The 61,507-nt window shown below is 58.3% G+C and overlaps 1 protein-coding gene across 1 annotated transcript; it reads right to left on the bottom strand.

The window, feature by feature from the left end:
- Nucleotides 1-19,987: 19,987 nt before the first annotated feature.
- Nucleotides 19,988-52,657, bottom strand: EPHA8 (EPH receptor A8; the record flags this gene model as incomplete). Its single annotated transcript, XM_084241988.1, has 17 exons — nt 19,988-20,102; nt 20,201-20,374; nt 20,674-20,864; nt 20,950-21,099; nt 22,220-22,429; nt 22,937-22,998; nt 23,279-23,464; nt 23,666-23,830; nt 24,579-24,646; nt 25,797-25,890; nt 26,707-26,869; nt 26,939-27,063; nt 31,320-31,655; nt 33,783-33,938; nt 40,805-41,468; nt 47,343-47,407; nt 52,564-52,657. 17 exons carry the CDS (start codon nt 52,655-52,657, stop codon nt 19,988-19,990), a joined length of 3,018 nt encoding a protein of 1,005 aa, XP_084098114.1.
- Nucleotides 52,658-61,507: the final 8,850 nt, after the last annotated feature.

The following is a 61,507-nucleotide window of genomic DNA, read 5'->3' as shown; positions in this document are numbered from 1 at the left end:
ACTGCAGGAGGGCTGAGCTCCTGCACCCTCCTCTCGCTTTATTGGATGGGGATTTGAGGCCTGGCTGCACCCCAGGAGCTGCTCTAGGATAACACACTCAAGAAGATGGGGCCCCACGCATAAGCTAGTGCCTGCTCAGAAAAGCCAGCTGGCCATGTCTTCCCCAGGAGAGAAAGTGGGCATAGGCAGAGCAGGAGGCGCAGAGGACGTGGACCCCAGAGTGGCCCTGGAGGGGCCCCTGGTCCCAGGGAAAAGGCCTTCTGTTCTTGCTGCAATGCCTGGGGTGGGAGGTCCTTGTGATTGCAGGTCCAGAAAGGTCATGGTGGGCACTGGATCGACAGAGCCACACAGATGCCCCAGCAGACGGAATTCCTGGCGGCAGGTCAGGTTAGGTTGCCTTTCCCTGGCCTGGCCCAGTACCTGCAGGCAAACAGCACCTGCCCCATCCTTTCCTCCCTTTCTCCATCTCGATGTCCCGCCAACCCCACTTACTTGCCAGAGAAGCATCCTCAACAACCTGGATTCAAAGCCTGCCCTGGCCCCTCCTGGGCTGTGTGCTATCAGGCTGGTGACTTTATCCTTCACTCCCCTGTGCCTCGGTGTGTCCATCTGCAGCCTGGGGAGAGAACGGAAACCACCTCACCAGATGATGGAGGTGATGAATAGGTCAGTATGGCAATGTCTTCAGAGCTGTGCCAGGCATGCAGCTGGGCTCACAAGGTGCCAGATACTGCTTTTTCAGGAACTATGCAGTGCTTGCTCAGGGACTCTTGGTCAAATAATGGGCAGGATGGGAACAGGGAGCTTGGGCTCAAAGTCAGCCGGTGCCCAGCACTGCCTGGAGAGAGCTGACCTTGTGTCCTTTCTAATCGCACAGCACCATGCCCGCTGCCTCTACTGCTGGGCTGTTATGGGCATTCCTGGGACGCCTGGGCTGAAGGCACCAGGGTAACACGGCCAGCGGCTCTTGGCTCAGTTATTTCCTGCCCCAGGAAAGGGGTTTCTGAGCTGCCCAGCCTGGGGTCCCTGACCCGATTTCTCCAGCCTCTTCCAGGCAGACAGGCAGTTGCTGGGAGACATGGGTAGGGACTGGCAATTTCGGGGGCAGGTCTGGGAGAAGCACACTTCCCTTTGTTCCCACAGGCTCCTGCAGGAACTGAGGCTGCAGGGGGCCTTTCTGGAGGCTGGGAGGAGAGGAAGCCAATGCTTGTGGGTTGGCCTCTGGGGCCAGCCTGGGGTGTGGATCCCAAGCTGAAGCCAGAGCCTGGCAGGGATGGCAGCTCTGCCCAGGCACCCAGATGGGGTCCAGGCTTGGGAGCCTGGACCAGGCTCCAGTCCAGGTGCTCAGCCTGTCTGTGTCATCTCAGCTTCGTCCCTTCTTTCTCAGGGGGGTCAGTGTCTTTGTAACATGTATAAACCCACCTGCCTCGTGGGGCCATGGGACACTCCTTGGGATAGGCTCATGAAGCAACACCCCCAAAGTCAGGCAGATCTGAGGGCATAAAAGTACCACCCAGTGAGGGACCCACTCAGGTCTCCCCGCTGCAACCCCAGATATTCAGCAAGAGGCAGAAAAGGGTCCAAACTTTGAGAGGTTGATGAGGGGAAAGAGACTGGTGGGAATTCCTTGCTCCCTCCGCAGCCCACCCTGGCCTTGAGTCAGGGACCCCATCTCGGAGCCGTTTCCTTGCCACTGACTGCAATGGCAATAGTCATGCTATAGTTGTTGTTGTTTTTTTTTTTTTTTTTAATATCTAGAAGTTCACAACTTCCCTGCAAGATAGATAAACCATCCGTTTATAGATAAGAAAATGGGAACTTTGGGGGGTGATGACACCCTCCCCAGGCTGTGCATGGAGCTACTAAAACAACCCAGGCTTTTGGCCTGTACTGAGTCACCAGCAGCTATGTGGCCTTGGGCTGGCACCTTGGCCTCTCTGAGCTTTGGTTTCCAAATGTGTAAAATGGCAGTGTCTTCCACGCAGGTGCAGAATGACGATCAACAGTAAAAATCCCAAGAGGCCTGGCTGAGATTGGAACCAGGGGTGGCATGACCCCTTGGCCCTCCCTGTACCCCAGGCTGCCTCTGTCACCTGGGGTGGGGCTGAGTTGTCTCTTGGCTGGGCCACCCCAGGCCTTCCCTTAAGCCTCTAGCCCCTGTGAAGGCCTGTCTGCTTTCAAGGGGCCTACTGCCTGAGTTCACTCAGAACCCAGGCCTGCACCCCGGTGCTGGTTTGGGGGTGTTTCCAGATGTATTTAAGGGCCTTCCATGGTCATGAGGTAGCCGTGGCCTCCCAGGCCTTTAGCATCTCTGGGGGTGCCATTCCAGAGCGCCCCCTTTGCATCTTAACAGGAGGGGCAGTCGGGTTATTTTTGTGATAAAAGTTTAATAAATTGAAAGGCACGGTTTTCATTCTGTGGGTAATTAGCTGCCGCGGCTGTGCTCCCTCCTAATTGTCTCTCTCACTCCAGACAGGCGGAGATCAATAGGAAGCGGCCGCTGTGCGGTGAAAGTCACAATTAATTAATGGGCGGGCGTGTGTGTGTCTCCATCTCTGTCACATCAAAGGGCCAGGGCGGCAGCTGCCCGCGTTCCTGGCTCTGCTGGGCCAGCCCCGCCCAGGGCCTCCAGAGGTGTGTGACCCCAGTCACCGTCTGCGCTTCCAGCCTCTCCCTGGGGCTGCGGGAGGTTCTTGGAGAAGGGGTCCCCTGGGACCCCAGGCTTGGGAAGGGGCTTCTCTGACAGCCAGCATTTTCCTGCCCCCCCACCCGAGTTCAGTCTGTGCTGAGCTCCACCCACACCCCCGTGGCTCAGTCTCCCTGACACCCACCTTGCAGGTCCCTTCCTTTTGATACCGGGCAGTAAGGGGCACTAACGCTGGCCAAGGACAGGGCCCAAGAGCTTACCGGTCACTGTCTGAGTTTCACCTGCGTGCACAACCGCAAGGCCATTCAGGCTCAGAGAACAACAATAATGGGAGTTAGCAAACAAGGGAAAACAAAGAATCACTGAGGCCACAAGTGGCCGGTTCTCTCACCTGAAGCTGTGTCCAGTGTTTGGAAGTCCTAGACAAAAAGGCGTCTAAGATGGCGTCGTCCCGCCCCTGAGGGCCTGGAGCACATGGCGGCCAGACGAGAGGCGTGGATCCAACTCGCGAGGTCAGCAGAAGACACAACGGGAGAGGGTCCCCGGGGCGGCCTGCGTGTGCCAGTGCAGCACCAGACGAGCGACATCGGAGACAGCAGCCGCAGCAGCCGGACAACCTGGCGAGAGGCCACACTCACGCAGCTTTGTTTGGACGGAGGTTTCGTGGTTGCACGCCTGTGGAATGGGCTATTTTGTTGTACGCTTAAATGAGTGCGAACAGTCCAATGTGCACACATAGACCTTTGCCCCTCCCCCATCCCACCGAACAACTTCTGTTCATGGGCGAGGTGAGGCCTTAGGAGGACGAGGAACGTGGGTGACGAAACCAGACCCTGTGTATGTAAATATATCTTCGCTAATGTCCACTTGGAGATAGGTTGCGCGATCCCCACTTCATAGGTGAGGAAACTGAGGCACAGAAGGGGTTGGGAGGACCTAGGGAGAGGGAGCAGAAGATGGTGGCGGGGCAGGGCCTGAGGGTTGGCGTTGGCAGAGCCCCATGTTCACACACCGCCGCCCATGCGGAGGGGTGACGCAGCCCATTTCACAGACAGGGAAGCTGGGGCTCAGAGAGGAGGGGCCCCTGGTCTGTGGTCGCACGCCTGGGATTAAGGGGCTAGGGCTGGGGGCTGGATTGTCTCAGTCCAAAGGGAAGCGGGGAAACGTGCCTTAGGTGAAGCAGGCAAAAGGGGGAAACGGTGACAGAGGCTGCAGGGAGAGATGGAGGAGCAGGAGGCGGACGGAGGGAGAAGAGGAGGAGGCCTGAGGTGGGTGAGTGATCCGGGGTATTTCCTAGCAGGGTGTGAGCAGAAAACGGGTGCTGCGAAAGGTGCTATGGGTGCATTCACGCATGTGCACCTACACCACACATGCGCAAACAGGCTTGCACAGATGTGCACACACAGATGTGCACACACAGGCACACGTGCACACCCCCCTTTTGCCCCACTCCAGCTTTTCTAGAGCAACTTCCTGCTGCCTTTCTGGAGCCTGTGAGTCGAGCTTGCCCTCCTTTGTAAAGCGGGGAGGACGTGTGGCCCCAGGTTTGCAGTGGTCAGCACAGCAGGGGCTCAGCCAGCGGGCCAGGCCCTTCCTCCCCCAGCTCAGCCAGGCAGGAGCGTGCTGAGCGCCCCGCTGCCCAGCGCTCTGCCCAAAGCCACCGCAGCTCTGCAGGTAAAGCTTGGGTCTGGGAGGGTCAGGGCCCCTGACCTGGACCCCTGACCAGAGCTCCATTCTCCCGCCTCCCCACTCAGCAGGTTCATCAGCCCCCTGGACCTGGGAGTTGACAAATATTGTAAGAACCTCCTCCCTGGTGGGGAGAGGCAGGGCTGCTGCCTCCTGTCCCTGATTCTCAGTAAGAACCAGCCGCGTCCAGCCCCCCACCCACGGCGGCTCGCCAGGGGAGGCCACCTCCGTGCTCCCACCGTCGTCACCGCCTGTCATTGCGCCTTTGAAGTGGTGCCTGATTTTCCAGTCTGTCTGAAGTCGCTTGCTGTTTATGCAGCAGCTGGTCCAGCCGGTCCCCCCGCCGGGCCTCTCCACCGTGGTGCCAGCCGCCAGGGGCTGCGGGAGACAGCCATGGGCCCCGGGGGAAGCCGGAGGACGTCAAGATGCTGTTTCTGTCTTCAGGGTATTCTAGACCGAGTTTCCTTATTTTTTCTTTGAAAGGACAAAAAAAAAAAAAGTTTCCAAGAACCCCAATGTGCTCTTCTCTTCAAAGGAAAAGGAATAAATATTAAAAAAAAAAAAATACAAGGGCTAAATGTAAAGCTTTTACGTTTCTTTGACTACTCTAACAGCGGTGTGGAGGCAGGGGCCCGACTGGGATCCTTTCACGGATGCTGCCGTGCGTGTGACCATGGGCGAGTCACTCTCTCTGGTGCTCAGTTCCCCCAGGAGGGTTTGACTGGCTCTGCCCCCACTCCACAATTTGGGCCCTTCTCATGGACCACAGTGTTGTGCCCAGAGAGTCCAGCGACAGGCCACCTCCTCCTCCTGAACACTAAAGTCCTCCTCAGCCCAGGATCAGACTGGGGAGGTGGCCAGGCCACAGGGACCCCACAGGCAGGATGATTCCTTTCAGACATGGGTACACAAAACCCTTCACCTTGAGGCTATCAAGCTGGGCCCAGAGAGGTTAAGCGGCTTGCCTAAGGCCACACAGCAAGCCGGCTCTGCGGTAGAAGCAGGACTGGATTTGCGTCTTCCGGTCTCCCAGCCAGGGACTGGTTCTCCTGCCTCACTGGGCTGAAGGAGGACGTTCCCAGAGGGCAGCACCACCCTTCTGGAACTCGCATTTTTCACCTGAGGCTCTTAAGAGTGGCGCCTAAGGGCCAGGACTCTGGGGCCTGTCTGTGTGACCACTGACTTTGGGTCTCTTCAGGCTTCAGTTTCCCTAACTGTGAAATGGGGCTAGTCCTCGGGCCTCCTTTACATGTGGCTGTGAGAGCAAAGGACCGGCACACGTGAGCCCCCCTAAATGCTGGCAGCAACTCTTGCGGGGCTTTGGTGTGGGCTGAGCGCATCTGTTTTCTTCCTCGAGCACTTGGAGAAGGAGGGCACACGGGCCAGTCTCCTGGGCCTGGCTGTCACGGCTGCCTTTCACGCCACCCTCCCTCCCCCAGAGCCCGTCCTGGGAGAGATAGGCAGCGTGTGGCGGGCTGTGCGGGAAATGTCAGCCTCGTCTCACCAAGAGGCCTCTGCTGACACTGACGAGACCCCGGCGGACGGGGCGGGCGGGAGCGGCCCTGGCCTCCAGCCACCCTCTCTGCCCAGCCTTTCTTGGTCTCCCTGTCACAGCCCAGGCTCTCTCCTGGGGAGATGACCCCACAGGCTGCCCGGAGCTGGGAGCCGTCAGTCCAGGGGCTGCTTTAGATGGAGCTGGCAGGTGGGCAGCTGGGTGGGCTTGGCTTCAAGCTTGGGGTGTAAAGGGCAGGGCCCCAGGAGGACTGGCCTCAGTGCCCGGATGCAGAATGAACTGGGTTAGAATCCTGCCTTGACTGTACTGACCGCGTCCTGGAGGCAGCGGCCTGTCTAAACGCAGGTCTGTCCGCTGAGAGTGGGGACATGGTTAACGTTCTCGCCACATGGCTGGGGGAGATGGAAGTCACACCCGCGATGAAACACACAGTAGGAGCACAGTGAGTGGGAGCCGTGTTATTATGCGCTTGCCCTTCAGGTGCACGTGGGATTCATTCAGTCACTCTTCAGTGAGGCTTTATTGCACCCTCACCATGATATGCCAGCCCAGCTCTGGGCACTGGGGAGACAGCAGCGAACATGGAAAAGATCCCTGCCCTCGTGGAACTGACATTCCAGTGGGAAAGGGCTGGGGATCCCCTGAGAAAGGGTGTCCGGAGGCCCGGCGAGGGCAGAGGCTGAGACTGGGCCACGGCATAAAATAGCAGAGAGAACACAGAAGATCCGCTTGCAAATCCTGGTTCAGCCACTAACTGGCTGCGTGACCTCGACAAAGCGCTTTCCCTTTCTGGGCTTTAGTTTCCACATTTGCAGAACGCGGCTAATCAGCCAGGCTGCATCGTCACCAAGAGGGAGGCTCCCCTGAGAGCTGTCTTTGGGAGGCACTAGGAGAATGGGGTGTCTCTCCCCGTCAGCGCTCCCCTCTCCTGAGATTCAGGGCCGGGCACAGGCAGGGGGCGCGGGGGTCCACCTGCAGCACTTCTCAGCCTGGAAGCCCCGAGCCAGCAGAGCCTGAAGCCACAGCCTGGAGACGGCTTCACCTTGTGATGTCTGCCTCAAGGTGGGGGCCCCTCTGAACTTCTCCGCTGCCTCCAGACTAGAATCTCTTCCTTGAAATCCTGTTTCTTCCAGTCACCCTTAGGGTGGGAGTCTGGGGATCCGGGCAGCCTTGCTGGTAGAGAATACCAATGACATCCATTCTTTATCCATCAATAGTTCAGTCAACAAACACGCATTTGCACTTGCCACGTAGTAAGCCCGTGTCAGGCACAGTGGACCAAGGGCAGTTCATCTTTTCAGCAAACAGGAAGCACCTCTGCTTTCCAGGCTCCGTACCTGGTGCTGAGGACAAAGTGATGACATGGTTGGCATTGTTTCCACATGCCCATGGCTGAGAAACAAGCAAACATCGATGCCCTATTCTGTGCCAAACATTATGACAGCCACAGGGGACAGAGACCCAGGGGCTTCCCGAGCACGAGCTCCGAGCAGACCCCGCATGCCTGGGAGATCGGAGGCCTGAGTTTTGCATGCGGACGAGAAAGCCAGCCTCTCCCTGTGCTAACGAATCCCCGGGTTTCGGGTTTCACAAGAGAAGCACGCACAGAACCCCTTGTCCGTGAATTTGCTAATTGAGCTCCTCGAACTCAGACATTAACCTGCATTACCATGAACACTGCAGCGCACAGCCGCTCCCCCCGGTGCTCAGTGGAAACGGAGAAAGTCAGTCGAGGAACAAAGCGGACATGGAATCATAAAACCTATTCTCCCCATTAATTTGAACCCAGTCTCCCCCAGATAGCTTCAGCTAAATCTTTCCATACTACTCCAGGGCGGGAGGGAGGCGGGCGGGGCCCACCATGGAGGCCGGGGGTGGGGGGGGGGGGCAGCGGGGCTGGCGCGGCTCTGGGCTGCCCCCTGCCCCCTCTCTCCTCGCTGGGGGCAGCCAGCCCTGGTCTGCGCAGAGAGAGGCGGCTGTGGGTGGTGAGTGAACCCACCCCGCACAGGAAGAGAAGCGGGGGTGGGAATAATATGGAGCAAAAGTATGGGCGGAGATAGATGGGCAAAGAGGTGGCTGGACAGGCAGACAGGCAAGCAGGGCAGAGGACAGACAAACGGAACAACCAATGGTCAGCTGGAACAAGAAGAGGTGGATTAATGAACAGACAGAATGACAGACAGTTGGAATGATCCAATAGGGATGGGCGGAGAGATGACCAATGGGTGGACAGACAGACAGACAGACTTAATGGAAAAACAGAGGAAGAGCAACAGATTCACAGGCTGACAGACAGATGGACAGGCCAGTCTGACCCACAGCAGGCCTGAGCACCCAAGGGCAGACTCACAGAACCACAGGCAGGGGGCGGCACGGCGAGCGTCCAAGCAGCAGGCCTGGGAGAGGACAGATGGACCAACAGGCAGCAGCCGTGGAGGCTGGGGCTGGGGCAGGGACTGGGGCATGACCCTCCCTAGCTGTCGGAGCCTCTGGCGTGCGGCGGCCTGGCGTGCGCGGTTCCCCTGGGCCTGGGCTTCCCTGGCGCTCCCCCTTCCTCACAGCCACACCTCTGACCTCCCCTGGGGCCTCCACACACCTCTGTTGGCTGTAAACTTAGGTGACCCCACTTAGTTTGACTCCCTATTGCTTGGCCCCCGCCCGTGACCATGGGGTGCTCTGCTGGGGAGAAGCTGGGGGCTTCCCTGAGACTCCTCCGTGAAAGGGGACTCGACTTCTCGCACCTCGGTGCTCACTCCTCTCTGGGCCCCCAGCGCCCTGGGTGAGAGCTGCTTCCACCATCCACACCACAGCGCGGGTGGCGGCGCTGCTGCTGCTGCTGGCCCCGGCTCACGGCGGCTCTGCAGGCGGACATCTCCCCTCTTCTGCGGGGAGACGACAAGCGGTGGTGGTTTGCCTGCAGCCACAGTGAGGGCAGAGCAGGCCCCGGGCTGGGCTGGCTGTCCTGGAGAGGCAGCCCGAGCTGGGGCCAGGGCCTCTGGGAGCTGAGGCTGGGCCGTGGGGGAGCACAGAGGGGAGAAGGGATGGCAGATGGTGGGGCTGGGTGGGCTGAGAACCCCGCAGCGCTGGGCAGCAGGTGGCCCTGGCGACTTCCAGGCAGCTTCCCCCGTGGCCCGGGGCGGCTGTGGGTGAGGACGCCCGTCCCATCCCTCATGAAAGAAACATCACTGCTAATCGCGTCAGGCCCCACATCCCGGGCCGGGCACCTCATCTATTTTTAATTTATTTCTTCCTTAAAACTCAATCCATGGTGGGGCGGAAATGAGAGACCGCTGGGGGTGGGGGCGTATGGGGGAGAGGGTAGGACTGTACTACCGCGGGGAGCCCTGTAATGGGAGAGTAACAGCACACGTAGGTGTGAGATTCCAGCCGGATTACTTACTAGCCGATGACCTTGAAAGAGTCACGTCCCCTCGAGTCTCAGTTTCTTCATCTGAAATGTGGGGCCAGCGATGCCTCTGCCCGTGGATCTTGGCTGGCACATGATGGGCGTGAGCGACAGCCACTGCGTCTCAGGGCTCGTCTGTTCTCGGGAAGACGCTAGGAAACCCAAGGCTTGCATTTCTCACTGTTGGGCAGTTTATCCTCCCAAAGCAAAATGACCCCTTGCAGGGGAAGGACCACAAGGAGGGTTTCTTAAGGAGAGTTGAAAGCTTCCTGCCTGTTTCCTCCACGGGGTAGTTGTGGGAAGAAAGATCCTGAGTTCCTTCAGCCCCTCCAGGATCTCAAGATCATGATCAGAGATGCCCCTCCGTCCTCACGTCTGTCTTGCCACAGTTTCCCCTTACTGTGGCTGCTGGACCCTCCTTCACAGAGGTCTCATCTTCGGATACACCTAAAGACCTGATTTTCTCCTTTATCTCAGTCCAGCAAATATTACTGAAGTTGGACCTGGGCTGCATCAGCCTCACCAGCCTCAGAGAAGCTCCATAAGGAGTAATCTGACAAGAATAGATGCTAGGGTCTAGATGTGCCAGGCCAGGATGGAATCACCTCCCCTGACTGACTCTATGCTTCTATTAATCCAGCCTCACATTCTTCCCAAAGTCCAGAAGTGGGCCCAGTCTGGCCCTGTAGGCAGGCACCTGTAGACATGGCTTTGGAGCCAAAGCATTGTAGAATTGCAAGAATGTTCCTTGGGTTTGAGGTTCATGGGAGTCCAGGAAAGGTAAAAACCAAGTTCTTGGAATTGGTTACAGGAAGGCACATCAAGCCAGGTCTTCTGGTCACAGGGCATAAGTGCTGAATGCGTCCTATTGAATGAAGGGTTGATTGCACATCTGGAACTTATCCAGGATGGGAGTTGGGGAAAACTATGGAGCAAAAGTCCACAAAGTTAGGAGACCTGGGGAGAAAGCAATTTGGACCTCAAGTTGGAGGCAAGAGTTCTAATTTATCTGCACCTTAGTTTTCCCAGCTGGGAGGGACGCTGGGGGTGAGTTCATGGGAGAAGCCAGATGCATGTGTCAACCAGGGCTCTGGGGCTGTGCTGGGCACCTTCTGTGTCCTGGATGTTCCCATGAAGATCCTTGCACTGCAGGAAGAATGGTCCCCATTCTGAGCCTCTCAACCCATGTGTGATGTTGTCACTGGGGGAGGGATTAGAGGAGGGAGAAAGTCAGAGGTGATCCTCTGGGCTTGGCAAGTGCACACACATGTTCACAAATAGAGACACGTGTGATCGCACCTCCCTCTGCACATGGCGCACCATTCAGATGCCCAGTCACACACCGGCCTGGGTCGCAGCCAAGGAAAGGCACATGCACCACACATGCCGACCTGTGTACCAGGAGGAATTATCATATATACACACACCAGTCACACACACACAAGACCACGCCCCAGCAGTCACATACACACTTGGAGACAATGATACCTGCACCCTTCCGCAGTCACATCCGCCACATGCACAAAAATGTCCACACGAGGCCTCTTGCTCGGCCACTTATGTCAAAGCACAAAACCAAGGTGATGCCACCCCCCCCCCACTGCCCCATCACAGAGGGGCCAAGCACACCTGTCCCTGGGAGGAAATTTCTGGAAGACAGATTCAGGTGCGAACTGCCGGTTGGCCCATGAGCCCCAGGCTGGGGCAGGGGCCACAGCCTTAACCATCCCTCACACCCCTCCCAAGGAGTCAGGCCCACCTGGGTTGGAATCCTGGCTACACTCCCTGGGACCTGGAGAAAGTTGCACCCCCTCCTGGGGCCTTGGTTTCCTCACTGGTAAGAAGATAGCAGTGGCAACACTCTCCGAAGGCTGCTGCGAGGACTGGAAGCATAAAGCATGGACAGTCCTTGTCACTGCGTCTGGCACATGATAAAAGTGCAGTAAATAGTGACTCATTATTAATTACAACAAGCCACCCACATAGGCTCTCATTAGCTGCCATACGGAGAGGCTTCTCTGCACAGCCCCCTCACAAGCGTGAGTGTGTGTGCCGGGGAGGGGGCTGGTTACTTTCAGCATCCAAAGAGGGTGTTGGCATTGGGAGGGAGGGGCCGTGCCCGGGCCGCAGCCCCAGCCCTGGGGTCACCTTGGCCTTGTCCACTCCAGCTTCCCTCGGGGGGGCTCCCGGCTTCCTCCACCTGTGTCAGTATCACTTAACCCCAGACAAGTCCCCAGGCTCCTCCTTTTTCCCTGGGGCTGCTGTCACCTCAAATCATGAAGGTGGCTTTCTGGTTTATTTTGGTTTATTTTACATTGATGCTGGACCCCTCGATTTTGGTATTCAGAGAGAAGCTCTTGTGCTAATCTCCCCACTCTAAATGCTCATCACATTTCTCTTAAAGCCACAGGAGCTCCCCCCATTCCCATCTTTTATTCATCACCTTCCACCAGCCCCAACACGGAGCGTGGAAACGCAAAGCCACCAGGGACTGGGAATTTCACGCCCGCAGATGACCCTTCTCAGGCTGCTTAGGGTTGGGGATATGGAGGTGTCCTAATGAGGTGCCCGGGCTTTGGGGTCAGAGTTGAGAGGCGGTGGCCCAAGCACTTAGGCCTCCCCAGAGAGAGAGAGAGAGAATGACAGTGAGGGGCTGGCCTGGGGGTGAGCTCTGGACAACTTGGGCGGCCATTCTTCCTGCTGCCAAAGCCTCCCCACACCACTTAGCCTCCCCCTTCCACCATCCCAAGGCAGCCAGTCACCCTCCTCCTGGGCTAGTGACCAGCACCAGACACCCTGTGATCCTCGTGACAAGCCTGTGGTGCTTGTCAGTGCTGACCCCACGTTGCAGGGGGTGGGACGAGGCTTGAAAAGATCTGATGAGCTCAAGGTCACGCAGAAGGGGAAGGAGAAAGAAACAGACCCTGCGCCAAGGCAGACTCCCAGGGCCCCAGCAGGTGTCCTGTGCCTGAGCTTCTGTCAGTCGCTGAACTGGTTCCACCAGCCAGCACTGGGCTGGGCGCTGGGGTTCAAAAAAGGGTCCTTTCTGGCCCTTATCAGTCCCAGTGAAGGTGGGTGATCTACCACAGGGCAGTGCCCTGCTTTCACGGGGGAGCCAGGGGTTCCCCCCAAGCCGCAGTGCGGGGACAGCCAGCAGAGGTTGAGCAGCAGCGTGAGTGGGAATCAGCCAGGAGAGGACGAGCATTTCTCTAATGGAAAACACACAAGGCACAGCCACGCGAGGGCCAGAGTGTGGGTGGCCTGCAGGGATCCCGGGCACGGGAGGGCCTCTGGGGGTCTGCTGGAGGGAAGGACAGGGAAGGAGAAGCAACGAGGGTGGGTCCAGATAAGAAGGGCTCACTCTGGTGCTCAGACCACCTCTTTCCACGCTTCCCCCAACCCCTGCTTTCCTTTCTCCTTGGGGTGGGAGGCTTTGGCCAGCCTTGCCCACACTGGGGGACCAGTCACTCTTTCAGGGGGCTTCTGTCCTTGTTCAGGGGAGCCCAAAGAGAACAAGGTTTACTTCAAAGTGATGAGATCCTAGTGGTGACAATTCAGGCCATGTGTGAGGAAAGGGTAAGATGTCCCTCTACCTGGGGGGTTTCTTCGGCTATTCACACCTCTGGGGAGGATGTTTCCTTTCTGCAGGTGGAACCTGGAGAGCCCCCAAGCACCATGAGGTAGAATAACGCTAACTCTGAGGAGTGGGTGTTGTTGGGTGCGTCCTTTTCCCTCTCTAGCAAAGGCTGGATTTCTGTAAGAACCAAAGAGGGGGTGGAGAATGAAAACTATGATTTCCTTAAAGTCCTCTGATTGTAAACCAAGAGCAAAGGGAAATTATTCCAACATGCTATGATTTTGTGATTTGACTTTTCTATTCTTTCCACGCTGTGACAATCTGGAGGGCAGGGATTATCTTGTTTATTTCAGAATTCAGAGCCTTGCACAGGACTTATCACAGAAGAGCTGCTCAGTAAATTCACACTCATTCATTCAACAAACATCTGTTGCACACAAATGAGGACCATCTCTGTTTTGTGGTAGTTTTGATGAACTGAATAAATTAGATGAGGCGCCTGTTTTTTTTAAGAGTATACTGAATGATGGGGATGCAAAATGAATGACTAAATAAACAATGAATGAAGTAATATCAATGAATGAAGTAAGTACCACAAACATGGCCACTTTGGGTTACATTGTAGAAAGTGACTTGGTGGGAGTCTCTCCCAGGTGGTCACACTTGGGGCAAAACATTTGCAGACATGAAAGCATATCCAAGGCAGAGGTACTATACATGAAATCTAGTACCAAGGGCTAGAATGTTCAAGAAATTAAAGGGAGGGCCTCCCTGCTGGCGCAGGCGGTTGAGCACAGCACTGTGAAGCTGTCCGCAGCCTCTGCAGTGCAGGTTCGATTCCCGTCGGCTGTGGAGATGCCCACATGGAGCCGCAGACCTCTCCTGTCACGCCCGCTGCTCCCCTCAGCAGTGTATTTCTGTAGTCTGCCTGTTCTGTTCCCCACTCTGTCTCTGGTGAATCCTCTCACCCTCCCACATATCTTGCCTGTACCCCAGCTCTTGTATAAATAAAAAATAAATCTTTTTTAAAAAAAGAAATTAAAGGGAGATGGTAAGTGGCAGGGAGAATGGCTGGAGGGAGACAGAGGCCAAGAGTAGCAGAACATGCAGGATTTTGTAGGCCAGGTGAGGGACTTAGGTGTCATTATAAAGGTGCTAGGAAACCTTTGGAAGGCTGTAATTAAGGAGGTGGCGTGATGTAGCAATAGTTTGTTTTTATAAAAAAAAAAAATCCATTTGCTGGTAGAGAATGGATTGCAAGGGAGAGGAAGCAGGGAGACCAGTGGAGTCTCCTGCAGATGTCCAGGGGATGGGGGTAGCAGGAACTGGGGGAGGGGGTTGAGAGGGGAGGCTGGAGATAAGCTGTTTAGGTTTGGCATAAGCGAGCTCACGGGCTCTCCTGATTTGTTGCTGCACAGCCAGCCCCTCACACTGGGTCCAGCACCTCGGACAGCGCCATCCATTTCCCAGAAGGTCTGGTCTTGGAATCTTCTCCAAGGGAAGCCCTCAGAACCCCTCCCTGCCATCTGTAAACATTTTAATTTTTAATCATAAAACATTTCAACACAGAAAATCAGAAAATATTATGTGCCATATGTGCCATGTGCCATAAAGATTAAATGGGTGTAAACATTTTGCCATCTTTGCCCCAGAACCCTCTTTTTTTAAAAAGAAAATACAACTCGGGCCTCCCTGGTGGCGCAGCGGTTGAGCGCTGGATTGCGAAGCTGCCCGCAGCCTCTGCAGTGCCAGTTCAATCCCCGGCTGCTCCCCGGCCACTGGAGGAGGGTCCCGCATGGCGCGCAGACCTCTCCTGCCGCCTGCTGCTCCCCTCAGCAGTGTGCTTCGGTCCTTCTGCCTGCTCTGCTCCCCGCTCTGGCTCTGGTGAATTCTCTCACCCTCCCGTGCTTCTGACTGTACCCAGTGCTTGTATAAATAAAAATAAATGAATCTTTAAAAAAAAAGAAAAAAATTACAACTCAATGCCCTTCTTCCCCAGGATACCTGAGCTGACGTTGACGTTCCAGTAACCAGTGATGCAATTCCATTGTTAAATATACATTAAAAGTTTTTACAGGTGGTATAATGCTGTACATATTCTTTTGCCATTTATTTTTCATACCAGGTACTGAAGACATATCCATTCTGATGTGTTGATCTAGGTCACTCATTTTAATGTGACGATTTCATTGTACTTATAAAGCAGCTTATGGCCCTGTTCCCCTGCTGAGAAGTACTGAGGCTTCTATTTTTTTCTAGTACATACTAAGGTGCAATGACTATCCTTGGACAGTATCCTTTTGCACATGAGGATGAGTTTCTCTGGGCTGCAGAGAGAGGTCTGCGGGTGCCCCAACGAGAGGCCTCTGATCTGCAGGTGCGCTGACCTCCCAGCTACTGTGAGTATTGGCTACAAAGACTAAAGCTGCTTGAGTTCCCTTCCTGGGAACTTCCTCACCCAAGAAGTTATGCAACCCCCTTCCCATGGGCGCCCTGTTGCCAATGACTGTCTGACATGGGGGTACAAAAGACTGGCTTCTTTGCCTCAGGGCAGATCAACTCAGTGATGTTGTTAATGCTCCCAAGCTCCTCATGGGATTTGATTGAAACTATCTCCAACTGAGAAGCTACAGTTTAGCATTTCCTTCCACCCTGTCCACCTTCCCTTCCCTCTGTCACCTGATAGCTCACCCTACCCAAGTCACCTGCACAAGGACCGGTCTCAGGAACTACTTAGGGACATGCCCTATGACAAGCACGTTATGCTGGAGCTGCTGGGTCATAGATTTGCTCATCTTCAAATTTACCAGGTGTCTCCAAATTGCTCTCCAAGTGGATGCACCAATTTTCATTTCTACCAGCAGCTTCTGAACATGACTGCGCCCCCCCCCCCCTTTCAGCAATGCTACTGTTACAGACCTTCCTCCGCATTTTGGAAACTAATTTTCTCGTGGTTGGCTTTCTTGGTGGAAATAACTTTCCCCAGCCATGACTTTAACAGATCTAGTTCTCTTCTTGTCATATAAAAGTTTTTTATTTGAATGAAATGATTTATTATTGTTTTCTTTACCATTTGTGCTGTTTTACTTGTTTATTTTCTACTCTGAGCTCAGAAACTTATTTTCTTCTCTTTTAAGTTTCATAGCCTTTTTTTTTTTTTTCTTTTTTGCATTTAGGATTGTGGAGCTTATTTTGTGAGTGGCATGAGCAGGAAATAATTTTATCTTTTCTGGGAGTGTATTCATTTAATTGTCCTAACACCACTCATTCACTGGACCATCTGTTTTACAACCATCCAGGCCGGGTAGGTTCACCTTTGATTCTAGCAATTTGAAAAAGAAGGTTAGAGCCCTTGACATTATTTTCACAGGTTTTCATGGCAAGCAGGCCAAACAAGTCGGCAGGGAGACAGCAACTCGAGCCCCACCCCCACAAAGCTCTATACCTTTTTTCCTCTGGGCTTTCTCTGCCCTTCTCCCGTGGTCTCTTTCTCTCCCGGCTGTTCTGCTAGAGGCGTCTCCGCGTGATGCCGCCGTTACATCCCCGACCCTTAGGCGCAGGTGTGCACACTTACACATGCGCGCACACCCATGCTCAGGTGTCCGTAATCAGGCCCGCGTGCCCCACACCCATGCGCCCTCTACATTAACGAGATCAAGGTTGCAGGTGATGGCCACAAAGGCCAATGGCGTGAAAGCCTGACCAACTTCATGTACTCTCCACAGTCTTTGACTCCTTGTCAGGTTCCACCGTATGCACCTGGCCCTGCTCCGAGGCGTTAGCCTCTGTCCTTTTTATCTGTTTCTCTATTCTGGGGACCGAATCAAACTATTGTAAATATTAGAGCTCTGTAGTAAGCACTGACACCTTGCAGGGTGAGGTTTCCTTCCTCCTCCTTTTGTTCTTCAAGTTGTCCTGGCTATTCTGGGTTCTTTATTATTCCATATACATTCTGGGATGACCTTGTCACATTGTGGAGAAAAGTATGTCATAATTTTTATTGAAAATAAAATTTATAGATTAGATCAGAAGCCATTAACCAACTGTATCTGCGTGAGGCGTCCCATCCATGAACATGGTCTGATTGTCCTCTCGCCGTTGTCTTCCTCTCCCTGTATTCTGCCCCGTGCAGGGAGGCTGTCTAGGAAACAGGCCTCCAAGCCCTTCTCATCCTTCCATACTCAGCTGAATGCTTCCTCTTCCAGAAAGTCCTTGGTGACTGGCCCTGGTGTCCCAGGCTCACTCTCTCCTCTGACCTCCTCCAGCCCCAATGTGTGCCCCATTTCCTGGTCACCAAGCACCTGGATCTGACTGAGAGAGTCGCTTTTGTGCACTCTGTCCCTCTACCTCATCTGAGCTCCTGAAGAGAAGGAACTGTGTCTCATCTTTGTATTCCCAGTGGCATCCAGATCATAGTCGGTGCTCAGTGGGCTCCAAGGATTGGTGCTTAGGAAAGAGAAGTGTGTAGCAATCATTTCTTCCTCCTAGTAAAAAGCTGGCCCCACAGGGAGGGGGCCTGGAGTGGGGGTTGCTGATTCAGGAGAAACACCTGACTTGAAATCAGACCAATCTAGTTACAGGGTGGCCCTGTCGCCTGGCACACTGGCCTCCAAGCAAGCCGTGCCATCTTTGAGCTGGAGACCGTGTTACTGACCGCATATGGCTGTTGTGAGATGATGAAGGGAAGACAGTGAAGTGTTTTCTCCTAGCCCCACTGTCCCAATTTGAGGGAGGTGCAGGAATGGAGACCCTCCCTTTAGCTGGAGGGGCGGCTGTAAGTAATTTACAGGCTCATTGACAAGACCCCGGGGGCATCCTCCCCAAGTGTCTGAACCATTGACTCAAATGGTAGCAGTTGGCTATTCGACCCCCTCCCTCCTGGGGTGTAAGTGTATCCTCAGTGCCCTGACACTGCCTCCTTCCCTGTCCCATAGCACTCAGGTCCCCCAAGGAGACCTGGGTTCCAAGGCTGGAACCCCAGCAAATGCTCCTTCCTTGTGTGATCTTCCTTCAGGGTTAAGTCTTCCTTCCCCCAGAGAGGGAGAGGCAAGAGCAAGGTGCAGCTGAAAGGGATTGAGCCCCAGGGTTGCGCTCCAGCTGCACACGCTGGAAGAGGGAATCTCGGGCCTACAGCGGTGCTTAGCAGAGCATAGGCCTTGGAACTAGACAACCTGGGTTCTGATTCAGCCCCCCCAACTTGACTTTAAGCCGATCAACCCTAAGATTCAGCCTCCCCATGTATGAAATGGTGCATGAATCCCACCCTTGGGGTAGCTCAGCAGAGACCAAAGGAAAAGCTTATGGGGACAGATAGCTGGTCTCAGCAGACGGCTGCTCCTTCCCCTACAGGTGATGTCAAGGTTGTAGGAATGGGAAAAAATGGGGGACGCAGGCAAAGATGAGGCAGAATTTATTCTCATTGTGGGGAAGTTCAAGACTCAGGATGGAGACCACAGAGGCAGACCCCTGGGGTCCCACGGGGCACCTCACGCCAGGGGCAGGGGCCACACTGTGCAAGCTCCAGGCTCACTGTGCCCCCTGACCATGAGGATCCAGAGTCCAGGAAGTGGGTGATGGGGGCGGGGGAATGGGAGGAAGACAGGGTCCTCCCCGATCGTGTCCTGACCATGATTCCAGCTTCCATAGGAAGGAAGAACAGCTCGGCTATATAGTAATATAATATATAGAGGTGTAGAGAGCTGGCCGCGGCACCTGGGCGGGGCTGAGACTCCCCGAATTATTGCAGGGGGGAGCGGGGGCTCAGTGCTGGTGTCTCCGCGGAACAGCTGTGCTGGCTACGGGAAGGGTGGGCAGGGGTGGGGGCTGGGCTTGCCCCTCCCTCGGGGGTGGCAGGGGGCACCAGCATCCTGCCTGGGGGGTTCCTTGGGCCCTGCCTGCCAAACTTCCCCTGGGATGGGGCTTTCTCGCCCTGGGGGCTTTTATGTGCTTTGAAGACCATTTTTGCATTGTCAGGAGTGAGGAAAAATATTCTGACATGGTAAAAAAGATATTTACATACCCTGGTGGGCCGTAGGGGGAGGGGAAGTCTGGGGGGGGAGGGGGCAGCTTCCCAAGTCCCCTCCGACCTGCAGTCTGTGCGGGATGGTGTGGGGGAAGAGCCCTGGGGTGGGACCCAGGAGGCCGCATCTCTGGACGTGGGTCCTGTGTGACCTCGGACAAGGCACGCCCCGGTCTAGGCCTTGGTCTTCCCAGCTGGTAGAGGAGGGGTGGACTTGGGGCTGAAAATTAGCATCTTCTGGTCCCTGATCCTGCATGGGATGGGGGCAGGCCAGGGCTGGGCAGTGAGGTTGGCAAGGGGACGTCCCATCGAGGGACCCAGGCCATGGAGGGGCAGCAGAGAGGGGAGTTGGTGGCTCCTGGCCCCTGGCCAGGCAGCCAAGTCCAGCTAAGGGCATCTCATGTACTCTGTGGCGATGCCCACACGGAAGGTGGCCAGAGGGCTGGCCGGGAACCCTGTTTTCCTGTTGAAGCAGCGATGGGAGCAGGTGGAGGCTGCAGGTGGCCCCCACCTGATAGAGGGAGGGCTCAGACCTGAGATAGAGCCAGGGGTGGGCTCCCCCGGGCGGAGATGAGGGGAACCCGGTGCTGGTGCAGTTCAGACGTGGCCCCTGGCTCTGGCCTCCAGATGTGGGGGGAGGAGGCACCAGCTTCTCCTCGGTCCCTGTGGTCCTGGGACCTGGGTCCGCATCCCGTGGGCAGTGCCACACGAGCTCCCTGCTCACAGGCTGGGGGCCACCCTCTTCCGTCCACAGCCAGGCACAGGTGCCCCCAGCCCCACGGACCAGCACACGCACCCTAACTCGCACATATCCATGCAGGGCCTGGCGGTGGGGACACACACGTGACCACACATGTTCGCGCAGGCTGCTGTGACCTGATGAGCACACACACCCACAGACACACACACACAGGCCAGTGAGCTGCATCTCTGGGCACCTGGCAACGAGGGAGGACCGTCCCTCCGCCCCGGAGACCACGTCCGGCATGCAGGTGCCTACGGCCCTGGGCTCCCGACCCCTGATAGCTCCAGGTCCTGCAGCGGAGTCTCTGCCTCCGCAGCACCTGAGAGGAGGGACAGAGGCTGGGGCCATCCCAGCTGGTCCCCTGATGTCCGGTGTGACCTGGGGTGCGGTGGGGTCAGAGGTGCCGGCGGGGCCCCTGGGTGCTAGTCAGCTGGGCCCTCATGGTCTGAATGCTGCCCAGGATCTTCTTCTGGTGGCCCATGAGGGTGATGCCCAGGGCGCGCACATCCCTGTGAAAGAAGGTGGCACTGACCAGGCTGGCATGAGAACAGGGCTGCCTCCAGCTGCATAGCCGGCCCTCTCCCTGGGGACCCCCAACCCCACTTACTGAGCATTCATTCGCAGCACCATGCCCAGCGAGGAGTAGCCGCCGGCAGCAAAGTGGTCCCGGTAGCGGCCCATGCGGATGGAGTCCAGCCAGTCCCCCACGGTGAGGCCCCCACCGCCACCCCCGCCGCCTCGGAGGTCAAAGCAGCTCCGAGCAAAGGCAGGAGGCGGGCACCTGGCACAGGAGCCCCAGTAAGTGATCTGCGAGGGCCTCTGCCTTCTTCAGGGACCCTGGCACTGGCCACCCTCAGCCTCCACCCGGCTCAGCCGCGGGCAAGGGCCTGAAGAGTGCCACCCCAGACCTGGAAGGAGAAAGCTGAGGAGGGCCCAGGCTGGACAGGGCTCGGGGCCCAGGTAGGGCAAAGGTCAGGGAAGGGTCAGGGAAGGGCCTAGGCTGGGCAGGGGTCAGGGCTTGGTGTGGGGCTGTGCTTGGGCAGCTGCCAAGCTTGGAGGTGCAACGTGGACGTCACACACCTGCTGACTGTGGCTGTGGCCCTAAGACTCTCGGGGCTGCGGATGAGCGCGTCCAGGACGCTGACTATGTGGGAGAAGCGAGGCCGCTGGGCACGGTCCTTGTGCCAGCAGTCGAGCATGAGCTGGTGCAGGGCACGAGGGCAGCCCATGGGCGCGGGCAGGCGGTAGCCCTCCTCCACGGAGCTGATGACCTGCAGGGAGAGCAGTGCTAACCTCCAGCCCCCCCCCCCCCCGCCCCGGGCCCCACACCACCCTGCCCTCGGATGCCGCACTCACGTCCCGGTTGGTCATGTTCCAGTAGGGCCTCTCCCCGTAGGCCAGCACCTCCCACATGACCACGCCGAAGCTCCACACGTCGCTGGCTGAGGAGAAGGTGCGGAAGGCAATGGCTTCGGGGGCCGTCCAGCGGATCGGGATCTTCCCTCCCTGGGGTGGACACGGGAGGGTTGAGGGTGTCTCTCCAGCCCAAGTCAGGGGACTGAGCCCTGGGGGCCTGTTCCTTGGCTGGAAAACTCAAAGTCCAAGGGGGAGAATGGCCTCTGCCCTCCAAGAGCACCTGTTCTGCTGGGGGGACCTGCACACAGAGCTGTGGTGAGAAGGGCCTGGCACATAGTAGGTGCACAGCAAATCCCAGTTGACGGATCCAAGCCTGAACTGGTGAGGAGGCCCAGAGAACAAGACCCGGCCTGTTCTGACGCCTCCTCTTCCTCCTCCTCTTCTCATCTGGTCACAAAATCCCTGCTCGGAGTGAAACCTTACTCTTTTTATTTTTTCCCACCACCCATCCTTTCTTTCCCTCTGAGCCTTTCTCCCTTCTGCCTCCCTCTTAGCTGCAGAGGTCCCGCTTCACGTACTACAAAGTAGAATATTTACAAATATTAAATATTTTGTTGAATCATCCCCGATGCAAATATCTAATACTTGTCTGCCATTCTGACTCACTTTTCTACACGCAACTCCCTTCACTTGCTGTAAATGCCAGCATCTCCTCTTCCCTAGGGTGCAGCAGCGCTCCAGGTGCCAGGGCACACCTGATCCAGGGGCCTGTCGATGGGCCGCTCGGTGTCCCAGCCCTGCAGTAAACGCTGCGGACACACCTCGTGCTTTTAACTTGCATCTCTCTTTGGGAGGGATGACGAACATTCCTGTGAAACCTTATTTAGGGATGGGGTGGTGGCAGAGGGACAGGGTGCGGGTGGGAGGCGGGACCCCCTGCCTACTCAGCCTCCTGCGTAAGCCACTTCTAGAGAAGCCAGATTTCCACGGCCTGCGTTTTGAAAACCCTCTCACCAAACTTTAGAGACAGATGTGGAGCCAGCGTGTGATCCAGAGACCCACCAACTCTTCCCACTGGGGACCCCGAGACACCCAGTGATAGAGGAAAGGTGGGTAAGGCTGCTCCCACTTCCCAGAAGGGAAACTGAGGTGCACAGAGAAAGGAGGACTTGCCCCCTGAAATTGCCAACTTCCTTAATGACATGTGGGGAGCACTCTGCACCACCGTGCCCCTCCCTGGCCCATCAGAAAGGGGGTGCGGGCTACGCACCGTGGTGGTATAGGCGGCATCGGGGTCGTCCTCCAGTACCCGCGAGAGCCCGAAGTCAGACACCTTGCAGACCAGGTTGCCGTCGACCAGGACGTTGCGGGCGGCCAGGTCGCGGTGGATGTAGCCCAGGTCTGAGAGGTAGCGCATGCCAGCGCCCACGCCCCGCAGCATGCCCACCAGCTGCATGATGGTGAACTGCCCGTCGTGGGTCTGCAGAGGGACACACCTGGGCTTCAGGAGGCTCTCTGCAGTTTGCAAAGGGCTTCTCCACATTTGCGGCCCACGCTCATGCTCTCATTGACACCCGCAACCCCGAGAGGCCGGCGCTGCAGATGGCCACTCATTTCGCGGGAGAAATGGAGGCTCAGAGAGCTTTAGGCCTGTGTCTGTGAGCACCCAGCAAAAAAACGGCAGGGTGGGGGCTGGGAAAGCAGTAATTTTCACCATACCCACCCTGCCTCCCAGCTGATGGGGCGCTCGGTCCCCACAGGGGCACCCCCTAGCCTGTGGCAAGCAGCGGGGCCTCTTGTAGCAGGGGCCAGAAAGGCAGCCTGGCTGCTGACCCTAAGCACCCCTCCCCACACCTGGCTCTCCTTCCCCAGGTCTGCGGGGTGTAACCTCCCAGGGGGTTCTGGAGGCCTGGCATCATCTCCCAACACCCACACCTGCACTTGCCACGCTCCCCTCTCCCACGGGAAAGGCAGGCGGGACACGCACCCGCAGGAAGGCGTCCAGGGAACCGTTCTCCATGTACTCAGTCACGATCATTGCCAGGCGGCCTGGGGAGGGGCACGGGTTGGGGGGCGTGTGAGGCGATCAGGGCAGCTGGTCAGAGACCCCAGGGTCATGCCTCCCTTCCATGAGCCTCCAGAACTGGGCTAGCCCTGAGGGGCCCCGGGGCCCCAAGTTCCCACTGGGGTCTGGGCTCCTCCAACAAGTCACTGGGACCTGGACCGGGGAGACAGGGTCCTGGCAGGGGCATGCCCAGGAGATAGGTCCAGAGACCTGTCTCAGACAGGAGGGGCTGTGAGACCGAGGCTGCCCTCGCCTGGCACCTACCACGGGTGACGACACCCTCCAGGCGGATGACATTGGGGTGATCGAACTGGCCCATGATAGATGCCTCACTCAGGAAGTCCCGCCGCTGCCTCTCCGTGTAGCCGGCTTTGAGGGCCTTGATGGCCACGGGCACGTCCCGCTGTCCTGGCACCCGCAGGCGCCCGTAGCAGACCTCCCCGGACTCTCCTGTGGGTCCCCAGGGGGGCAGGCGGGAAGAGAGTGGTGGGGCCTCCTCCCTGCAAGAGGGATGCCCGCACCCCCCAGCCTCGGCGCGCGACCTCTGAGCGGCCACACCAGGCTCCTCGGCTCCCCTCCACCTCTGCCCAGGTGCCCCCTCCCCAGGCGCCCTCTTGGGCTGTCCCCACCCACACAACCTCCAAGACTCACCTGAGCCGATGATCTTCTCAATGTGGATCCTGGAAGCCTCGATCTCCCGGGTCACACTGCGGCCCGCCCGGCCCGGCTCCTCGTAAGTGTGGGGCTCTGCGTAGAACTGGGGCTCCGGAATCTTCCCTGGCGGATGGTGCAGGGGCAGGAAGACAGGTGGCGGCGCTGAGGGGCCAAGACAGAACAGCGTTTATTGGGGTCCAGGAGGGCTTTCTCCCCCCTGCACTCCTGGGACTACAATGGGTCTGGGGGTGACGTGGACTCTCAGGGCGTGGTGGCAAACAGCAGGCGCCTAGAAAGTGCTTGCCAACTGGGGTCTCTGTGGTGTAGATTCGGGGTCTTCAGTGAGTTCTAAGCATGTCTGTCATTTTCTGGGGTCACCAGTAGAGTCCTTAAGATCTCCTACGTTGTTTTGCAGTAGGAATGTGGCAAAACATATTTCATCACCCATGCCGACTTTGAAAGTGGTTCTCCGTGTTAAGAAGGATGCTGAGGCTGCATCCAGGCGCGGTGAGGAGCAGCACTCTGGTGGTTGCTGATGTCTACTGTGTGCATGAAGTGGGTACGGAGGTAGTCAGCCCACCTTAGCTGTGTTTTCTAGGGTCTCTGCAGGGTCCCGAAAAGCTCTCTGTAGCAGGAGATTCTGTCCAAGAGTATATGCATCTCCCAGAACTATATGCGAAGCTGAGGGCATGCATTTGTGCATTCCCCTGGGGAGCAGCTCATTAGCATCCTCTGTGGGGTCTGGAAACCAAGAAAGGTGAGCGGCACCTGGAGAAGGGATCTCTGTGACGTCCCCCTGTCTTACTCTGGGGCTCGGCTCTTGTCTGCGGGCACCATCCCCTTCTCACCGTGCACTATCCCACCGCGGCCTCCTCTTTGGCCCTGATCCCAGGGCCCTGCACTCACTCACCCTGCCCGTTCTGATAGTGCATCTTCTCCTCGTCCGAGTCCTGGAAGGCCTTGCTGTAGCCACAGTGCCTGTGAGGAGAGCAGGGCCCGTCTGAGTCCACACCACTCCAGACCCCCGCACCCCTCAGGCCGAGCCAGGATTCCGCGTCTGCTCCTCTTCCCCTGTCAGGTCATCTCCTGCCTTTGCAGGGGCCTCCCCACCCCCAGGGGCTTGCAGCCCAGCCGAACGGGGGTATCCTTGACAAAATGTACACAGTCAAGTTCCCTTGGTCCTCACAGCAGCGTCTATGGTGTCAATAGCCCCGTTTTACAGGAATCATTCCTGGAGGTGGGGGTTGGAGATGGGGCTTCTGGAGCCAACTCTGCTGCGTGACCTTGGCCCGTCCCTCCCCTGTCCTGGGCCTCGGAGTCTCCGCCTATGGGGTGGTCCAGTTCCCGCTGTGTGGGGTCCCAAGTCCACACTGAGCACAGCACCCACATCCACCTCCCTCTGGAACACAGCGGGGAGGGACTGAGGTTTAGTCTTCAGGCTGACGAAGCCCCAGCAAGTGGGCTGACCTCTCTGCTCCCCAATTTACTCACCTGCAAAATGAGGCCAGAACCTCTACATTTACTCTTCCAGGGTTAAATGAGATGGGGATGGGCGTGTTGGGAGACCCGGCAGGGCTGGCTGGCGCATGGGTGTGGCAGGAGAGAAATTCAAAGTGAGACCTTGGGTTTGGGGCTTGGGCAACCCACTGAATGTGGTGCCACGTCCTAAGACGGGGGCGTGTGGGAGGTGCAGGTTTGGGGGAGTTGTTTGTGCAACACGTGTCCAAGCAGAGTGGGCAGCTGATCTCAGGGGAGGGGTCTGCGCTGGTGGCCTACATTTGGGGATGTCCATATGAAGGTGGCATTCAAAGTTGTTTGGGCCTGACAAGGTCACCCAGAAAAGATGGACCTGGGGAAACAGGAGCAAGAGAAGAATCTGGACAAGCCCTGGGGTCTTCCAGGATTACTGGTCATTCAGAGAGGAGGGGCTGGAAAGACGGGAGGCAGGTCAGAGAGGAGGGAGGAAAACAGGGGGTGGGTCAGGGCACAGAAGGCAAGAGACTGTCCCAAGATAGAAGACTGAGCAGGTGCATCTGTGAGTCTAGGCACTGGGGACCCTTGGATCCGAGGGGCTGGGGCAGGCGGGAGACATAGGACTGCAGGTTTGGCTGGGAGCGGGACCACCCACCTCTTCTTGCAGATGAGCAGGAGCAGAAGCACCACGAGGCCGGTGATGAGCGTCAGGCAGATCCAGACGATGGTCCGGGTGTCATAGCGGGGCCCTGCGGGCAGGGGGCCACGTTTCAGCCTTCCTCTGAGGTGCAGGGCTCAGGTGGCCCTCTCTGGGCTGGCGGGCTCCTCCCCGGCTGGGAGCCAGCCCAGAGTCAGGGCCCCAGCCACCTCCCCTGCCCCATCTTCCCCTTTCTAAGACCCTGCCAGCCTTGGCTTTCTGGCCCAACCTGGGGAGAGTCACTTTCTGAGTAAAGTTTTCTCATCTGTGCAATGAGAAGAAGATGCCTGTCCCGCCTATTGTTCTAATAGTACCACAGCTGAACGTGCTAGGAGCGGCACTTTCCAGCCTAGCGTCCCTCCCCACATCGCTTCCAGGGAGCTGCCAGGCTTAGCTTCAGTTTCAGGGCCTCAGAGAACTCTAGGAACTTACTCAAGGCCACACAGCAAGGGGGAGGGGCAGGGCAGGGATGCTAAAGGGCAACCTCAGCAAGCGCCAAGGAGCGAAGACCCGGAGAGGCTGGAGGTGGGGGCGGGAGTCCTGGGGCATGAGCGTGCCTCGGAATCACCTGAGGACCTGTTCAGACCCGCATTTACTAGGCCCCACCCCCAGGATTTCAGATTCCGGGCCCGGGAATCAGCATTTCCGATAGCTCCTGGTGCTGCTGCTGCTGGGCCTTTGGATTGACAACAGGGTATCGCACTGGCCAAGGGCATCGTGAGGCCGGCAAGTCACACTGACACCCAAAGGAAGCTGGCAGTGGTGGACGGTGTCTAGCCCAGCATTGGCACCAGCTCAGCACCTGCGGTCCGTCCCCTCAGACCCCTGCCTGGCCCACGCCCTCGCCCTCCCCGCTCCCTGCACTCACGGGGTTTCCCGGTCTCCACCTCCATGGCCTGGCTGAAGCGGCCGCAGCCTGCTGAGGTGCGGGCTCGGACCTGGAACACGTAGCGGGTGCCCGGCTTGAGGCCTGAGACGGTGGCCCTGGTGGTGACAGCCTTGAGGGTGGAGTAGCTCTGCATCTCCTTGTCCTGCCCACAGGAGGGTGATCAGCAGGGGCCCCCCGACCTGTCCCCTGCCCCCTCCTCCCTGCAGGGTACCTTCTCGTAGTACTTGATCTCGTACTCCAGGATGATGCCATTGGGCTGCTCCGGTTCCTGCCACAGCAGCGAGACGCTGGTCTGCCCCGCCCGCTCCTGGCGGATGACCACCACCTGCGACGGGGCTGGAGGGAGGCGGCTGGGTCAGACGGCCATCACTGGGGCTGGCTCTGCCCGCCCCTTCCCAGGTCCCACCTGCGGACCCAGGCTTGGGTCTGTGCCCAGCATGGGGATCTCCTGCCCGGGTCCGAGTAGAGCCAGCGCCTTCTACTCCTTCCAGCAAATCACTGGCCACTGCCCTGGTCAGTCACTGGGGTTGGTTCTGCTCTGGGACGCTGGGGCTGGCTTGCTTCAAATGAAGTTGGATGGGCCCGGCTTTCACTGCCTCCTCCTCCATGCTGGCCAGGCCCGTCCCAGGGAGCGTGCCGGGCCCACCCACCCCGGGGCTTGGTCACCATTGTCTCTATCTCCACGTCACCCACCCCTGCCCAAGTATTCTCAAGGTCACCCTTTGCCCCTCACTCGTTGATGGCCTCGCCCATCCCCCTATGTATCCATTCCTTCCCTCCCCCCTGCCTCAGTTATCCCAGGTGAGTCTCCAGGAAGGTGTGAGATGGAGGGACCTGCCCCTCCCAGGGCTGCTCACCTGCCTTCTGACTTCTGCTGCCACCTCCCAGGTGCCCCATCTACTCCACGCAGTCAGCGCTTGTCTCCTACCTGGGCATCCTATCTCCTGGGCACATTTGGGGACGCCCTAAGGTAGGGACTGCACACAGTAGGTGCCTGATATATTAAGAAGCAACTCCAGAGTTAAGATGGGGGCCGTGGTACAAGGGAGGCCCCGCCAGGCTGGGGCTGGAGGCGGGATTCACAGCCCAGCCTGCACGTGCTGGGGGGACAGGCAGCAGTCTCCCCACCCTGAAAGAGAAGCTGGCGGGCACCTATGCCAGGAGGCATGGGGGTCCACTGGGACTCCGTGTGTGGGAGACATGCCCGTGCTGGGAGGACACGGGTGCCTCTAAAAAACCAAGTGTCTGAGGCAAGGGGTGCTGTTGAGTGGGATGGATACAGAGGGCAATAAAGCTCAGAACGGGGAGGGAAAAGGGACAGGGCACCAGAGAGGGCTTCAGGGAGAGGTGGTTGTGAAGATGAGGTGAAAGGGTGAGGGGGAGAGAGAGGCAGAAGGAGCAAGTGGTCTCTGAGGACAAACCCGCCCATTTGCTCAGGGCCATTGTCAGCCCTGCTGCTAGCCTTGTGGCATCTAACCATGCCCCCCTAGGACTGCCTGAATACAGGGGAGGGGCTGGGCTAGGCTCTTACTGGGGGTCTGCAGGGCAAAGGGCCATTTCCGCTGGGTGTCAGGGTGGGCCTCCCTGAGCCTGATGCCAGCTGAGCTGAGGACTGAAGGCACCAGCCCTGGGAAGGTCACAGGAGGCCACGTCACTCCAGGGAGTGTTCAGGATAGGGACTGAGGCAGTGTGATTGTCAAGTCGGGGCCTTGGGAGGTAATGTGGTTGGATGAGGTCATGAGGGCAGGGCCCATGATGGGACTAGTGTCCTTACAGGAAGGGACAGCAGAGAGCTCTCATTCCCCCTAACCCCACCGTGTGAACTCAGGGAGAAGGCAGCTGGAGGGGGTTCTCACCAGAAAGCAACTGACCAATCACTTGACCCTGAACTTTAGGCCTCTAGAACTGTGAGCAATGATAACCCATAGCCTAAGCCCCCCAGTGCCTGCACTTTGTTTTGGGGGCCCCAGAGGACAAACGGAGTGAGGGGGAAGCTGAGGGTGGAGGGGTCAGGTTGAAGGGAGACCCTGGGGGACGGCTGGTGGGTGGATGCAGCATGGGAGAGAGTCAAAGATGACAACTTGGGGTTTGGGGCTTCAGTAGCCCCAAGGATGGAGGTGCCAAGTTCCAAAGGGGGGCACAGGTTGGGGCACGTTGTTTACCTGGGTGGAGATAGGAGTGGGCAGTGGATCTCAGGGGAAGGGTCTTGCACAGGTGACACACTTGTGGATGTGTATGAAGGTGGGATTCAAAGCCAGAGGCCCTGGTAAGGCTGCTCTGAGACCTGACACAGGTACATGAAAAAATGTTCAGCATCACTTTTAATAAGGGAGATGCGGGTCAGAAGCATGGTGAGATCCTCTCCCCCCACTGCGAACAGCAGATACTGAAAAGATCCCCAGCAAGTGCCACAGAGGATGTGCAGAAAGGGGGACCCTCTTGCGCTGTTGGTGGGGATGCAGACTGGCACAGCCATTTTGGAAAGCACTGAGGATTTACCCTAAAAAACGAAAACTATTGTACGACATGGCAGTCTCACTTCTAGACATCTCTCCGAAGAACATGAAACCATCGACTCAAAAACACTATATGGTTTTTTCAGCATTCTGTACTGGAGCCGGGATGGGGGAGCGGCCTCATGGCCGCCGACAGAGGACGGAACAGACATGTCCATGTGGACACCACTCGGCCACGAGGCACCATGAAATGGCACCACCTACGGCAAAATGGGAGACACTCCAGGGAATTATGTGTAGGAAAGAAAGTCAGAAAGACAAAGTCAAATGTTGGATGATTTCATAAAGTTGAGTATAAGGAATGACGGAGGATGAATTGACAAAGCAAAATAACTATAAACTAGAGGATGCTCATAGAGGAAACAAGGACTCTGAGGTTAAGAGGGAGCAGGAGGGAGAGAGGACCAAAGAGATATAAAGATGGTGGTGGGAAGAGGCCCGAGGTGGTTAACAGAAACAAGTAGTTCATTAAATAATGGAAAACAATGAAAGAAAACAATAAAATGGGTTAAAGACCTCACCAAGGAAGACATACAGGTGACAGGCATATGAAAGATGCTCTATGTCACATGTCATTAAGGATGGCAAATCGAAGCCACCACGTGACACTATCACACTCTGTTAGAAAAGCCAAAAGCCAAAACCCCAGACAATGACACAGCCAGGTATGTTAAAAAAAAAAGTTGGAAAGAAGAGAAGGCAGACCTCGGTAGGCAGACGGGGAGTCAGGGGGACCCAGAAGGGGTCCTCCAGGTTGTGCTGGCAAAGAGGTTGTGCTGGCAAAGATGGAGAAGGACAGGTCTGATAGATGGGCAGAAAATGAGGGGAGGGGGCACAGAAAGCAAGAGAATGTTCCAAGGAGGAGAAGAGAACAGGTAGGAAAGGCGTCTCTACCTGTGGCCACACGAGGGTGTGGATTTTCTCTGGACAGGTGGGAAATAAGACCTATCAGTTGCTCTGGAGGGTGCGGACAGAAGGGAAGCAGAGGTGTGAGCTTAGGCAGCTCCTTCAGGAAGTTTCCACGTGAGGAGAAATGGCCTGGTGACTGGAAGGGAGGGCGGTTTCAGGGAGGGTTTGTTTTTCTCTTTAATTCAGACTTTCCTGAATGGTGTCTGGATGCTGCTGGGTTGTCTTGCTCCACCCTCTATTCCACCAGCCTCAGTCACCCTGGAGATAAGCCAATGGGGAGTCCCAGCATCTCAGTCCATTCCCCATACTATCTCCGGCACCCAGCACAGAGCATGGATTCTGGGTGCTCCACAGATGCCTGCCCGAGGAGAGGCTCCTGATTGGCTCCGGACATCATGGATGGGTGCCCTGGGCCTAAAGGGGAAGGCCTGTTTCATGTGGAAGTATGACAGATCTGGGTTCAAATCCTGGCTTTGCCACTTCCAAGGAGGTGCCCCCAGGTGGCTCTCTGCACCTCCACCTCGGTTTCCTCCTCTGTGACATGGAGGGAACAGTGTCTGCTGGACAAGGCCTGTGTGGTGCTAGGAGGGGTGAGGACCCAGGGGTGAGCCTGTCATTGGCAGTCAGGACCCACCAGAATTTGAAAGAAACAGGTTCTGGGGGCTGAACTGAGCCCAAGAACTAGCTAGAAACAGATAAATGGCTGCTGTCCAAGCCAGGAGGGCCAAATCATGCCTGGGGCAACAGTGGCAGCTGTTCTAGAAAATGATCATCAGAGTGATTTTATTTTTTAAATGACATTTATTGAGCAGTACCGTGGGCCAGGGGCTAGGTCAAGTATTTTCCAGCCTCTCCTTTAAGCCCCGTAACAGTACTGGAGGCAGACGTTATTAATCCTATCGCACCAGGGAGGAAACAGGCAGAGAGGGAAAGTTCTAGAACCCAGGCCTTTGATGTTCACACTAGCCTGGCTCTGTGTTTCTTGGATTCCTCCTGCTTATAGGATGGGTTCTAGTTTCCAAGGGTGTAAAAAGCCTGCAGCAAGGGTGGGAGGGGGTTGGCGAGGAAGGTGGGGCCAGAGGGGCCACCCAAGCCCCCAGGTCGGTGCTCTGCCACCTGTGGGGGAGGTGGGGACGGCGCAACTGGGGACGGAGAGTCTCCGCCTACCTGCCTGGTTCGTGGTGATGTTGACCACGGCGGCCCGGCGGGGCTCGGGACTCAGGTCAGACACGCCGTTGACAGCCTCGATCCAGAAGGAATAGTTCATGTGGGCCAGCAGGTTGGCGACCAGGAGGCTAGCCTGCACCAGGCTTGTCTGCTGCGGCACGAAGCGGGTGCCACCCCCACACTTCTCACAGTGGCCCAACGCCCAGGGGCAGCGGCGGCACACTGCGTTGTAGGTGATGTCACTGCGGCCACCCGGGTCCAGCGGAGGGGCCCACTCCAGGGTCACAGACGTCCCATTCACACTGGAGATCAGGTTCACCGGTGCCGAGGGCGGCCCTGGGGAGCCAAGAATGACAGTGGGGTGTCACTGGGGGGTATTTATTTGTGCTGGTCCAGGCTGCCAGCTCTCCCCGTGAGACCAGGGAAGGCTGAGGCTCCCCATGATGTTTAGGGCTCCCCAAGGATACGCTCACCCCTAGTGCAGCCTCCGGGAGCTCCCCGAGGGCAGAGGCAGTGACAGTCGGGGCCACAGCATCAGGGTCTGGGCCCAGAAACCAAAGCCCCTCCCCCTCCACTAGACTTTGTGCTGCCCCAAAATTCTCATCCAGAGAAGGGGAGAGACTGCACTGCCTCAGCGCTCGTAGCAGGTACCCTGGGTGTGACCCCCGCGTCATTTGTGCCCACACTCTACTTCTGAGCCCCGCTGCTGGCAAGAATGTCACCTAGCACTGAGCACTGAGGTGGAGCGAAAAGGAGAGCCCAGAGGCCCAGCAGCCTCCCCAGCACCCCCACCCCCTCAGCAGAGGGTGGACCCCAGTCAGGGCAGCGGAGGACTTTGGAGAAGGGGTGAAGGGGGAGGCTGAGTAGGCCCTGGGGGATGATGCAGATTTGAGGCTGGAGAGCTGGGGAGCTGGGGAGACCCCCAGCCTCCACAGAATTCCAGGTCTCAGAATCCCAGAGATCTTACTTCAGAAATCAGAACTGGAGAATCTCAGAATCAGAGAGACTCTCAGAATCTGGAGGGGATGAGATACCAAAAGCCCAGCCTTGATTCTTTCAGATTCTGAGGGCCTGGCGGCACTGCATTGTGGGTTGGCAAGAAACCAGAGGCTGGACAGCGAGTGCAAGTGTCCGTGACCTAGAGCGGGGCTCGCTGAGCCTGAGGAGCCCACAGCCGGCAGCGTGTCCCTCAGCTACACCTCCGGCCCCACGGGTCCACGTGGGGAAAACACAGGTCTGGGCAGGAGAGTGGACGGTGTGTGTGGTGTGGTGTGGGTGGTGTGGTGTGTGTGTGATGTACGTGTATGTGTGTTGTGGGGAGGGGCGGGTATAAAGACACCTGGGCCTTCACCTGGCACATGCAGGAGGCTGGGGCTGGGTGGTGAATGTGGTGGCAGGCGGCAGAGGTGGAGAAGGTGTGGGGGAAGGAGGCTGGGGTAAATCCCGGGGCAAAGCCTGCCAAACTGTGGGAAGTCCCCTCCCCCCACCTCAAGAGCCCAGGGCTGGTAGGTGGGGTGGGCTGAGCTGGCGGGGCTCCGCCCCAGCTGGCAGAGGAGCATGAAAGCCTTCTCCGGGCCAGGCAAGAGGAGGCAGCGGAGGAGCCGTGTCAGCAGAACACCACGCCAGTCACGCAGCCCTGCAGGCACAGAGAGCCCCTGGGAGTCCCCCAGGTATGTGCCTGCCGCCATCACACTCTCCAGCCACACGCCCCATGCAGGGCCGGGGTGCCCATGTTGAGCTCCCAAGACATGTCAGTCCAGGCTTGATGGGCGCACAGGAGGCCCCGACAGGTGCCCAGGAGCACGCACATGTGCACGGCACACAGGGCTTAAGCATCCTTCATGGATGTGGGCACAAGCCCTCGCACACTCAGACACACAAACACCAGGACTCGCAGTCACGCCACGCTGCAGGCTCCTCCCGGGCACGCACGGACTCAGACACCATCCACCAGGCTACCGCGCGCTCTCCTGCTCACGACGCGCATATTCAGGAAGCTCCTGGGGTTCCGCAGCTCTAGCCAGCTCATCAAGGAAGACAATGATCGGGCCCTCGCCCGACACCCCCTCACTTGACAGGTGACCCCTTGGCTTGCCCACCCCAGTGCCCAGGACACTGGTATCATTGCTGGGTCAGAAGATGACCGCGGCCCCCCAGCGCTGGAAAGGCCAGGAGTCCAGCTTCCGGTCTCTGGAGCAGAGAGCGAAGACCAAGGAAGAGAAAGGCAGAAAAAATCCCTGGAGAGATGGCAGGTCACACATCACCAGAGGCCAGGAACCCAGAGGGCCAAGGCCACCACTGAGGCCAGAGTCACCCCCAGTCCAGACTGGCCTCTGACTCCCGAGAACCACCTGCCCCTGCCTCACGCCCAGAGAAACGGTTCCCTGGGGCCTGTGGGACTGAGCAGGGGGTCCTGGCCCAGTCTTGGCGTCGGAGGTGCAGGGATCTAGGGGTGGTACTCACGGGTACAGGCAGCAGACGGTGGGTCCAGAGCCGCACGGTAGTAGCTGAGGTCACAGCGGCAGGCCTGGGCGGCAGGGGTGGCAGAGTGGCTGTGGGGAGGGCAGCGGGCACAGAGCTGGTCCCCGGGGGCTGACTTGTAGAAGCCCAGCTCACAAGCTGTGGAGGAAAAGGCAGCTTCAGGTGAGCTGCCAGGCCCGCCTTGGCGACAGCTCTTACTCTGCCTAGGGCTTCCCGGTGGGCCCCAGGAGGACAGAGGCGCAGACTTCCAGCAACCTCCCAGCTCTTCTCTCGTTGGAAGATGGAAGGATGAAAGCACAGAGAGGGTCAGAGGCCGAGCCAAAGTTGCACAGTAAATCAGGAGCAGAGGTGAGTATTGACACCTGAGTCCCCGCTTTCACCTGGGAAGAAGCCCCACCCCTAAATTTCTCCAATTCCTCCTCACCTCTCTTAATCATGGCCTCCCTCCCACGCCCTGTCTCCAGCTTTAGATTCTGAGGATACTCATCCTTGAATGAGACATTAGCCCCAAGAGGCTAAGCATCCCAGGGGGACCAACACCCCAGAGACAGGACTTTCATGGGATGTAAAAGCCAGACAGGGAATGGCGGTGGGCGGGAAGGTGACTGGAAAAGGTGGTCCCACACTAGCAGATGGGGGCCAACCCGATAAAAACACAGCTTCCCGGGCCCCCCCACAGCCACCCAGTTGGAAGAGCTGGGGACAAGCTCCCAGGAATTGCAGGCCCCACCCCCGCTCCCCTCAGCCCCTGCATTACTGTCACCAAGGCTGGGACTGACTAGGTCTGAGCCTCTCTCCAGCCCGCGCCATCTCTTACCCAGATGCCCACAGCAGCCTCTGTTCAGGCCTGTATTTGTGAGCACCTATTGCACACAGCACTGTTCTGGGTCCTGGGGACACAGCCGTGAACCAGACCCAGGCGGTCTCTGCCCTCCAGGAGCTGGCACACACAGTAATGAGGCCGCCATCATCTCCGGGAAGGAAATAGAGGGCGACACAAGGGCGAATAGCAGGAAGCACTACCTTCCCCACGAAGGAGGTGATAATTGGATTGTGGCCCAAAGGACAAGAGCAAGTCAGCATGCAGGGGCTGGGGCTGTTCTGGGTTGAGGGGCTCTCTAAATGCACACCTGACATTGTCACTGCCAGGTCTAATTCCTTTACCCCCTCCCAGGCTCCGTGTGGCCTAAACAATAAAGCCTGGCGTTCAGAGCCCCCCTCCCTCCCAGCTCCGCAGCCACCTTTGGTACCATCTCTCATTTCCCATCCTCAGTGCCAACCAAAGGACTGACTATTCCCATCTGGCAGGCTATTTCTTGCCTCAGGGCCTTTGCACATGCTGTGCCTGCTTCCTTTGTCCACCAGCTGAACTCTCTCAAGATTCATTTTAACTCTCCCTTCAACGAAGCCTCTCTGGACCTCTCCACGCTCCACATGTACACGCAGATACACAGCAGCAGCCAGGCCCGTCCCCGCTTGCGCAGTCCCGACCCAGTCTCACGACCATGTGTAACCCACTGGCTGGACGCATCGAGCTGTGTGTCTCACTCTCCTCCTAGACCACAGGTTCTGTGGGCAGATTGTGTAAGGCCAGGGTTGCCTTATTTTCTTTTCTTTTTTTTTTTAAATTTTATTTATACAAGTGCTGGGGTACAGGCCAGATGCATGGGAGGGTGAGAGGATTCAACAGAGTGGGGAGCAGAACAGGCAGACTGACTGAAGTACACCGCTGAGGGGAGCAGCAGGTGTGACAAGAGAGGTCTGCTGCGCCATGTGGGATTCTCGCCAGCCAGCCGGGATGGAACCCGTGCTGCAGAGGCTGCGGACAGCTTCACAGTGCGGCGCTCAACTGCCTGCGCCACCAGAGAGGCCCAGTTGCCTTATTTTCATCTCAAAGTTCCCAGGGGCTGGCCCCAGGCAGAAGTTGTCAAAGCTTGTGGGAATTTTCAAATTCGGCTAGTCCTGCTACTGTGTACTCTGAGCAGAGAGAGACCCTAGGGGTTCAGGAGGGCCAAATGGCAGCCAGCCAGGCTGCTCCCAGGTCCACCCACAGAAAGACCTCCTTGGCAGGAAGGACCAGCAGGAGGTTCACCAGGAGCTCCATCCACTAAACCCCACGCTGGGAAAGAGAGAAGCTTCATTTGGAAACTTCGGATGTTAATCATCTCTATTTACTGTAACAGCTAAAATCAGGATAATTTATAAAATTCTGTAAACTTGAGAGAAATCTGAAATTGGGAGAAACCATAATGCCCTTAGTTGTTTCACAGACTCAAAGGCTGTGGAGCTAGAAAGGGCTTTTCAGTTGGGGAGTCGAGGAGAAGGATCCCAGTTTGAGGTATCTTCTCCCCTAGTGGGGGTTCAGGGGGGCCCTGAGGCTGGGCGCTGGGAGCTCGGAGATGTGATCTTGTCTCCCCTTCTGGAAGCTTCCCCTCCCTAGGAGGCCCGTCCTGGGGTGCAGCCTCAGAGCTGACTTCTGAGAGGAAGGGGCTTTGCACTTGATCAGCCAGTATCTGCTGACCCTGCAGCTGACCTGGGTGACAGCAGACCCCGCATCCATGAGCACCTCAGTTACTGCTGGCCCATTCCGTCCCTCACTCATGCCTTCCCCAGCATGTATGGAGCTTCTACTACAGACCGGAGAGAAGGCAGAGCTGGTCTTACTCCCAAGCAGCTTTCAGAGCAGGGAGGTCAAGTGAGCAGAGCCGTGGGCGTGGTGTGATGGGGGAGGACGCTCACGCCACAGCTTTCATTCTGCGAGACCCCGGCCCTCCCCAGAATCCTGGGTCCTTCTCAGTGAAGGGCGGAAACTGGGGAGCAGGCTGCCCGGGCTCCTTTTCCTGTCTAACCCTTCACCTCGGCTGCATGACAGTGGCCAAGGCTTTCTCCTCTGTCGAGCGCAGGCAATCCCGGAGCCGCGTCCAGGGACGCTGAAGGGCTGCGGGGGAGACGAGCCCTCAGTGCCTCGGGCCTGGTCGGCGTCCGTACATGTGTTTGGCAGAAGGAAACAGCTCTGGGAGCGCGAGGGCCGCGCCCTGGTTCCCGGCCAAGCCAGGATGCCCACTCAGGTGGGGGAGCCTCGGGAAAGGGCCGCCCCCACCAGCCCCTCCAGGCCGCCGGGGACGCAGAGGCGGCCCTGCCATCCTGCCACTCGCCGGTGGGCAGTTCTCCCGCGCTCCGCTAATACCCATATGGCTGTAACGTGTCAAGGCCAGATTAATCCGAGCAATGAAAATAAAATAATCTTTAATAAGAATACTAATCACCAGGCCTCAGGGAGCCCCGAGACCTGGAGGCAGAACAGGGAATGAACGGTGGAGACAGATGGAGCAGCGCCGGGCTGGGTCCCGGCCCTTCCTGTCGACCCGGGCGCTTCCGGAGTCTGCGGGGCCGGGGACGGGCGGTGGGCCAGGAGGGGCTCCTGCCCCTGCCGAGGGCACCTTGCCCAGGCCGCCTGTCAGGCCAGCAGCTGCCCGAGGCCCCGGCCACCTCGCTCCTCTCCCCGTCAACGAGCTGGAGATTTGACAAATAAGGTGTCCGCCGGCGGACGACCAAAGGAAATTAATTCTAAATCAGATTTTAAACACAGTCAGGAAGGCAAAAGAGCTCGTCGTTCACGCTCCCCTCTGAAATGAGACTCTGATATTTATAGAAAGATGATTAGGGCCTCAGAGGGTGATTTATATTCTGTGTCCAGGTGACAGGAAGGACGGGAACCTGGCTTGCAGGCGGTGGGCCGCCCCACTGGGCCGCGTGCTGAGGAGTCCTGCCCCTGCTGGGGCCGGGGGAGGCACCTGCACCGGTCAGGAGTGTGAGCTGAGGGAGCTTTCCGGCGGGGAGGCTGGGAGAGCTGAGACTCGGGGAGACTCCCAGCTGTGTGCCCTGGGCCGGTGGCCTCTCTGGGACGTTAGAGCTTCCCGGAGACCGGACAGGCCGGCGGGTCTCCGAGGCCCGAGTGCCGCCGTCTCAGCCCCTTGAGGACCCTGAAGGGCCAAGGGACCGGGTGGGTCCCTTCTATTCCTGGCGTATCATCTTCAGCTGTAAAACTGAGGGAAGCCGTGAGGGTGAGGACCTGCGGTGGGAGCGGCTGTCGCCGGGACCCCCTCGTGTCCTCAACTAGGGAGAACTGGCCCTCGGAAGGCGCCCGGCTGGCCTGGCACCAGGCAGCTTGGGCAGAGGGAGCAGAAGCTTTGAGAAGACACCAAGAAGCCCAGGAAAGGTGCGCCCCACCCTGTTCCCCGCCTGGCCCCGTCCGCCCCCTCACAGGCTCTCTGCCAAGGAGGAGGTGTGGGTGGGGGACTGGCAGGGCCCCCGGCCTCGCTTTGGGAGCTGCGCCATGCTTTCCAAAGCAGGTTACGCAGACAGTCACAGAGGCCCACAACCGGCATCTCGCGCAACTTAAAACTGGCAATTTGCCCCCAAACCTCACTGCCTGCAGTGCACTATGAATTAATATTTTTTATAAAACCTGTAATTATCTCGCAACTGGCATAATTATGCTGTATTGTGATTTAAATGTAGAATTCAAAGTCGGCTGCCATTCCCTAACCCTGCTCTGGCATTTCTTTATTATTTTTTATTAACGAGCCCGCGTTGCCAGGAAATGGGAGTGGTCCTGGCCTCTCCCACGCGGGAAGGTCTCGCTGCTCAAACCTTGGGATTCTCACACAGTCCTGCCCTTGACGTGTTGAGGGACCCTGGGCAAGAGGCACTCCCTCTCGGGACCCCAACTCCCAACCTTGCTGCTGCAGTTCCCCAGATCTCGATGCGAGACCCCAGCGCCAAGGTCAAGAGGACCCATCTCCCTCCGACCACACAGTGTCTCAGCAGACAAGGCTCACTGGCAGTCGCTGGCCAAGTCCAGCGTGGGGCAGCGCTGGCCCTGAACAGGTGACCACCAGCCTGCTTGTGAGAGCTGCACTGTGCCCGTCATGGGACGGGGAGAGGGGCTCTGTGGGTGGCGGCAGAGCAGGGTTCTGGGCCGCGGCAGCCTGGAATCAGATCCCCACTCTGCAGCTTCACTTGAGGGGGCCTCAGTTTTTCATATCTGTGAGATGGGGGTAGGATGCCCAGCTCAGATGACTCTCTGAAGGGGGAGGAGCTATGTGAACTCCCCAAAGGAAAACTCCCTGTGCTCACACCCCAGAGCCTGGGGTGCAGCAGAGGGGTGACAGAAACACTGACCCAACACACACGTGAGGAACGCCAGGCAAAGCACCTGGCACGTGACACTCGAAAAATCATGACTAAGGGACTGAGTATCCCCATAGGAATAAGGGGTGCAGGAAGAGAGGTCTGGTGGGGAGCGTAGTCGGGCTAGGCCAGGGGTGGATTAAAAGTCCACACCTGGCTCAGACCAAGATGGCCCTGACTTCGGGTGCCAGCTCCACCTCTCACCAGCTGTGAGACCTAAGCAGGCAACATTACTTCTTGAGCCTCAGTTTCCCCATCTGTAAAATGGAACTCCCTGCCTTGCTACAAATGACGAGCAAATGAGTTGACAGGTGAGGAATCCCCTTGCAGGTTGTAAGGGCAACAGGGATATTTGCAATTATACTCCAGAGGGGAGGTTGAGAAGTATAGGGGTGTCTGTAATAGGAACCCAGAGAGGCTGGTGACCTGGGGAGGCTGGCAAATGAGGCCACAGGAGACAGAACAAAAGCAAACACAGGTAAGTGTCACAGAAGTTGCTTTGGAGTTTTGGATCCAGGAGAGGTGAAGATGTATAGCAGTTGTGGGTGTGGAGAGATGCACAAAGAACCACTTGGGGCAGCGCTGGCCTGGCCAGCCTGTGCCCTGCTCAGTCCTATGAGCACCAAGGGCCTTTCCTGCTGGCAGGGGCAGAGGAGTGGTGTGAAGTCTCTTCCTGCTGCAGCGGCAAGGGCTAGGAGGGCCCGTCCCCATTTTCACAGATGCCGCCTGGGACCCTGATCCCTGAGCAGGGACGCCTGCCTCCCCAGGAGAAACAATGGCACCAACAGCTGCCCTCCCTGGGCTCTGGAGGCCTGAGCTGCCCACTCCTGGGGAGCCCCAGGAGGGGCAGAGGCAACCTGCCAAGACCAGCAGCAAATGGGCAGCTAGCTCTCCAGTGTCCCCTGCTCTTGGGGTGCCCAGCTATGTGGCCCCATGTGGGGGTTTGCTGACACAGGTGACAGATGGGGCCTGCTCCTGTTCTCTGGCCCGTGGACCCCAGCAGAGCATGCCTGAGAATGAGGCCAGGCTATTTCATGACCCAGCTGATGTCAGCCTCACTTCAGAAGGGCCTTGCCTGTCCTCTCCCACCTGCCCTGGAGTAAGTTCCCCCTGAATGCAGGCAGGCTGCTTCGGGGGGCCTTGCGATGTATGGACCCCAGACCATACTCCCTGGGCTCCCTGTCTGACACCTTCATGGTCCATCCTGCACACACCACCAGGGCCAGAGGTCCACTCCATCCACCCCACAGGTGAGCAGCTTACTGGCTTTGAGCATGGACTCCGGAGCCAGACATCTGGGCACAACTCACAGCCGCTACTTCCTAGCTGTGTGGCCTGGGGCAAGTGGCTTTGCCTCTCTGTGCCTCAGTTGCCTCATCTATAAAGCCAGTCTGAGTAGTTTCTACTTCATAGAGCAGCGGTGGGTTTAGCAGAGTTCATATGCAAAAAGCGCTTAGAACAATGCAACAGCAGTTAGCGCACAGTGCAGGGGCCAGCACCTCACCCTGCGCTGTCCCTTCCCACGCAGTGCCACCAGGGGTGCTGTCTGGTTGCAGAGTTTCCCTCTCTGCTCTCTCCCCCTGCCCCAACACACACACACACACACACACACACACACACACACACACACAGAGCCTGTGTTTGCCAACATGAGGAGGTTCACCCACCAACACGAGTGCTGTGTGCACCTGCATGCTGCCTGTGACATCATGACGCACACACGTGTACACACACATGCACACTGACATGCACGCGCACAAGGACGCGCCTGGCAGCCTTGCCCACACCCAGCCCACGCGTGGCACGCTCACCCACACAGGTATCCCGCCGCTCCTCGTAGCCGGCGCTGCACACGCACTTGCCGATGGGCACCAGCCACTCGCCCTCCGCGCTGCAGTACATCTTGGGCGTGTCCCGCTCCTCTGAGTGCCGCACACACTGGCCCCGCACCTCCACCAGCGAGGATGAGTCGGCCCCTGTCACCGCCTCCGAGAAGGCAGCCAGGTTGCGCACCATGGTGGGGCACTTCTTGTAGTAGATGCGGAGAGACAGGATGGCGAGGCACGCCCCGATGTCCTGGAAGGCCAGGTAGAAGCCGCGTTTGCTGAGGGGGCCCACTCCGCGCACCTCCGTGTTGAGCTTGAGGCGCCGCACACCCAGGTCGGCGCCCGTGAAGCTCTCGTCAGCCGCGATGGTGTCGATTTTGAGGAACTGGCTTTCCTGCGTGCTGGCGCCCAGGTCGCGGTCGGACTCCAGGTAGTAGAGGTTGAAGGTCTCCTTGCAGGTGCCCAGCACACCGGGCATGCTGTTGCAGTCGCGCAGGGTGAACTTGATCTCGGCGTAGACGCGCCGGGCGCCGTCCCGGGGCACCCAGCTGGTGCGGAGCCAATTGTTCTGGCTGGGGCTCATGACGTTGCACACTTGGTAGGTGTGGATGGGCCGGAAGGACTCGTCTACCTCATTGATGGAGTCCCACTGCGGGCAGAGAGACAGCAGCTGGATGAGTCTGCACCTTGTGCTCCTCTGCCCGGTGCCCTTGCCACGTGCCATGTGCACTGTTATGGCCCCCTGGGTGGATGGGCAGGGCCCGCCCTTGAGGACTGACCTTCTACTGGACCACAGCAGCCACCATAGCCCAGACACCTTGCAGTCATGATCGCTCAGGGTGCCACCCCTCCAGGGAGGCATTAACCGCTGTCCTTTTACAGGTGAGGAAGTACAAAGCTCAGTTGTTGAGCTGCGTGGCTGAGGGCACACAGGGCACAGTAAGTGACGGAGTCAGGTCTGGACCCGAGGCCAAAGCTGCCATCGTGGGGGCAGGGTTGCTTGGGAAGCAGCAGCACACTGTTCTGGCTCCCATATGGGCTGCCGGAAAAATCAATCTAATGCGTGAAGCTGATCATGGCCCCCCCACCCAACCCCACAGGTCTCAAACCCTTCAGCAGTGCCCCATGCTTATATGTTTTTAAAGATTTTTTTTTTTATACAAGAGCTGGGGTACAGGCCAGAGGCGGGGGAGGGTGAGAGGATTCACCAGAGGCAGAGCGGGGAGCAGAACAGGCAGACGACCGAAATACGCTGCTGAGGGGAGCAGCAAGCGCGACAGGAGAGGTCTGCCGCGCCATGTGGGAATCCCCCTGGCTGGCCAGGAATTGAACCTGTGCTGCAGAGGCTGTGGACAGCTTCACAGCACTGAGCTCAACCTGCTGCACACCGAGGAGGCCCCCCCATGCTTGTTGAGTGACTGGCTGATGGAGAGACTCTCCTGCCCTACTGTTCTTGATGTTTGCTCTGCTGCCCACCTAAGGCTGGGGGCTCCTGGCTGGCCTGGGTCACACTCAGTCCCAGGATTTGGGAGAACTGAGTGTGATTGTTTCTGTGCCAGGTGCTGGTCAGGCATCAGCGATTCAGAAATAACCAGATACTATCAGTGGAGTGAAAAGGCAGCCCACAGAGTGGGAGAAAATATTTGCAAATCCTGTAACTGAAAGGGGATTAATATCCCAAGTATGTAAAGAACTCCTACAACTCAACAACCGAAAAACAAACAGCCTTATTAAGAAGTGGTCAAAGGACTTGAATAGACATTTCTCCAAAGATGTACAGATGGCTGAAAAGCACACGGAAAGATGTTCAACTCACTAATCATTAGGGAAATGCAAATAAAACCACAATGAGATACCATTTCACACCCATTAGGATGGTTATTATCAAAACAACGGAAAACAGCAAGTGTTGGAGAGGACGTGGAGGAGCCGAACCCTCACGCGCCCCTGGGAGGACGCGAAATGGAGCAGCCGCTGCGGAAAACAGCATGGCGGTGCCTCGAAAAATTAAACACAGACTCGCCACACGGCCCAGCAATCCCCCTTCTGACTGTACACCCAACAGAAACGAAAGCGGAGACTCAGACAGATATTTGCACACCCAGGATCAAAGCAGCCAAAAGGTAGAGGGGTGGCCGGGTGAGTGGACAGAGGAAACGCAGGTCTGTACAATGGGGTATTATTCAGCCTTTAAAAGGCATGAAATTCTGATAATGCTACAACATGGGCGAGCCAACCTTCTGCTGAGTGAAAGAAGGCAGACACAAAAGGATAAGTGCTGCACGATTCCACTCACAGGAGGTGCCGAGTGTGTCGTCAGACTCGTAGAGACAGACAGCAGAAGGGTGGTCGCGGGGGGCCGGGTGGGGGGCTGGGTGTGCGTCTCCCTCGGTGTGAATGCACTTAATGCCACTGAACTGTCCACTTAAAAATGGCGAAGACGGTTATTTTGTGTATAAAAACTGTTCCTGCGCCAGATGCTGGTCAGGCAGAGCAAACACCGAGAACAGTAGGGCAGGGGAGTCGCTCTATTCATCAGAGAGAAAGAAAGGCACCAGACGTGGCCCTGCCTCTCAGCATCTCGCAGCCCACCAGACGAGCAGGCGGAAGCAGAAGCCTCTGGTGGGATGGGAGGGCAGAGGCCCAGCGACACTGGGGGCTGTGACATGTTCAGTGAGCACCCCACAGCCCAGTCTGCAAGCACCAATCACCATGAAGGTGGCAGTGCTGAGAGATGAGGCAGAAGCGAAGAGGCCTGTCCTGGACCCAGTTCCGCCTCTGACCTGCTGTGTGACCTTGGGCGAGTGGCTGGTCCTCTCGGGACTCCAGGGTCCTCCACTGCAGGATGCTCTCGCTGTTGGGCTGAGTTCAGTGGACTCCCCAGAGTTTGGGAGGGGCTGGGGGCCGGGACAGATGGGCAGGGGTTGGGATCCAGGTCCCTGTCACAGCCCCTGCAGGGATGTACCCCTTGATCTTCTCTTGGGCCTCTACATGCAGCTGACTTGGAACTAGAGAGCCTACTGCTTCAGGGGTGGGGGAGGCAGAGACTAGTCCTAGCAGGGCTCTGCAAATGCCTGGGCTCCTGGGCTGTTCCACAAGCACTAGAGTGGGCATCACGGCATTTCAATCTCTCTTGCCTGACAAAAGTCCTTCCAACTGACCTCGTCCTGGGCATCTGTGTGATCTGACCCTTTGCACCCACATCTCTAAAATGGGGTTCAGCAAAGCTTGTGAGGATGAAAGGAAAAGTCTGCAAAGGGTTTAGGCGGGGGCTGGCCCAGGAAGGCACCAGAGGAACTGCTAGGATGCCGAACTGGCAGCATCTTCCCAGCCCACCTGTGCTGCCGCCTGGCACCACTGGGCAACAAGCATAGGGACTGATGGTCTCACTAGAAAGAGTTTATGACTCACCTGTGCCCCTAACCCAAGAAGGACCCTTACCCTACACCCCACTCTGCAGCCAGGGCCTCTGGCCAGTGCGGTGTCACATCTGGGGTTAAAGTCATTGTCACAATTAATGGAGCACCAAACAGCCAGCCAGCTGCTCCCTGTCTGTTTCCTGCCAGGGACCTGGATAAATTAATCAGCTCAATCTGAGTCCTCTCCAGCTGCCCCACCAGTGCCAATGGCCCGGCCCGGCCCTGCCAGCCGCAGAGGCTGCTGCAGATGCCCAGGGCGGCATCCATTCCTGGAAGCTGGTACAAGGGCAGTATCAGCCCTGCTTTCCACCTGGGCCACCGCATCCCATGCGGGGTGTCACTCCCAGCCTAGCGCCACTCTAGCCCCTGGGACACCCCTCCCCCAGCCCCACCACTGCTCAGGCACTCTGTCCTCCCCCTGAAGAATGCAGCAAACCTGCTGCCCAGCATTGGGTATGCCCCACGCCCTCTCTGAGCCTTGGGCTTCTGTTATGTAAAGTGGGGTGGCTGATGCCCCCCATCTACTCCAGGGGGCAGGTGCAGACTGAGTGAGACCATAGTGATCAACACCACCGTGCCCTCCTAGCACAGAATTCGTTTGTTCGTGGCTGTTAATGCCCCAGAAGAGGTGGAATGCTGCCCAGCACACGGAGGAAAGGTTCTGCTCCTGGATGTCCCCTGACCTCTGCAGGGCCACTTAACCTCTCAGAGCTTCTGGGTTCTCATTGGTAAAGTCCTTTTCATGCATCATCTCACCCATGACTACTGCACGGAGCAGGCCTTGGGGTCATCCCCAAGTCATACTCCAGGAGGCGGCAGGAGGGAGGCCTGGCCTGGGCAGACGATGAGGTGAGGCAGAGCACGGCTCATCCAGACCTGCACCCCTGCCCTTCAGGGTACAGCCTACCCGACAATCTAAGACAGCCCTGTCCCCAGGCTGTTTAACCGACTCCCAAATCAGGGGTGTCCAAAGTCCCACCACATCCAAGGGCACCCAACCCAGCTGGGCAGGAGAATCACCTGGAAAACTTATTAAAGAAAAGACTTCAGGCCCCTGGCTGTGGGCATCTGCATGTTTCACCTGCTAGCCTGACTCAGGCTCCAGGTCTAGAGAACCAAGCGCCTCGCCCAGCCTTCCCTCCCTTCTGGGCCAGCCCCCTCTCCAGGGCCCGTGAAGACACGCGGGGGCCCAGGCGAGGCGGGACTGGTCCCCCCATCCAAAGTGAAGACACAGGCCTCAGAGGGCATAAGGGACTCGGCACGGGCTCTAGGCCCAGAGATTCGATTTCAAGTCCATTGCTCGGAACCTGCCTGCGGTGGGCCAGTCACTTCTCACCGCTGTGGTCTCAGCTTCTCAGGTGTGAAATGGGGCGGCTGCACCCAGGCCAATGTGGGGATGAAATGAGTTGCCGTCTAGGGGGGGCTAAGGGCTGTGTGAGCTGAGTTTCTGTTCTAACTTCCCAATGAGATGAGAAAATTTCGATCTCTCTTTACAGCGCGCCAGAACCTCTGAGGAGTCTGTCCAAGCACAGGCGGTCACATTCTTTACATGCTCAAACACTTTCAACTCCCTGTGACCCTGAAAACCAAGCCCTGAGCTCTGAGGGGGACAGAGACCCCACACTCCTTCCCGGCTGCTGGGTCTAGGGCCAGTGCTGACCCAGCCTCAAGGGTTGGTCCCTTGCAAAGCACAGTCAGCTTTGCAAGGTCCTTTCACGCCCATGCTCACCCTTGGGCGGCAGCCCTCTGGGACACACCCAGAAGAGCATTCACAGGAGCGACTGAGGCCCAAGGAGAGAAAGGCTACCTCAGGGACCCAGCCTCCGTCCTCAGGAGGACTGGCCTGCTGAGGCTGCAGGGCTGGGTGCTGAGAAGGGGCTCCCTCTTGGCTCCGGGCCCCTGGGGCCTGCCCCTCCAGCTCCCTGAAGCCAGATGGGTGGGGGGTAATGACAGTGGGCTCAGCTGACGGCTGTCCAGGGACGAGGCCCGCAGAGAGAGGAGCTGGGCTCTGCCCCGACCCCTGTCACAGGCCGCAGCAGCCTGGCTGAAAACCGTTCCCCAAAGTAGAGACACTCTCTTCACAAATATTAGCTCCGGTGTCACTGTCACCATCGTTATTAATATCATCGTCGCTCCATCCCCAGAGCCACAGAAGACAAAGTGCTTGTGAGAACCACGTCTGCGCGTGTCCTCACGTCCACGGCAGGAGCGAGTGTTCCGGCGTGTGTGCGGGAGGGATGGATGTGAAATACAACCGCCCTTCATGCCCGTAACAGCGAGGTCAGGCACGAGAGAGGGGTCACCGTGGCCAAGCACAGAGGGGGCTGCGCCAACCCCCTCACCCTCCAGCAAGCCCCCCGGCTCATCCCTTTCCACAAATGAGGAGGCCGAGAGCAGGAGTGAAGAGCTGACCCAGGCCCACCCACTCGTGGATGGCAGGCCTGGGAATGCACCAGCTTGTGGGCCCGGCTTTACTGGCCCTCACCCTCGGGATCTGGGTAAGGGGGGGCAGTGCAGCTTTGTCCCAGGGGGCTGACCATGCCTGCTCCCCGGGAGGGTGCGAGGGGTGTCATCTGTGAGCACATGACCTGCAGGGGCCTGATGGCCTGGGCCCAGGGTGCTACAGAGGCCAGAACCTGGCACTCAGCCACAGCAGGGGCTTGCAGGGCCACGGTGGTTTTGATGGAAGAAACAAGAGGGGCCTCTAGGGTCCTGGCAGCTCCTGGAGAGGCCAGGCAGTTGTGATGGAGGGGAGACTCCTGAGGGGCCAGAGGTCTGGCTGGAGCCCTTCCTGGTCCTGTTCCTTGACAATGACCCTGCAAAAAGCCACCGTGGGCCAGGAGCGGCATGTGGCGAATCTCTGGTCCAGAACAGACATGAGGATGCCACCTCTAGGACCTCAAGCTTGAAGCAGTGGCAGCCCACCGCTGGGGCTGGCTCTGTGATCCCAAGGCTAGACTGTCAGGAAATTAGCAGCTGTCTCTAACTGCTGTGTGTCTTCAGGCGAGTCCCTATACCTCTCTGGGCCTCTGATGATAATAAGAACCTGCACTGCAGCTCCTCTCTGCTCACAGACGACCCAGGCCCCGCAGCCCATCACTTACCCCATGAGCCGGATATGTGAGCCAGCCCCAGTCTCCGTGGATGGTCGATGTGTCCAGCAAGTTCACTGCAAAATGGGAGACAAGGGCGCATCAGACCTTGGGGCTCCCCTCCCCAGCCGCACCAGAGCAGCCTGACACAGCAGCCCCATGTCCTGCTCTAGCCCCAAATGCTCCATCTGCCCTTTCTCAATCCCCTGCAGCCAAGTCTCTCCCCCTTGAGCCTTCCTCCACTACCCGCCAAAACTTGACCGAAACTCCCAGAACGAAGCTGCGAGCGCAGGCTGCCCTGGCTGGAGGCGCAGTGGGTGGCTAAGGGGTTAGCCCAGGAGCCCGGGAACAGGCCAGAACCCTGCTCTGCCTCTGAGGAGCTCTGTGTCCTGAGCAAGTCCCCATTCTGCAGCCTCAACGTCCCCCTCTGAAAAATGGGGGTGATAGTGGCCCCTGCCTCACAGGTTGTTAAGATGCCCAGACCCTTGCCTCATTCATGGGACATGGTGACATCAAAGGTACCCACTTGCGTCCCCACCGTGAGGTCATAGCTCCCTCCAGAGGCCTGGCCGCAGCTGTATAAGCATCGGGGTTCCCAGGAGGTGCCTCGGAGCATGTTTGAGGTGCAGGGATTTCGAGGAGTAAGAGCCACGGCACAGAGAGCACCTCCTGGGTGCTGAGCTCTGCGAGGGGAGCTTGAGGGGCTCCTGCACCTGAGAGGTGGTGATTCTTCTCTCCCCCTTGGGGATGAAGACAGTGGGCCTCAGGGGAGTTGCCTGGAGCTTCTCGCTGGAGCCAACAGGTGGCTCGCGGGACACCTGCTGTGGCAGCTACAGTCAATGCCACCAGCCCAGGCACCGTGAGCCCAAGAGGCAGAACCTCTGAGCAGTAGCCGTGGCGGGAGGACACTGAACGGCCGGCCGAAGGCGGGTCTGTTCCAAGGCAGAGCCTCAAGGGGGACCCAACAAAGTCTCAGCAACAGGGTATAAGACAGCCACCTTTGGAGTCAGTCCCCTGGGCTCATGTCTCAAGGCCCCGGCTTAGCAGCAGGGGACCTTCGCGTCTCTGAACCTCAGTTTCCTCCTCTGTCAGGTGGGGGCAGCAGCACCGTAGGAGCAGGGGTGGTGAGGGCCAACCGTGAAGCCAGGAGCCCTCGCACCTTACCCACGTCAGTTCCCCTTCCCTGAGTCTGCCTCTCCTGCCTCTCCTCTTGCACCTGGTCCCACCCACGCACTCTAAGGTGACAAGGGTGCACCGATTACTAAGAAGGCAGGGCTTGAATCCCAGCTGGGGGTCGAACTGCTGTGTGTCCGTGGGTAAGGCCTTTACCTCTCTGGGCCCCAGCTGCCCTTGCATCATCAGGTTGCAGAGAGGGCTTCTGCGCCACCGTCCGTGGCTCTCACTGCACTTTCTCTTCTGTGCACCCCCTTCCCCAGCCAGCAACATGGGCCTCCAACTCATCCATCTGCCGGCTCAGGCACGCACAGAGGGCTAAAGCCAGGGCCCTGCTGGAACTTTCCCGCAGGGAGACTGGGATCCTTCTGCCTGAGATTTGCATAGCTCTAAGGCTGCCCCTCGGAGAGGGAGACAAGTGTCCTCAGGAAATGCTGGAGTGAGGACGCTCTTATTTGCTGATTTTCTTCCTCCTCTCACCCTCCCCAGCCCCGTCAGGGGCCCCAGAGGCCGGCTGGAGAGAGGGCTTGCGGAGGCAGGGAGGGGTCTCTGCCCCCACCCCGGGTCCCCAGGGCCAGGTGGGATCTGGGGATGGAGCCCACGTCCGCAGAGGGCTCTCCCCTCTCCAGCCAGCCCCATGCCAGGGGCGCAGGCAGAGAAGCCTTCCCGCCTCCCTCCCTCCCTCTCAGGCGATGGAGAGGAAAGTGGGTCAGGCAGCTCTCTCCTCCCGCTGGCTGCTGGGAGGGGGAGGGGGCCGCACTGCAGTCTCCCCCAGACCAGCAGGACCTAGTTGGGGGAGAAGGTGGGGTCTGGGGACCTTGGGGCACCCCCACTCCACCCCACCTCCCCCATGTGGGTCTCAGAGCTACGAATCCCTTCTCTGGTCTTCCCTGGACGCAGCTCAGCCCAGCCCCTACCCATGGGCAACGCAAGAGAATGTCCACTGCTTGGCCCTCGGCCCCTGGAAAGCCCACACTCCGGGCAGCAGACCCCACCTCCCAGGCCCTTCCCTTCCCGGGAGGCCCCGCCACATTTTCAGCTGATTCCGGAGGAGCCAGCCAGGGGCTCAGATAATCCACAGATAAGTCAAATGTCGATTCTATCGGATCCAGGAAGAGCTATAGGATTCCAGGGCTGTTTGTTTCAATTCCTGCCAGACTCTTCTCTGCTCCTCCCCACCTTCTGTCCCCTCATCCCCACTCATGTCCCCTCCTGTGGGTAGGAACATGGAATGTCGCTCACGAGAAGCTCCTGGCCCACAGGTTTGGTGAGGGCTGGAGAGAACCGCAGCACTGCGGCCGCCGGCCTGGGTCTGAGGACCCTTGGGACTTGCGACCCTGCTGGCCAGCAGGACAGGGGTCTCTCCGGCTCCTCACACTGCTGGACCGAGGGCCTGTGTGACATGTGTGAAGTCACTTGCCCTCTCTGGGCCCAGCTTTCCGCTTGCAAGTGGGAGCAAACAACAGTCTCACTGGGTCTTCTGTGAAGAGAATCCCTTAACCCCTCTGCGCCTCAGTTTCCTCATCTGCAAGATGCCGGCAGGTGCCTTGGGCCTACCTGCTCTGGGGGATCCGATGGGCCCCTTTCCTGCTCTGAGAAGCCCAGATAATTCCTAAGCCTCTCCCGTTCAACTCTGGAAGGCTTTATGCCATTCCTTTTTTTCTCCAGCACCGCCACCTTCCCCCATTCCATTTCGCTGAGACTAATACTTAAATTGATTTACATTCCCTGAGGACGCCGTGCAGGATGGTGAGGCTGGAGAATTCAGGGTGGCCAGGGGATGTCAGCCAGGATGTGAATGCCTGGGAGATCACCCCGAAGTGGTGGATAATCCATACCAGAGAGTGATAAGGGGCTTCGAGCCCGGTGGGTTTTTCAGGGGCATCTCTGCAGGCACAGGGGTCTCCCCAGGCCCTGCGAAGGCCTGGCGTAGGGCTTCTCAGCCAGGCAAAGGCTCTGTCCTATGTGTAGGATCCCGGCTGGGAACACCACAGCCCCCACCCCAGTTACAACAATCTCCCCGCTAGTGCCGTGCTGTCCCACAGGGGACATGCCCAGGTCTCCAGCAGGGCTGTCTGCCCTGTGTGGGTACATCCTGCCCAGCTGTGGGTACCAGAGAGGTGTGGGCCCGGACCTGGGACAATGCTTCCTCTGCCTTGAGTAGACTCTCCCTCCTGCCTCTCTTTGGGGACCATGCCTCTTCCTAGACCGTCACCCCTCCTCTGGGAATGCCCTTTCTCCTAGGCAAGTAGTTGATCCTCCGTGGTGAGCTTGGTTAAAATCCCCTCCCCGGGGGTCTCTGGATTTGCTGGCTGCTCCTCAGAGAAGAGTTGAAACAGGAGTTGGGGTGTTCCACCCCATGCCCGAACCTCGGTGTGGACCCTTCTGAATCCTGCTAGGCAGAGAAAATTCTTCCTTTCCCTTCTCCAATCGTGGGAAAACTGCCTCCTCAGGCCACAGCTCCAAGAGTACCCAGACCCTTTGCACCCCAATCCTGCCCTCGCCCCCACTCCCCCCGGCTCCTCTAGTGCCCTGCTGTCCTCCTTCCACTGCAGCCTGCCCTGCCTGCCTGCCCTCTCACCTCCCAGCTCTCACCTCCCCCTGCTCCCCGCGTGGCTGGGGTTTCAACTGGAGACGATGAGCTTATCTCTGTGGCGTGAGTTTATTCTGTCTCCGTGTATTTCCACAGGCAAGAACACAAGTTCGATGGTCTTGTTTGTGCATATTTTCGTGTGCATGGCCCTATACATAGATGCATGTGCACGTGTGCGAGTGCACATGAGTCCTGGTGCATTCTGTGCATCTGACTGTGGGTGTTGGAGAGAGGGGCTGTCCATGCTGCGAGTCTCTCCAGGCAGGTCTGTGCGTGTGAATGCTGAGATGTGTGTGTGCTTGTGGGCACTGCTGTATCGGAGCTGATTGTGTGGGAGGGGGTGGATCTGTTGTATATGAGTGTGGATGAAGAACACGACTCTGGAGCAACCTGGCATCTGGCAGTTCATCCTGCCGGGGCGAGCAGGCAGCCCTAGACCCCGGGTGTCAACCTTGGGACTCGGCCCAGGGCACTGGGTTGGGACTCATGGGCAGAGCTTTGCAGGGAGGTCTAGGGTGGAGGCGGGGGTAGGGGGCACAGAGTAGAACCCAGGGTGGCATTCTGGGCTGCGATGTTGAGTGTCCAGTGGGGTTAAGAAGTGTGTGTGTGTGTGTGTGTGTGTAGGTGGGAGGTCCTGGGTGCCTCCTCCTAGCTTTCCTTGTCCCCTCCCGCCACCAGAAGGTCACCCCCCCGGACCCTTTTGGTCGTGTCTACCCCGTGCCCATCCCCTGCACCAGCACCCCCATGCACCCCGTGTCCCCTGAGTGACCCGACCACCTAGCACTGCCCCTGGACAAGTCTGCTCTCCCGGGCCTTGCCTGCCTCAGTCCCTCTGCGGTCCCCTCAGCCCTCTCCTCCCAGGCTGCTCCTGCGCCCAGAGTGCCTCCCTCCTGCGTGACCCTCCTGCTGTCCCTCCCTCTCCCCGGCCTCCCGTCCCCAGCTGGGCAGCTCCAAGACTCTCATTCCCGGCTTCCCAAACCCTGTCCTGTGTCCTCCTGTCTCAGGTCTTGGTCCCCAGCTCTCAGTGCCCTGCCCCTTTCCCCCAAGCCCCTGCACCTCACAGCCCCCCCCCCCCTGTCCCCAGGGACACGCTTCTCTGTCCCCACCCCGTGCCTGGGCCTGTGCCCTGCCTGTCTCTGCCCCTCTCCTCCACACCTCTGGTCGTGCCGGGGTCCTGGTCCCAGTTCTCTGTCCCCAGCTCTGCATCCCTCAGCGGCGTGCCCCGGCAGCGCCTCCGTCCCTCCTCCTGGAGCTCCCCAGCGCCCGCCCCCGGTCCCGTCCCCATCCCCACGGCGGGGTCCCTGGACCCTGGCTCTTTCTCGCGGTGCCATCCCGCCCCGACCCAGGTCCAGGCTCCCAGGCCCCTGGGCGCTCAGGGACCCCGAGAAGGAAGTTGAGCCGCAGGCAGCGCGCCGCGCCCCGGGCCCCCCCCGGCGCCCCCGCCCGCGCCCGCCGCCCGCCGCTCACCTTCGCCGCGCGCCGCGGACACGCAGGTGGCGGCCGCCGCCGCGGCCGCGACGACCCAGAGCGCGGGGGGCAGACGGCCCCGGGCGGGGGCCATGGCCGGGCCGGGCGGGGGGGCGCCCGCACCCTCCGGCTCGGCCACGGCGCCCGCGCGTCGGCGCGCTCCTCGCTGCCCGCACACCCGGCGGCCGGGCGCACACCCCGGCGCACACGCGGCTCGGCGCACACGCGGGCACCCGCGCCCGCCGCCGCCGCCGCCCCGGGCGGGGGCCGGCCCGTCACGGCGCCGGGCCAATCAGCACCGAGGGGGGCGGCGGCGCGGAGCCGGCGCCGCGGACTCCGACCCGCGGACCCCGCGCGCACGTGCGCACGCCCGCCCGCACCGGCGCGCGCCCTGCGCCCCGCGCGGACCCGGAGGCGCGGCCGCCGAGCCCCATCGGGACGCCCCCGAGGCACCCGACGCAGACCCGGCGGGGAGACCGCCGCCCGCGCGCCGCTCCACGAGCGGGACCCCCAGAGGCGCGCCCGCACGGTGCCTCGCCAGCGGGGACACATCTGGACGCACACGCACCAGCTCGCCGACAGGCTCAGAGACAAACTCTGATGCGCTTTTGGGTAAAAAGTCTCTCCCCTGCTCACGCCGCTGATTTAGCCTGAGGGGGGCCCCTCCTTGAAAGAGCCCGAGGAGTGCAAGGGCAGGCTCAGGGGCCAGAGGAACGCGCGTTGAAGTTCTGACTGTGTGACCTTGAGCAAGTTTCTTAGCCTCTCTGAGCCTCAGTGGCCAGGTCTGGAACAAGGATAACCATATCTGCACCCTGGGGTAGCTGTGGGAATTACACCCGAGGTCCCAGGTAAGGGGCCCAGGTCACCGCCCAGTGCACAGCCAAGTGGCCAGTAATTGCAGCTGTGCTGGGATGAAGGCGGTTACCAGTCCATGGGCCCCTCCCCTGACTTTCCCCAGTTCCAGTCCCAGGATGAGGGACTCTTCACCTTGGGAGACTCCAGGTTGGGGGCTCTCCTAGGGCGCCACCTAGCCTTGCGAGCACCTGGTGGCCAAGCAGTCCGGAAACCAGCAATAGCCCTGCAGCCTCCTGGGTTCTGATCCTCAAGGGCACGTCCGGACTACCTGAGTCTAACTGCCAAGACGTATGCGCTGTGGCTCTGCCTGCCTTCCCGGCGCCTGTGGACATCGGGGAAGAGCTGGACACATGGTTGGAGGGGGCATCAATGGGAAAGGCCATTTGGGGAGTAGGTGCCATATGCCAGACCCTGCTTTGGGCACTTTCTAAAGTTGCTCTAGTTTAAGCCTCACATAGTCCTGCAGGAAAAGAGCAGCAAGGAGAACCAAAGTGCAGGAAGGCCATCACTGACCTTCAGTCACACAGCTGCTTAGATGCTGGAGAGCTGCTTAGCCCCAGGTCTGCTGGACTCCAAAGCCCCTTTCTTTCCTGGGCGTCTTTCTTTGTAAGACAAGGGGAAAGTCGGCTCCATTTAGGATGCCCTTTCTAACAGCTCAAAGATGTAGTAAGCCCCCCGTGAGCAGAGGCATCCAAGCAGGCACTAGATGGAGGGGGATCAGGGCCTCTGTGACAGGACCAGGTGGTGGGCACCCAAGCAGACTGGACTAGCCGGGGAGTAGAAACTCAAATGCCCACATGAGACTGGCAGGCACTCTGATGACACCTGCCCGGGGAGGGTTCCCAGCTCCTGCCAGTGTTGCCATGGGGGTGCCAACCTCCATTTTCTGCATTTTCGAGAGAAGTTGTGTGATGTGGAATTTTTTTTTTAATGGCATCTCCTAATATTTAAAGTTGGCAATTAATGCAAACATTTTAGTAGTAGCACATGTGGCAAGCCTGTGGGTGGAGTGGTCACAGCCCATGGGCTCTGCACCCTCCTTGGAGACTCCTCAGATGGGAGAGTCCTTGGCTGGCACGTGGCTTCTGGGCTGTTGGGGACCAGGCGAAGCAGGGGCAGAGACACACAGGGTGCATGAGGATGCAGTTACGAGCGTGCCTAGTAACCGCCACCTGGTCAGTGCTCCCAGAAATATTTGTTAATGGGGCAGTCTTGGGGGTGGAGCTGGGGTTCTGCATCCTCAGACCAAAATGGGGTCAACCAACCCGGGTTTTGTACTTTTTCAGGTGGGGAAAACTGAAGAAACCAAGTTTTCTGGAGCTGAGGCATCTTTGATGGACCTGGGGAGCACAAGTGGTTCTCTATCAGGGGTCGGGTCCATGTCCCAAATCTTCGATAGCCAAATAAGCAATGCATTTCACTGGACAGCTCATGCTTGTCTCCCTGTACCCTCTGCTACTCCCAGGATGCCCAGCCCGAGTGTGCCTCTCTCCGGCTCTTCCCCTCCCAGCCCTTCCCCTCGACCTGTCCTGTATTTCAAAGTGGTCAGTCTCCAGGGGGAAGGAAAAAGCCACTGGACCCTGCACCTGGAGAGATGGGATGGGCATCTCACCAGGACCTTTGGGGTCCTCTCCTGAGTGGCCCAGCAGCGCGTGGGAGCAGGGGAGGGTGTTGGACGGGGGTCCAGGTGAGGCTTCCCCAGCTTCCCGGTCAGCCTTCTCCAGCAATGCCAGATTTCCAGCCCATTTTAAAGACAAGGAAAGATTACTGAGGACTGACTGACCGCGTGGGGTGCTCTGTGAGGTGCCCTGGCGGGATTGGCATCATGATGGTTGGGATTAGTCTGTCTCCTCTGGCCCTGGAGGGAAAATCCTGTGGCAGGGAGCTTGGGTCAGGCTGGGCCCTCCAGGAGCATAGCAGGTGCTCTGAGAATGTTTGCTACAAGCCCAAGTGGCCAAGTGCTCAAGGCCATCCCCGCAGACCTGACTTCTGGACGGCTGCACAGGTGTGCCAGCCACACCTGCTACGAGGGCTTGACCTGGCCTCTCTGAGGGGTGAACCTGAACAGTGCTCACTCCTCTGCCCTCAGCACATTGACACATGAGACCTTGATATAGAAAACAGGCAAGGGTGGGGGAGAACTGGGCGTGGCCAAGCAGGGCAACCTCTGAGCTGACCCCTGCACCCCATTGCAAGCCCTTCCCCACGCACGCCTTTCCTGCTGGGAGTGGGAAGGGGAGTCGCTGGGAACATCAGGCAAACTCCCCACATGTGGACCCTCCTAGGAGTGTTTCTTCTCACTTCACCTTTCTAGCCTCAGTTTCCCCAACTGGAAAATGAGGGTTTGCCACCAAGTCCCAGAGTTGCCAGGCGGCTCATGTGAGTTCTCAGGGGCAAATAGGCTTGGAAACCTGCAAAGAGACCTCAGCTTGGGAGGCGAGACCATCTTTGAGGGGGTGGGGCTGACATGACTCTGCACAGCCCATTAGACACAGGAGGAAGAGCCCAATGGCAGGAGGCGGGTGTGTGAGTGTGTGGCTGGGGTCAGGGTCACAGGATTTAATTCTGGCACCACCCTGACCCCTGCCCGGTGGGCACGTCTTCCTGCCCCAGTTTCTCACTCAGCAGAGCCCACTCACAGCCCCTTCTCACCCGACACTTGGTTCACTGCAAGGGCACTGAGCGGGTGGCATCTCTCACGTTTGCACCAAAACTTCTCCTTCTACCGTGGGTGGAGGACGGACCCTGTGGATGGAGGAGGAGCCTGGATTTTAGCACGTGGTGTCCATGCTCAGGGCCTCACCTTCCGCCTGCCGCGTGCCTGCCCCGCTGGTCTCCAGGAGCTGCGCTGGGCCGCGTGAGCAGGCCCTGGCGTTCCCAGGGCTGGTGCTGGCCTCCCTGGGGAATAGGATGGCCTCGCCAGGGACGAGCTCCAGGCTGGAGGGGAGCGAGGAAGTCATTATGATTCGTCCGGTGTCGGAGGACGGTGTTTAAACTTTACGCTCTGCCTCTAGAGCCACAGTCCTGCCAGGTAGAGCGAACGCGCCACACACGTAATTCCTAGTAGCCATATTTAAAAAAAAAAATAGGTGGAATTAGATATAATAATATATTCGAGTGAATGTTGCCTGGTATGTAATATTAATTTATTAATCAATTCACAAGTTCAACAACCAGGAACGAGCCCCGCTGCGGTCCCAGCAGGGCTGGGATGGGCCGGTGGACCACACGGGCGCAGGCCTTGTTTTCACAGCGCTTCAGTCTAAGGGGGAGGCAGATAATTAAATAGGCAATTACAAAATCCCTTGCCACATAAGGGAATATTTCAGAAACTGTAGGCACCAAAACTTAAAATAAAATTTACAATTTAAAATATTTCAAAAAAGAAGTCCCCTTCAAGCAGAAAATACTGAATATAATTTTGCCCTTGCTCCGTGGCTCAGAGTCCTCGCTTTGAACAAAGAATCGTTGGTGCTTGATGGGGAGCAGGACCTGGATACGAGTGAGTGAAGCCACTGCCGGGACAGTGGGAGGCAGAGGTGGCTCTGAGGCGGCAGGACCCAACAGCCCAGGTGGGCTGACTCCGCCCCGGCCTCTGCCTCCCCAGCTCTCCCGCTGTCGGCGGCCTCTTCTCTGTGCTGTGGGGCTCCGGAGCCCTGACAGTTCCCAACTGCCCTCCAAATGGCTGCTTTCATCTATTCTGGACTTAAAAAATCTGCTTATTAGGATTCTACGTCAAGTAACAGTCCATGGGAACTAAGCGAGGACCCACCCCTCGAGCAGGGAAGGTGAGTTTAGAGCCGACGACTGGCTGCCCTGAGGTCCCTTCTGCTCATTCCTGGCTGTTCTCAGGATATTTGTTCTCAGGTTGGAGGGTAAATGAGGTGTTGTTATAAATACATAAGAGGCTTATTAATGGCCGGGCATGCACAGACTAATTGCTTCCTCCTGTTTACATATAATCAATCACTTCCACGGCCTGGAACCACTGGCAAGCAGCAGAGTGCAGTGGAAAGATGATGGCAGGGCGGGCCTCAGAGGTCTGGGCGGCTCCATCCTTCATGCTCAGGTCTCTCCTGTCCTGAGAAACAAAACTATCCCTCTATCCCTCGCTCTCTTGCCTCCTGCCTTCTCCCTCACCCCCCTCCCCAGCCAACTTCTCAGAGGAATCATTGATGCTCACAGACTCCATCCCTTGTTCTCTCGGCTTCTCCTCATCCATTATTGCCTCCAGCATCTCCCGCCCTGCACAAAACACTGTGGTTCTCTGCCCCACGCCTGGCCTCCTCCGTCATCCCCCCAGTTGCTCAGTCAGCAACCTGAACGCTGTCCCTGTACCTCCTTCTCCATCAGCTGTGCATCCAGCCCCCCAAGTCCTTTGATTTTACTACAAAACACGTCTAGGATCCGCCGGATCCTCAGCATTCCTGTCCACTGCACCCCCGTCACCTGGCACCAGGACCCCTTGCAGTGGTCACGTCTCTGGCCTCCAGGCTCACCCTCTGGGGTCCTCCAGCCACTCCCCACACTGCAGCCAGAAAGGCCGTTCATGGCAAAAAGACCAGCCAGCCCCTGGCTCACGCCCTCCCCTCCCTTTCCAGAACCTTCCATTGCTCTCTCTGGGTAAAGACCCAAATCCTTACCACACCTGCCAGGCCCTGTCCAGCCAACTGGACCTGCCCCCCTCTGCACTCACTACCTCTCTCCCTTTCTCCAAGGCTCCCTCTTCTGGGACACCCCTGCTTTTTGGACCCCCTGTTTTTTCTCAGGGAAGCCATCCCTGACCCCTGGCCTCTGTTCGTTCTCTCAGGGAACCCTCCCTGAGTAGCTCCCCAACTGGTTTGGAGTCCTACCTGAGCAGGTGTGATCCTCGACTCTCAGCACCTTCCTCTGCTCCTGCTGACCCCGAGTCCTCGCCACAGGCCTGCGGGCAGCCCTCCATAAGGGCTTTTTGACTTGGCCTTGGCTGCCTTCCAAGGCCCAGCCCAGACCCGGAAGCAGGGGTTAGGTTTCTCTGCCACTGTGTGACTTGAGGTTCATCACTTTCCTCTCTGGGGTGCTGCTCACCATGGAGGAGGACCGCTAAGGCTTCGACAGCTAGGATAATCTGAAGGAATATTCACTATTCTTATTAATCTTAATAACAGCCCTTTGAAGTCAGTTCTATTATTATCTACATTTTATAAATGAGGAGAGTCAGAGGTTTGTATGACATGATTTGTCCAAGATGCCATAGCTATTAAGTGGCAGATGTAGGATTCAAACTCAGCTCTGTGGGTCCAGTCCCCACAAGCTTGTGGTGAGGTGGCTGGGGGGAGGGGACAGCTGTGAGTACTCAGATGAGGGGGTGTCAAGGACTCGGGGCTTGGTCAGCAGCAGGGTGAGAACAGGCGACACACTGGGCTGTTTGTGGGTTACTGGGTGATCCTCCCTGCGCCATGACACCCCCATGGGGAGGACAGAGGAGCTCACGGTCCTGAGGACAGGCCCCTGCTGGGCAACCATCGGGCATGGGGCAGGGAGGTCTCCAAGGATTCATCTGGCCCCTGTAGGAAGGTCAGATTATTGGGCCAGGTCTGGGCCTTGACCCAGCCTGAGCGAGGGGTAGAGCAGGGCCTCTCCCCAAGGAGTATCGGGGTGATGGGGCCCCCAGGAAATTCTCTAGATCTGCTCAAACCCCGAACGACCCTTCTCGTGTGCCATGTGGCTTCAGAGGGGTTACTTCACCTCTCTGAACTTTGGGTCCCAATCTGTAAAATGGGGACACCACCTGTCCTTTAGCATCGCAGAGACCAAGAGGGTGCCTGGCACACAGCAGGCCCCAGGGTACCCCCACCCTTCGCCTGCCCCTCCAAGGATGGCTTCAAGACCTTCCTCAGTGATAAGAAGGGGCAGGCAGTGGCTGATGATCAGATGATCAGAAAGAGGAGTATTAATATCCCTGATATTAAAAAATAACCTTATCATCATTCTGCCTTGTCGGGAGATGAGCCCGCATCAGCATTCTGACAGATGGGCGCGGCTCTCTGTGCTTGCGGGAGAGACAGAGACAGAGAATGAGAGGAAGGGGGGAGAGAGAGAGGGAGGGAGAGAGGGAGAAAAGGGGGGACTGTGTGGGGGGAGGCGCTTGGTTGTGAGAGCCTGGCTGACAGTGACTTGGGGGGTGTGGGTGTGAGTGGTGGGTGGGTGGCTATGGCACCCTTGGAGTAGGGGAATAGTTTAGGAGAGTGACTTAGTAATACCCAATATTGAATGTATTGAAATGCTAAGCAGCTCTAAAGATCCGTGTCTGATTTTCATTAAAGCTGCCGAGGCAGAGGCTGAGGGGAGGGCCACTGGCTCCATCCCTGCCTGGAAGGTCTGATTGCTGGAGCCAGACCCAGGTCATGACCAGCACCGAGGCTGCCCCCCCCCCCCTGCCAACATCACCACGGTCACCATGGCCCAGAGGGAGGCCTGGACCTACATTAGGCCACTCTGACCGCTGAGCAGCCTCGGTTACTGCTGTGAACCAAGGGGGCCACCCCGGTGCTCCAGTTGGGCAAACCCCCTCCCTCTGGTTACTGCTGTGAACTAAGGGGGCCACCGCAGTGCTCCACTTAGGCAAACCCCCTTCCTCCTCCCAGGTCCATTTCCTCTTCTGTCGTCAGAGAAGAAGCCCGTCCCACCTCCACCCCATGCCAAACACCCGTTTCCTGAGGCCTGACAGTGTCTGCTGGGGGACAGGAGTGGCAGGGGGCTGTGCTGGGTGCTGGTGTGGCGGACACCTCTGGGGCTGCCGGCCTTGTGGTGCAGCCTTAGCTCCTTGCTGGTGCAGAACAGACCCCTTAATGGCAGAGGGGAGGGAACCCAGCTGAAGGGCCAAAGGAGGGAGCGCTGAGCAAGTGCGATCCCTGGTGCACGTCGGGAGGATGGCGGTGGTCAGGGAACCAGAGAGGGCAGGTGACCTCCCTGAGGTCACACAGCCAGCAGCAAATCTGGGACCAGAACCCAATCTTCTGGCTCCTCGTCCGGGGCTCTGGCCTGACGGAGGCCATCACACCACAGAGCAGCCAACATGAGCAGGGGCCAGGCTATGGGTTCATTCATATGTCAGCCTAGGAGAGAGTTGGGGGTCCAGCTGATCCCCAGCTGGACAGAGGGAAATAAGCAGCTGGAAGGGGCTGTTACTCACAAGATGCTGCACCCACCCCCCCTCCAGTAACCCCATGGTGGCCTCTCACAGCAGGCTCCCCCAGAGGCTTGGCGGGGGAGCCCCCACCCAGGGAGCAATGAACCAAGATGTGGCCCCAAGGCCACCCAACTCTCGGTGTACAGTCCCTGTTGGCCAGACAACTCCCTGGGCGATCATGTGGGTCTAGAATTGGGGTGGAGACAGAGAGTAACTTGGGAGCCAGAGACCCATCAGTGGCTTGAGGTCACCTAGGAGGAGCGCCCAAGAGTCCAGTTCCATTTGGAATTGCCTCAAGTGCAGATTTACTCCCTGGGATGAGGCTGGAAGAGGGGGTGAGAGCCAGGGTTGCTGGGGGCCTAGAGTGTTTGCATCCGGCCAAGCTGTTCCGGTCCAGCCCAAGGTCATTTGTTCAGGGAAGAAGGCAGCTCCTCTGCCCGGTGCACCCCGGCCCTCCCGGCTCAGCGCTGGGAGCTGGGCCGAGGCAGAAGGACGATGTTCCTGGTGAAAACAGATTACCTGGTGAGGGTGTGGGGGCTGAAGGGGCGGATGGCACCTCGGTGACAGGTCCATCAGGCGCCTCTCCAAGGGGACGTTTCCCGGGGCCGCCGCTGACAGGCCCCGGCTGTGGCGGGCGTGCTGACGAGGTGGAGACAGCGATCGCCACTGGCGGTGGCCTCGTGGGCAGGGCTCAGCCGCTTTGCTGCCTCCTCGCAGAAGCCAAGGAATCTCCCAGTCACCAGCCCTGTTCCAGCTGGGACTGTCCCCTGAATCCTTCCCTCTCTCCTTGGCCCCAGGTGCCCACCTCTAGTCCTGCCTCCTCCCACAGCCAGGGAGAATTTTCAAAAGCAAGCAGTGCCCTGAGTGCCAGCTGCAGGGCCACACTGACCCGGGAGAGAGCCGGAGAAGCCAAGCCCT

This window comes from Talpa europaea, assembly GCF_964194135.1.
Source record: "Talpa europaea genome assembly, chromosome: 9".
Taxonomy (NCBI): Eukaryota; Metazoa; Chordata; class Mammalia; order Eulipotyphla; family Talpidae; genus Talpa; species Talpa europaea.
The sequence above is the reverse complement of the archived record's forward strand: the minus strand, read 5'-3'. Positions and strand labels throughout refer to the sequence as shown.